The sequence below is a fragment of the Camellia sinensis genome, chromosome 15 (assembly GCF_055761805.1).
Source record: "Camellia sinensis isolate YWXY chromosome 15, ASM5576180v1, whole genome shotgun sequence".
In the NCBI taxonomy this organism is placed as follows: Eukaryota; Viridiplantae; Streptophyta; class Magnoliopsida; order Ericales; family Theaceae; genus Camellia; species Camellia sinensis.
In genome coordinates, this window is record NC_138975.1 from 68,100,618 (window position 1) to 68,172,706 (window position 72,089).

Below are 72,089 nucleotides of genomic sequence, written 5' to 3' on the forward strand. Positions count from 1 at the left end.
AAGGACCTTCTCCGGCGCTCTATAATACGGCTGGTTCCTAATTTTTTCTAGAACTTTGTAAACCAGGATCCGGAACACAATGGTGACTACGTGTGTAGCCCTCAAGCCTGTCTCATGCTTGTTAAAACTAGTGTTACCTCGACCTCGTTTCGGTGAGCCATTTCTCTTTTCCTGCTTTGGTGCTTTTGCTCCGTGCTTGTCTTCCTCCGCTCTGACATATTTCTCAATTCGTGTCATGAGTTCCTCCATACTCTTTGGTAGAGTTTTTGCAAGTGACTTTTGAAACGGGAATTCATCTTCTAGGCCGTTTTTGAAAGATATGACCGCCAGCTCCTGGTTGCATGTCGGTATTCAGTTGAACACCTCATAATACCGTTTGGCATAAGCCCTGAGGCTTTCACCCTTGCTAATGTTCAAAGCCAACAAGAAGTCTACCCTTAGTGGCTGCAACTTATTTGTTACAAACCTAGCCACAAACATCTCGGCCAGGCCTTCCCAACTCTTCACAGTTCCTTTTGGCAACTTGTGGAACCAATCCGATTCAATTTTCCCAAAGGATGAAGGGAATATCTTGCACAGGAGCTACTCATTCCCACTATACAAAGCCATTGAATTTAAATATAAACCGACATGAAAGTTCGGATTAGACTTACCGTTACAAACCTGGAACCTCGGCATATGAAACCTTTTCGGGGCCTCAAACCTATCCAACTCCACTGAGAATGGCGTTCTCGGCTTGACGGAGAATATGACCTCGGCGTTGAGTCACTTCCTCTGGAGGTAGTCTTTCAGATCCTTCTTCATTCGACTGGGAGCTCAGCTATCAACAGATTTCAGCCTTTTTGGTGCGCTACTCCAACGTTGTGGTGTGTCCTCTTGGACTTTTCTTCATTCACTATATCCAAGAAAAGTCTCTTCTCCTGGACATGCCGATGTTCTTTGACATAGGTTCCCTTGGCACAAGGAATCCTCTGTGACTCACCTCTCACTAACTCTGCTCGCCCGACATCCCGTAAGGGCCGATGTGAACGCTTTTTTTTTTTAGCATGTTGCGGGACTGCTGAGATGGTTTTTTGCCCCCCTTTCTGGGCATCAGTTTTGGCCACTGGTATTGGCGTGTCTTGCAATGGAAATGGTGGTTGCATCACGTTGTTATGCTTCATGAAGTTGACAACCGATTGTAGGTCTGCCAACTTGTTTGTCATTCCTTTCATTTCGCTGTCCCTCCTCAGGCATCTATCCTTCTATACCTAGAGGTCATTTTCGTTGTAATACTCATCTCGGCCTACTTTCTTTGGGGCGTTCCCTTCTTTGCTGACGTCCTTCTCTCCAGGATTCAGATCTTGTGCTCTTTCATTACGGTTTTCTTTCCCGATGTTAGGATTTGCATGTTCACAACTCTCGCTGTTAATGTCGTCCCCAATATTTTATTCCTGTCTGTCGTTGGCCATCTATTCTCCTTAAGTTCCCACAGATGGCACCAAATTGTGGGTGTTGATTTTTGACCACACAAGCAAATGGGGAACTCAGCTAGAGAGCACCGACAGAATAGATTAAGCCCAACAATCTGCACAAGAAGATGAGAATCTGACGGTGGTCCGTCCACCCGGGGGCACTTCGACTATCAAGTCAGTAATTAATATCTCTCAAAGATAGCAAATTGTGCTTAAACTCACAAGAAAGAACTTACCTTCGACCCACGAAGGTGCCTTGCTTTTATAACCAATAGTGACCTGATTTCTTTAGAAGCTTCACTTCCATGGACTCAGGCTCAATGCTCATCCTGGACCCTCAGCTAGATAGGGATAAACTCTCTTTGAGCCTTATCTTCATCCAGATTGAGATCCTCTCCTATTCTAGGACTCTTGTCCCTTATCCACTTACCTCAAATTCTGGCATCTCTATAAATAACCTCGGTCTATCCGAGATCACCTCGGCCACATAACCAAGCCACGTGGCATCTCGGTTGACACTTCGGCGTCACTTTAGCCACGTGTTGTTATTCATAAAATGTGTCCCCATACAAACCATTTATATTGTCTCATTTATTTCATTCTCTCAAAAAGTCAACACAAAAGACACCACGGCATCTCACAAAAATGCATATTTGTGGTAAGATCACATCGTTGTGCAAAGAATTTTCCTTATTGTACAACGAAAAGTACAGGATATGCAACTTCAAAGCTTTGCAGTTTATCAAGGATAATTATTCAATAATTTCAAAATATAGATACATGATATTCTATTGTGATTGGTGGAGAAGGTAAGTAGGTGGGGTATTGTGTTGGATGATTGAGAAATATGAGGAAGCATATTAAATGATGATTAGTTAAGGAGTACAGACACGTAGTACTTCAAAAATATTGAATAATTTCCTTGATAAAGTTGTGTATGTAGAGTCGCTTTGCAGTATGAGCCCCCAAATACAAAAGAGTTCTGGCGAGCAATCACTTTCTTTAGTTCGTTCAAAAAAAAAATACCTTCTTTAGTTTCAATTTTTTGAATTTAATTTTTTTTAAATTAATTTTTTTTGTGTGTGTATTTTTTATTTTTAGTGAATTTTTTTTAATATTGGTCCTGTTTGGGAATGGCTATTTGGGTTAAAATAATTAATAAAGATAAAATAATCTAAAATAATTAATAAGACAAAATGTCATATTCAACCTATAATTATTTTACATTTTCTTTCATAATCATCAAATCAACTAAAAAAAATCAATTATTTTCCCAACCACAATTTTTAAGTCAAGTTAAAATAGTCAAAAATCAAAAAAAAATCAAAAAGTCTATGGAGAAGTGGTTTGGAAATACTCTTCAGATCTTGGGGAACGCTCACGATCCTCAGATTGTCACCTGAAAAGAAATGAACACTCCCGTCGGGGGTTGCCGGAATTAGCACTCCGACGGACAAGTTAGACTCTACTCTCTCTGGATTACTTGTATTTTAAGTTAAGCATATTGATTCTCACATACCTCTTTCTGGCTGATGTTCTTCTATTTATATCTTTTCTTTCTTGGGCCTCGAGATTGGGCCCACTTTCAATTCGTCATTCGGCTTCTTTTGTAGCAAACTGCTTTTCAATCGGCCCCTTGCTCAACAGGCTATTTGGCCGAACAGGGTAGGATTTGAACGTGCAAGACGTGGCCGAGTGCTATATATATTTCGACTCTCCAAGTTCAACTATTCGGCCTCTTTACGACTCTCAATATTCGGCCTCCACAATTGCCCCCCAAGCACTCCACTAACAACAGTTGGCTGGAGTGTTTGGTTTCGAACTCAAAAAGTCAGAGCCGAAATTCGACGACTGACCACATTCCAACGCAGATGTCTGAGCACACGCTTCTCGGTTATCATTTCAACTTCCCGCCCCTTCGTACACTTCTATTTATTGTGATTTAAAATTTCGACATCTTTTCAAATACATACACATTTTTAGATGCTCGTCACTGAACTGCCTTTCGAATTACCTCTGCAACTTCCTTTCCTTCACTATCCTCTTCGTCTTTTATAAGTTCTCTCCCTCTCTACTTTGAATCCTTTTTTCTGGTTTGTTTTTGGTTTAGCATATTCCTATAGGCTGAAGGAAATGGCAAAACATTTGAAAGATCTCCTCTCTTCGGATCGAATTTCTGGCTTCCGACGCCATTTTTCCATTCCTGATGACGTGACAGACGGCACCCTCTACATGGCGAGGGCTTATAAAACCACGATCGTCTTCCCTCTCCTATCAATCGCAGAGGGTGGAATCTGTTTCCCCCTTCACCCATTCCTTAGGGCTATGCTTTGCCATTGGGGTCTAATCCCTTCCCAACCCAATGTCAACTTTTTTAGAATCGTAATGGGGATTATAGAGCTAAACCGTCACCTTAGGATTAACCTCGGCATTCCAGCTATTCGGCATTGTTATGCCTTGGCCAAGTCTTCTGGTCAGCACGAACGTTATTTTCTTAGGGCCAAGGACACCGACCATCAATTAGTGACTATGCTTTCCAGTTCTAGGAAACGAGTCGATGATGTTATGGTCGTTGTCCAAGGTAACTGGGAATTCGACGAAGGTGAGGATCGCCTCGATCCTATTCCTAGACGGAGGGGCGAACCAGGTGGCCGTATAGCTTCTTGTGTTTATTTTTTTTTGTTATATTTATAAAGCTTCATTTTTGAGACCTCATGGTTTTGCTTGTGCAGGAAACGATTTGAAGAAAGTCCTGACTTCAACCGACGACGCCGTTCTTTCGGAAATCAAAGTCGTGCTCAAATATTTCGGCCGTTCAAGTCTTCAGAAACAGGAGAGGGCGGCCCACATCCTGCTTCGCTACGAGCCGACATATACGACCTTCTCGGCGGCAGAAAACATCAAAATTCCGAAGGGTGAAGAGTCTTTTACCGCTCTTATTTTGATCGACTTCAAAAACTTGCAGCAAGTTGGTTTCGAGGGGTCTGATTCGGATCGGGTGGAAGTAGCTGAGGTCGCCGAGTCAGATCAGTTCAAAGCGGAAGTGGACGAGGCTTTGAAGTTGAACTTTGAGGAAGCCGGCCTTAATTCAGCCGACCCTCTGTCCACTTCGGGCCGAGGGGACCTTCCATTTGATGACGTTTTTAACGGTTTAGAGGACCTTCCCAGCGTATACCCCGAAGACATGGTTGGGTGGGTTAAACCTCACACAACTTGCCAAAAAGAAAAACGCGAAAAGGATGGCCGCGCGGTGAAGAGCAGAGGCCATTCTATCTGAAGTGCCACCTGCCGCCGAATCTCAGCCCTCCCTGCCTATTGCCGAATCTCAGTCTTCCTTGCCTGTTATTGAGGAGGAAACAGTAAAAAATCGAAGTGCCGAGTCTGAGGTGGTTGTGCAGGCCGGTCAAGAGGCTGAGCAAAGGGAAGAAAGCGTCCTGCCGAGGTCGAGGCTGACTCAAAAGAAAACCGTGCCAACAAACGGCCTCGTTTAGAGGAATCGGATGTGATTGTGCCTTTTGTCATTCAACCGAAGATAAAAAATACGCCGATCTCCTCTAATGCTTCGGCAATTAAAGACCCAGCCGTCGCACTCAGCATGGCTACGTCCGTCTCATTTCCGGCTGACAAGGCGACTTTCCGGGCGAAGCCGGATCTGCTGGCAATAGCGCTAGCCGCTCAATCGGCTCTCCTAGTATATACCTTGACCTTGTCTCTTCCTTTTATGCAAATATTGTTTTGGTTTTAATTTCTTATTTCGCAGACAGTCGGGAGAATAGCCGAGATAGGTCGTCGCCAGCATGATGCCGTCGAACGACTTGGCCGTTTACAAACGGAAGTAGAGGGCCAAAGGAGCAGGGCTGATTTCGAGGCGACGATGACGAAAATGGAAAGCGCCAGGGCCGAGGCCGAGATGGAGAGGGCGAGAAATGCGGATCAGCTGAGATTGGCCACCGAGAATAGGGTAGGCGTGAGCGAAGACGCACTCAAGTTAGCCCAAAAGGCGATCGCCAAACTGGATGCAGAGTTAGAAGAATTAAAGAAGGCGAAGGAAGCAGCCAACTCGGAGGCTTCCAAGGCGTTCGAGGCCGGCCAAAGTGTTGCTCTCGCCAACTATGTGGAAGAAGTCCCTAAGTTTGAAAATCGGGGATTCAAACACGGCTGGCTCAAAGCCCTTGCTGCTGCTGATGTGACACTAGCTATGCCGATTCCATACGAGCAAGTGGATGTTGAGCCGCTGGAGTCTGACTCTGAGGATTAATTTGAGCGACACTTGTTTTTGTTTTAGGATTTTGAATGTATTCTTACGGCTTTTCGTTTTGTAGTTTTCATGTATTGCTACAGTCATAGTTTTTTGCTAAGCATTTTCATGCGAACTTGTAGCTTTTTGTTTAGTAGTTTTCATATGTAAAATGGCTACAATTTGTGCCCAATTTACTAATGAAAATTTCCTTTGTACTTTGCTATTATTTGTGCTAAATTTTGTTATTGATGAATGGTATTATTTTTTGCTATTTTGGATAAAACATTCATGTATACTTGCCGATTAGATAACTAGGCAATTTCAATTTATCCTCGTTGAATAGCTGATCAGATTAATAAATCTGCCCTTGCCCCAGTCAATGCATGAACTCCAAAAAGCCGAATGCTAATAATTCATGGAGTGGCTGTGGCACACATCGATCGGCATCGGGCTTAGATGCTTGGCCGATCAGATTAATAAATCTGCACTTGCCCCGGCCAAGGCATGAACTCCAAAAACCCGAATACTAATAGTTTATGGACTGGTTGCGGTGCACGTCAATCGGCATCAGTCTTTTGGCGTTTAGTGTTAATGAAATCGCCTCGGGAACGCTGCAAGCATTAGAAATAAATGGGATGGACTCTTTGCGCCAGTGACTCCACTCATTATGTTCAAACTCAATTTAAAACAATTAGTTGCGTAAGGTTAGATAAGTGCGAATGTCAAATAGACTGTTCTTCAACAGCAACAGAGAAGCGCGAACATTGGCTGAGCTTGACAGTGCAATGAATCGCAGTAGCGAACCCACCCGTGCGGGAGGTAGGACGTCCAAAGAACGGGAAAAACGTTAGCCTCCAAGTCGTCGAAGGAGATCACCTTGAAAGGAAAAACAGCAACGGGGAAGCTCCCCACGACCGTGACCGAGAAATGAGGCTGACGTGACGCCACGACCGTTGAGTTTTGCGGTTTTTGTGGGGAATAAACCGATGACGGAGGCGGAATCCATTATCAACGACCCAGGTGTAGCGATCGAGTTTGCTCGACAGATTTTTTCACCGGAAGTCCAGCAGTCGATGGTTGGCCGACAAGATTTCGAAGTATTTCGAGAGGGCATCCACGAGGCGGTGAAAGGGCTGTATACCGCTTATGAAGTCGGCATGCGCCTGCGCGCCGCGCGGCGAGAAATAGAGAAAAAGGACGAACGAATTCGGAACTTGGAGGCTCGCGCGAAGAAGGCCGAGCGTGAGCTTAGGGAACTTAGGAAGGCTCAAACCACCGAGCCGCGTGCGGCAGGTCAATCCAACCCGGTCGTGGAGGAGAGAGTGACCCAACGGCTGTTAAGTCACGCGATAGCCGATCGGGATACGACAAGCATGCTTGCCGTGGAAATGCAAGGACCGTGGGTTATGAAAAAGGCTTCCACGACGGCCGAAGAGTCGGGATAGACAAGACCAAGGAGAAACTCGCAGAGGAGGTGTGCCGATGCGAGAATCGGGGCTTTAGGCATGGGTGGATCAAGGCTCTCCAAACCTCAGAGGCACTCCAAGGAGCAGGAGTTGAATCGGCGTAGCCATTATATCATCGTCACAACTTTCCTTTTGATGCTTTCGAAATTGAGAAGAGCGATGATGAGGGCGATTCCGAATAGAACTAAACATATATTGTAAACGTTTCAACACAGATTGGGTGTCAATTATGTATCTATTGGATAATTTAATAAAATATTTTATTTTAAATGTTTGTGTTTGATTTTGAATGTTCACATGCCTGGTTGGGCATCTCGTTTCGAATGTTTGCATATTTTAATTTTGTTTATGCGGTTGCGCCGGCCCAACTTATTCAAGCATTTCATTTTCAATGTTTGTATGCTTTTAAAGTGAACGGTTTTTGTCGGCTCAACTTAACAAAACATTCCATTTTGAATATTTATATGCCTTAACCTTCGTCGTGAAGGGCACTCCGAATCCGGAGTCTTAATCGGCCCAAACGTGTTATGCACGACTGGGGCTCTGGATTCGGAGGCTTTATTTGGCCAGTCATGGTATCCACGAAGGGTGCTTTGAATCCGGAGTCGTATTCGGCCCAAAGGCGTCATGCACCGATATGGCTCCGAATCCGGAGACTTAATTTGGCCAATCGTGATATCTACGAAGGGCACTCCGAATCCGGAGGCTTAATCGGCCCAAACGTGTTATGCACGACTAGGGCTCCGGATTCGGAGGCTTTATTTGGCCAATCGTGGTATCCACAAAGGGCGCTCTGAATCCGGAGTCATATTCGGCCCAAAGGTGTCATGCACCGATATGGCTCCGAATTCGGAGACTTAATTTGGCCAATCATAATATCTATGAAGGGTGCTCCGAATCTAGCGGCTTAATCGGCCCAAGGGTGTTATTCACCGATGGGGCTCCGAATCCAAAGACTTAATTTGGCCAATCGTGACATCCACGAGGGGCGCTCCGAATCCAGAGGGTTAATCGGCCCAAAGGTGTCATTCACCGATGGAGCTTCGAATCCGGAGACTTAATTTGGCCAATCGTGATATCTACGAAGGGCGCTCTGAATCCGGAGGCTTAATCGGCCCAAGGGTGTCATTCACCGATGGGGCTCCAAATCTGGAGACTTAATTTGGCCAATCGTGACATCCATAAGGGGAGCTCTGAATCCGGAAGCTTAATCGGCCCAAGGGTGTTATTCACCGATAGGGCTCCGAATCCGGAGACTTAATTTGGCAAATCGTGATATCCACGTAGGGTGCTCCGAATCCGGAGGTTTAATCGGCCCAAGGGTGTCATTCACCGATGGGGCTCTGAATCCGGAGACTTAATTTGGCCAATTGTGATATCCACGAAAGGCGCTCCGAATCTGGAGGCTTAATCGGCCCAAGGGCGTCATTCACCGATGGGGTTCCGAATCCGGAGACTTTTGAACTGAATTGCGCAATAAGGAAATGGGAGACTTTGCATTGCAAGAGTGAAATATGTACATGGTGAACCATTTAAAACTAGTATCATTCCCCACAGGTCGGGTTTAATGATAAAATTTACGCAAGTGCGTTGAATTCCACGGCCGTGGCAGGCTCCTTCCAAACATGTCTTTGAGCCGATATGCCCCTACTCCAGCAATTGAATCGACCTGATATGGGTTGTCCCAGTTTGGACCCAATTTTCCATCAGCCGGTTTTCTGGCAGCTGGGAGTACTTTCTTCAGGACCAACTCTCCTGGTGTGTAGTGGCGTAGCTAAACACGTTGATTATACGACTTAGCAAGCTGCTGCTAGTACTATGCTATGGACGCAAGGGCACGGTCTCTTCGTTCTTCAATCAGAGTCAAATCCAAGACCAGCATCATGTTGTTTTGGCCCATGTCAAAAACTTTCGACTTCAAGGTTGGAAAGCCGATCTCCAAGGGTATAATCGCCTGGGTTCCAAAGCATAAAGCAAACGGCATTTCCCCAGTGGATCGCCTCGGCGTAGTTCGATGAGCCCACAACACACTCGGTAATTCTTCCACCCATTTGCCTTTAGCTTTCTCCAGCCTCTTCTTGATGTCGTCCAAGATGGATTTGTTAGAGGCTTCAGCTTGACCATTGCTTTGTGGGTAAGCCGGTGTGGAAAAGTAAGGCCGAATACCATACTTACTACACAGATCTCGGTAAACGCCGCAATCAAATTGGGTGGCGTTGTCTGAGATAAGTGCTCTTGGAATGTCGAATCGTGTTATGATATTTCTCCATATAAAGCGCTTAACATCAGCATCTCGAATGTGCGTTAATGCCTCCGCTTCGACCCATTTTGTGAAGTAATCTATCGCGACAATCAGGTATCGTTTGTTCCCTGGGGCCCTCGGTAATGGTCCGACGATGTCAAGTCCCCATTGGGCGAACGACCAAGGACTGGTTATGGAGCTTAGCTTTTCAGCAGGCAGGTGGGTCAAGGGAGAGAACTTCTGGCACTATTCACACTTTTTCACGTAACATTCGGCATCGGTTCTCATTGTCGGCCAGTGATACCCCTGTGTCACAGCTCGATGAGCCAAAGAGTGCCCGCCAGAATGGGAGCCACAACTGCCTTCATGTATTTTAGTTAGAAGCTCTTCGACTTTGTCCGGATGTACACATTCCAAATATGGACTAGAAAAGGATTTTTTATAAAGCTTTCCTTGCAGAACCAAGTAGTATCGCAGGGCTTTGTTTCACAGCTTGTGCGCTTCTTTCTTGTCCTCTGGAAGCTGTTCGGAAGACAGGAAAGCAGCAATGGGATCCTTCTAACTCGGTCCAGATTCTATGACATTGACCTGGATTTCCTCCGAAGGGCCAATGCTCGGCTCCGGGATGAAACCTACTTCGATGGTCCGTTTAATCTCTGAGTTAATGGTGGAGGCTAGGCAAGCTAGGGCATCTGTATGTGTGTTCTGATCACGTGTTATCTGATTCAATTCGTGATTATCAAATTTTGCCAGCAAGGAGTTAGCCGTTTTCGTGTAAGCCGCCATACGGTCGTTTCTTGCCGCGTACTCCCCCTTTAGTTGATTGATCACCAGTTTTGAATCGCAAAATATAAGCAAACGCCGAATACCCAGAAAATGTGCATTCTACAAACCAGTTAGAAGAGCTTCGTATTCAGCTTCGTTATTTAAAGCTTCGAAGCCGAGCTTGACGGCCTGCTCAATTATTGCGCCGTCAGGAGCCATGATTACTACTTCGGCTCCACTGCCCCGCTGATTGGATGATCCATCACAGTACAACTGTCAAATGTCCCCAACATAAATTCTCTAGTTTGGCTTTGGCCAAATTTCATCAGACTTGAAGTCAGCAAGACCCTTAGTGAATTCGGCAACAAAGTCGGCAAGCATTTGTCCCTTGATTGAGGTTCTAGGTAGAAACTGAATATTGTGCTGGCTGAGTTCAAGAGCTCACTTTGAAACACGTCCTGATGCTTCTGCACTACGTAGTACTGACCGGAGGGGATAATCTATTAGCACCCCGATACTATGCCCCTAGAAGTAATGCATCAGTTTTCTTGCCGCCATGACTAGGGTTAGAATGAGTTTTTCCAGCGGAAGATAGCATGTTTCGGTGTCAACCATTGCCTTGCTCACATAATACACTGGTCGCTGCTCCCCCAGCTCTTCCTTTATTAGTACGGCGCTAACGGCCTGGTCGAAAATTGCCAGATACAAAATGAGCGGGTCGTCGGCTGATGGTGTTGTCAAGAGTGGAACTGATCGGAGGTAGGTTTTGAGGCCGTTGAAAGCGGCTTCACACTCGGCAGACTATTCAAAAGCCTTGCCCTGCCGTAGTGTATGGAAGAATTGTCGACAGCGATCTGTAGACCGACTGATGAACCTGTTGAGTGCGGCAGCCATCCCCATCAACTTTTGAACCTTTTTTACTAAACGAGGGGAGCAGAGCTCCAAGATTACTGTGATTTGCCTCAGGTTGGCTTCAATTCCACGGTGGTTAACAATGTAACCCAAGAATTTGCCAGAGCCGACCCCAAACGCACATTTGGAAGCATTCAGCTTCATTTTGTATTTGCGTAGAATGCTGAATGTCTCTTCCAAATCGGCTAGATGAGTTTGCTCTTCTTTGGACTTGACCACCATGTCATCAATGTACACTTCCATAGTGTGGCCGAGTTGTTCCTTGAACATGGCAGTGACCAGTCTCTGGTAAGTTGCCCCCGCATTCTTCAGCCCAAAAGGCATAACCTTATAGCAATAGGTTCCTCTTGGGGTGAGGAATGCAATTTTGTCCTGGTCCTCCGGATACATGGCGATTTGATGGTAGCCTATGTAAGCATCGAGGAAGCTCATACGCTGATGGCGTGCCGTCGTATCTACAAGCTGGTCAATTCTGGGTAGGGGAAAACAATCCTTGGGGCAGGCTTTGATTAGGTCCGTGAAATCAACGGACACTCGCCAAGTCCCATTTTTCTTCTTCACAACCACAGTATTAGAGAGCCATGTAGGGTAGGTCACTTCCCTGATTGCCCCGGCGTCAAGCAACCTGTCGACTTCTTCAACAATTGCGGCTGTATACTCTGTGGCTGACTGCCGGCTTTTCTGAATGATCGGCTTGCATTTATGGTCAACATTCAAACGATGCTGCGAAACAGACGGATCTATACCCGACATCTCGTATGGAGTCCACGCAAAGACATCAAGGTTGCTGAGCAGGAAGGAAATTAGCTGCTGTCTGTCGGCTTGATTCAGGGAGGCACCGACCATGAAGAACCTGTTTGGGTTTCCGTCGATTTCAACTCGATCTAGGGTTTTCATGGCCTTTTCACCTAGGAGCCGCCTAACATCGTCGAGGCGCTCCCGATCCAGTACCTCGATAGAATTCACTTGCAAATCCTTTGGCGTCTTTCTGGCAAGGAGATAGCATGCTTGTGCCGACTTCTGGGAGCCATAGATTTGCTCAATGCCGTGTTCTGTCGGGAAGCGTAGTAACTGATGATAGGTTCGTGGCACGACCTGCATAGTATGTAGCCAAGTTCGCCCCATGATGAGATTATACGGCGATGGAAGTTTGACGACTAAGAACTCCACATCCACTGTTCGGGAGCCCGCTCGAACGGGTAGTGTGATTTTCTTCAACTGGTATTCTGGATTGGCGTTAAAGCCGAATAGTGGATAAAGAGTCGGAGAGAGATCCGATTCGGAGAAGCCGAGTTTGGTGAATGTCTTGTAATACATAACTTCCGATGTGCTTCCATTTTCGACGGCCATTTGAAGAACGGAAGATGTTGGATTTTGGACATGACCGCGCTGATCGGCTCTGACAACTCCGTATATTTCTTGTCGGCGCGCCTTGTGCGCCTGCTATCGATTTGCAATTGTTCATTTGCTCGGTGGGAGCATTGGTCGCTTGATCGGCGAGAATCCCGTCTCTTATCTCGTTTAGCCCGATGTTGCGGTTCAAGGCTCTGAGGTGGTACAGAATTTAATGGCTGAGTAATTTCAGAAGGAGCCATCTTGTTGGTCACATTTTCGGCTCTAACTCGCAAGGCGTCATCTTCCACTTTACAGTATTCCTTAACTTTCTTTATCAACGACCAGACTGTTTTGAGGGGCCGTCTGGTCAAAGAGCTGTGGAGGGCACTGTTGTGATGCAGCCCCATCTTGAAGGCAGTAATGGCCATAGAGTCATTGCAAGCATCATCTACCAGATTAAAGCACTCCCAATACCGCGCCGAATACGCACGAAGGGTTTCCCCCGGTTGAATCTGCATTGCCCAGAGGGAATCGGCTTGCTTTGGTCGAACCTCATTAGTGATAAACCTTGCCTTGAAGGATTTTTGGAGTTGGTGGAAGCTCTTGATCGAAGCCGGCTCCAGTTTATAATACCACCAGACAGCCAGTGGTCGCAGACTACTCAGAAATATTCTGCACATGAGAGCCTCGTCCTCTACATGCAGCGTCATGGCTTGCTTGTAATGGCGGATGTGATCGGTAGGGCCTAAATTACCGTCGTACAAGGTGAATGACGGTGCTTTGAATTTCTTAGGTAGCACTGCCATTCCAATCCGTCATACAAAGGGATCGTGCTGGTTTTCTTCGTCTGAAGTGTTTCTTCTTCACTTATGCCTTACACGTGGACTTTCTTCAGAGGAACTGGTAGTTTCGGGTCGCCCCTTCTTCTTGGGCTCCGGGGATAATGAGTCGGAGTCGCTATCACTGTCTTGTTGTCGGGCTCGAGGTCGTCGACCACCTGCCCTCAGAGGTCGTTCCGGATCTTAGCGTACAGCTTGTTTGGACCTCGCCACTTCCAAGGCCAAATCCTGACGGAGACGTTCGTTCTCAGCGATCATGTTCTCCAATCTCTGTTCGTTTTGCTTTGCTTGTTCCATGATCGCTTGCATTGTCTCATGCGCTAAAGTCGAGGGTGAGGTGAAGTTCAACGCGCGTCTTGCGGCGATAGTCTCTGGTCCAAGCATGTTTGTTGGAGTGAGGTCGCCTCTCTGTATGGTTTCGTTAGTGACTATCGGAGGGTCTTCCGTTACGCCCGCCATGGATGTATTTGAGTATTCCCACAAACGGCGTCAATTGTGGAGAAGTGGTTTGGAAATACTCTTCAGATCCTGGGGAACGCTCGCGATCCTCAGATTGTCACCTGAAAAGAAATAAACACTCCGGTCGGGGGTGCCGGAATTAACACTCCGACAGACAAGTTAGTCTCTACTCTCTCTGGATTACATGTATTTTAAGTTAAGCATATTGATTCTCACATAACTCTTTCTAGCTGATGTTCTTCTATTTATATCTTTTCTTTCTTGGGCCTCGGGATTGAGCCCACTTTCAATTCGTCATTCGGCTTCTTTTGTAGCAAACCGCTTTTCACTCGGCCCCTTGCTCAACCGGCTATTTGGCCGAACAGGGTAGGATTTGAACGTGCGAGACGGGGCCGAGTGCTATATATATTTCGACTCTCCAAGTTCAACTATTCGGCCTCTTTACGACTCCCAAAATTCGCCCCCCACAAAGTCAATTAAAATAACCAACTTTCCAAACAAATCCATTTTAAACATTTTTTTAACTTTTTAGATACACTTAATATAAATAAAATTAAAAAGTATAATATTTGTAGAAATTTTTTTTAAAAAATTCACTAAATACCAAAAATATATAATAATAAAAAATTCAATACATTTTCATATTCTTATGTATTTATTGATTTTTTAAAATATTTTTTTATAAATATTTTACTTGTTAGATATATCTAAAAAAATTATTTAAAGTATTAAAAAAATTTACTAAAATAAAAAACTCAATTTTTAAAAAAATGAATTAAAAAATTGCAACAAAAAATATGTTTCCAGAAAACCCATTTTCTTTCTCTCTCTCTCTCTCTCATCATCCTACTGTTGATGCTGCCCTTAGCTTCTTTGAAGTATTCTACATTGACCCTTCTTTTTCAAGATCAGCAATTGCACCTGTTGTGTTCGACGAATTGCTTCTTTTTTCATCTTCTTCCTCTTCTTCACTGATTCAGTGATCATACCTCGAAAATCTTGTCATCTTCCAAAATTCAGTGGTTTGTTTCGTGCACGAGGTTGTAGTGGAGATCAAACTTTGGAGTTGAAAGAGTGAGAGAGATTATGAGGAGGTTCTTGACGAGAATTGGGTTACCTCAAAGAGGTTTTGAAAAACAGAAATCGAAATTGGATAATTATCAAAAAGATTGAAAAATGTGATAAATCAGAATGTTTGCAAAGATGAGGAAATCAAAGTGGAAGAATCTTGATTGAAAAATTAATGGTATAATGTAATGCTCTTTATATTTTCTTCTAGTTTGTATATTTTTTTTTCAAATTTTTTGTTTATATGATTTATCACCTAAATCATGGATTTAAATAACATTATCGGAATATGTAGATACGGTCATATATCATTCGATATTGGACAATGAATAATAGTATTGAAAGTCTAAAATTCATGTTACGTAACAGCGATATCATACTTATTGTCCAATATTCAAAACTCAAGCCTAAATTGTTCAATAAGAAAGATCTTTTTTAGTGGCTTAAATTTGGAAAATTTCAATTTGCAATTAGTTCATATTGTCATTTTTAAAATTATCTCCATAGGCCATAACATCATGTAGTTATTACCAGTTCTAGCTTTTCAACAGAGATTTCATAGAATTCTCTGACATGACGCGGGTTGTTGTTGTTGTTTATAGTTTTATTATACTATTGATTTGTTTTTCTAATTAAAGTTTCATTTCCCCAATGCATTAAAGTACCTTGTTTCCCTCAAGATGATACGAGTTCATATTGTCTGTATTTGCTTTAGGCTATTGAAAAATTATTATTTTAAAGTACTGCTATTCACATGTTTTGCTTTCGGTTTAGCAATTTTTATTTATTTTTTTGGGTTAATTTTTTTAAAACCTTTTTATTTTTAAGTCTCACTAGACTAGACAGACCCAAAATGTAAAAAAGAAAAAATTAAAATTAAAAAACTCCACCCAAAAAAAAAAAGGACTTTTGTTGGTTTAGTGCATTTTTTTAGAATTTTTGTTTTAAAAAAAAAAAATACTTGTCCTTCTAGGCTAGACAGTCGTAAAAAGTAAAGAATTTAGCTGATGCCAGCAAGCGTTGGAGAGCACTGCCTTTTTGGATTTTTTCATCAGCAGGTCACCATTTGGCATATATTATGAATATTAATTGGCATAATATATTAATGCATAAGTCATAAGCATGAAAAAGTATATTGAAATATTTTTATGACATAAGTAAATACATTGGATCCTTGTAGTTGTTTAGATCCTTTTGAATTTGGCCCGCTTGATAAACAATCAGTATTTGTGCATATATGAATTGTTAATCATCACTACTGTGTTACATGAGGAATGAGAGGGGGATTTGTGCTGAACAAATGGACTGAGCAAAATCGGGCTTGGACCAAGCTAGGAGGAATGATGACGTTGCCAAATTAGCTTGGGGCTATGATGTTGGGCCGGGCTGGTTGGAAGGCTTGGAACATGAGCCAAGCAAGGTTAAGTGATGGTCTTGCCCGCTTGATAAACAATTAGTATTTGCGCATATATGAATTGTTAATCATCACTGCTGTGTTAAATGAGGAATGAGAGGGGGATTTGTGCTGAACAAATGGACCGAGCAAAATCGGGCTTGGACCGAGCTAGGAGGAATGATGACTCTGCTGAATTAGCTTGGGGCCATGATGTTGGGCCGGGCTAGTTGGAAGGCTTGGGACATGAGCTGAGCAAGGTTAAGTGATGGTCTTGCCCTCAGCCGGGCTAAGTACTTCAATCGTGCTTCGGAGTCAAGTGGGATTTGCCTTGATGAGTGAATGGCGTCTAACCGGGTTGAAGTAGCAAGCCGAGCAAGGTTAAGTGGTGGTCTTGCCCTCAACCGGGCTAAGTACTTCAACTGCGCTTCAAAGGTAGGCGGGATTTGCCTTGACAAGCGAATGGTGCTTGACCGGGCTAAAGGTAATAAGCCGAGCTAGTTTGGCGCTTCAAGCCCAGACCAACCAAAGTTAGCTTTTCCCTAAAGGTTAATCGGGGTTAGACAGAGCTAGCATGTGAACGGCCAAGGATAGCTCAGCGGGCATGTGCTATGTGGCTCAATTGAAATGCTGGGAGGTGAACCTGCCAATAGTACACATTAACACCGTTTGGATGTTTAGTTAATACTGTTTGGTAATATTGACGCGCACACGTGCAAGGTTTCAAAAAGCGGTGTTATGTAACGGTTGCGGTGGTAAGGTAAGCGCTATCCGTTACACCTGCTTTTGTGGTGTGACGGAAATTCATATGTATAACGGCTGTTTTGGTATTACATAACAGCTGTAGCGATATTGTAACGGCTGTAACGGCCCGCTACACACCGTTACAATATACTGAATAGCTTCTTTTTAAAATAAAAAACATTACAAAAAAATAAATAAATAAATACTCAACTGATCTAAGCCTAAAGAAAAAACCTTTTATGGTTTTTTTTTCTTTATAATTTATTTTTTAGTTTTTATTTCATTATATTAGCATATAAAATAAAAAATATATAAACCATGGTTGTATTTATTTTTATAATCATTTCATTTAATATTTAATTATAAACATTTATTTTGGTCAAAAATAATTTTATAGACACTTAAAATCAATTATTCTTAAAGTCATTAATTATTGAAATAAAATGTAAATAACTCTTTTTATAGTGGTTTAAAAATATGAAATATATTAGAACATACTTAAAAACTAATAAAATTTATCAAAATCTATTTTAAACCCTAATAAATGTGATTTTGAAAAAAAAAATATGCGTATTGTTAAGTTTTTTTCAAATTGTGCCAAAAATGAAAAAATCCACAGCTTCTGTTACTACAACCGTTACTCTACGGCTTTTACAACTTGCAACCGCAACCGCAATCGCATCACCACAACCGTTATGGCAACCGCAACTGCTTTTCGAAACCTTTCGCAGTAAGACAAAGAGAGGATAGTACATCTACATATCACAGAATGGGCGAGCAAGGCCTTCATGCACAAGGTATGCAATTCCTTACACTAAACTCTCCTTACTTTTCTTCTTCTTTCGAAGGTTATCCACTTGACCGTCGGAGGAGTTTTCCGGTGACACACCCGTGGGGTAGCTCACCATTGTTGTGTTTTCAAGCCGTACGACTCCATTCGGTGTAGCACAGAGCTTGGTCTCAAGGTGTACAGGCACGAAGAATATTTGCTTCCCATACAAGAAATATATGAATTGTTAATCATCCAAACAAAATTTATTTAAATTTGTGTATATGATTAAATTCTTTTTGTGTTTCTCTACCAAAGATAAATTATACCATTGTACACATTAAGCCCCGTTTGTTTTCAGAGGTAGAATGGAGGGGATTAATAGTGAGAGGATTGATAGTGAGGGGATTAAGTAAAATTATGTTTGTTTTGATGATAGTTGTTAGTGTAGGGATTGTTAAATTATTTTTATATAAAATAATAAAACAAATAAAAAAATACAAAAAAACATTAAACATTAATGTTTTTAAAAAAATGTCCAACATGTAAAAAAATAAAAATAAAATAAAATAAATTCAAAAAAAGAATAAAAATAATAAAATAATGATTTTTACTTAATAAAAAATACAAAACATTAATGTTCAAAAAAAAATACCGGACATGTAAAAAATAAAATAAATAAAAAATTTCTAATCCGCCAGAATATTTTTCTAATAACAAGTCCTAGAGATCCATCTGAATCTCCTTAAAAGCCCGTCATAATCCGAATTTCACTATCAATCACATTCCATCTCTCAAAATAAATAAAATATTAATGATCCCACGTTACTGCCAATCCTAGTCCCCTCTAACACTCCAAATGAACGGGCCTAAAATAAATGTGTAACCTTTAAGCAATCCTAATTGTAATTTTTATTTTCCGTGAGCTAATCATTTACTGATATGTTCACTGGATTTATTATACAAAAACTCCTTGAAGACATGAATCCTTAATCTGCTATTTGACCTTTTCTCATCCGTAACATTTTTCTTCTCAACTTCTCTCTTATACTTTTATGTGCTGTAATATTGTACTGATTTGCCTATCTTCAATCTTTTGTTTACCAGAAAGAATAATGACTTTCAGGTCAACCAACAGCTTCTCTGAATTCAGTTTGACAATTTCAAGCCAGAGATCTTCGAGGAAATCAAAACATTGCCAAACGATGATTCTGATTCTGATTCTGATTCTGAACTTGAGTCTTCTTCTGATGATCATTGGAGTAATAATTCTTCTTTGGATTCTAAAGCCGAAATAGAGGTAATCGATATTAACTAGAAAGTAGAAACATAACAGTCGTGGACTGATAAAACTATGCAATTTATTTTAGTGAATGAGTTGTCAATATGGCTTATAGAAAAGAACGAAAAATTGGCATTGTTTGAATCTAGACAGAACCAGTCCCAAAATCCAAAGCAGCCCATTTCCGCAGCATCAACATTACATTATGTCTTCTGTGCTGTGTTATATTTGGATTTTTCTTGATATCAGTTCTCTGGTTCTTCTCATGGCTGAAATTGATAACCCACCAAGTGGAGGAAAACGCACGCCGCCTAAAGACTTAGTATGATGTCCCATAACTAGTCAAGTCACGTATTTCATGATCCTGTGTCTCCAAGAATGGCTTGATAGGGGAAATTGTACGTGCCCAATTACGCGCCAAAAGCTTCCCAACACTCAACTGCCTAAAACAAATTATGTACTTAAACGTCTCATAGCGAGTTGGCAAGAACAGAATCCCAATTCAGTTCCCGTCAAAACTGAAAACTCACAAGCAGAAAGAGAGCCATTTTTGAACTCAATGACGCATTTGATTTCTCCTAACATTGATGGCACGGTTAGTGAGCTGCGACAAGCCATTACAAACCTTTGTATGTCAGAAATTTTAAAAGAGTCAGAAATGGCGGGGCGGTGCTATGAATTGAGCGGTTCTGGCAGGAATCAAAAATGGAAGTCGAGATTCAAACTATGCTCTCGAAACCTCCGGTTATTAATGGGTTTGTAGAGATCCTTCTCAATTCTGTGGATCTCCAAGTCTTGACCGCGACAGTTTTCCTCTTGTCCGAGCTTGGATCAAGAGACCACACTGTGATCCAGACACTAACCACAGTGGATTCTGATGTGGAATGTGTTGTTGATCTTTTCAAGAAGGGTTTGTTTGAATCTGTTGTGTTGATTTACTTGCTAAGACCCTCCTCCACGAGCCTCATTGAGATGGAAATGGTGGAGACCCTTTTGACAGTTATTAGAAATAAAGAAGATGATACGCTCAAAATGTGTATGAAGCCAAAAACAGCAGCAGTGATTTTGTTGGGCCAAATACTTGGAAGTGCTCAGGAAATTAGTGAAATTGTGATACCCCTGTTTCGTAGTATGCTAATTGGTCCTTAATTTGAGTATGATTATGTGTTTAGCCTGATTTTAGGTGCCATTATGTGAATATATGTGATTTTGAAGTTTTATCTGTTCACCGTAGGAATATCTATTTGAATAATCCACTTCGGAAATTAAATTGAGGGCCTTATCGGCCACAAGATCCAAAATTGATTGCGCCATTGTGATTGGCATTATTTCTAGAGCCTACGGTGAAGTTTAATTGAAAAATTGATTCTGACCAAATTAAGTTGATTAAATTGGTGATTTGGTGCCCAATTATTTGTTATTATTAAATTGAGCTAGTGGGAAATTATGGAAAGGGCTATACACTCAACTTCCCTCCTCCTTATCTTCATTTTGGGCTGACCAACTCTCTAAGAAAGAGAGAGAGAGAGCCGGCTGTGGAGAGAGAGAGGAGAGAATTGTGCATTTGTGGTTCAAGACTTGGACCTTTTGGAGATTTAGCTCAAGTATTGCTAAATTGGGGAGATTAAAGCTCCTTGGTAAGTGAATTCATAGGTATTAAGTTGAAATTTTGTAAATTCAAGTTGGAATAATGGTCAAGAACATGATTTAGTTTAGTCATGAGGAAAATGAATTGGTTTGGTTGAATTGAAGGCCATTATGTGCATGCATGTAAGTAAGTACCTTGAATTTGCATGTTTGAGCATGAGAATGTATAATCCATGTACAATTTCAATTGAAACTCATGTTATACTCATCATTTGTGCCATCTAAGTTGGGAATGTGGCTAATAGATCACATGCATGTACAATTTGAGAATATATGAGCTTGAATGCATGAATTTGTTATGTTGATGTTGAGTTTGACATGTTTTGAGACATGCATGTAGATAAATCAAGAAAATGAGCTTCCTAATGTTGTAATCTTGCATTGGTGTCATGTTAGCATGATTAATTTGAGATTTGGGCCATTGCATGCAAGTAGTGTGGCTGGGAATTCGAATGGGAGCTCAAGAACACAATTTGGGTTGTCCAGAATTTTGATGCCCGCTCGAGTGGGGTAATGGCCGCTCGAGCGGGAAAATCGTGCTCCTAGCACTTTTTGCAGGATTGGTGTCCGCTCGAGCGGGATATTGCACGCTCGAGCGGGGAGCTTTGTAGACAGGCCTTCCGCTCGAGCGCTGTACTCCACGCTCGAGCGTAATTTTCATGCAACCAGTACTTTTGCAGGCCTTAAGGGTCCGCTCGAGCGGGGAAGTTGACGCTCGAGCGAGAACCCTGTTTTCTGAAATTCTTTTTTTTTTTTTTGCATTCTGTATTCTACTTTCCGTTCTCTTTCACTTGTAAGCACTCTTAGGCATGTGTTAAGCATCGTAAATGAATTGATGAGATAAAGATAAAGCCTAAAGAGGAATATGTGAATTAAAGAACGGATTGAACTGTTAGTGATCCTTTTTGTGTTCATAAAATGTGTAGGGTCAAGCTCCAGGGCAAATTCACAAGCCGATCACTGTGAGTAATATCGATGTTTGAATACTTGTAAATGTCCAATGGTTTACTCCCTTATAAGCTGTATGAGTGGCTAATTGGGATTCTAGACAAAAGTCTGACATGAATAGATAAATGAACCAAAGGTCGTTCTGATAAACATAAATGGACCAAAGGTCATTCTGATAAACATAAATGGACCAAAGGTCGTTCTGATAGAAATGAGTGGACCGAAGGTCGTTTTGACATGAATGAGTAGCCGAAGGCCGTTTTGACAGAAATGAATGGACCGAAGGTCGTTTTGATAGAAATGAGTGGACCGAAGGTCGTTTTGACATATATGAATGGACCTAAGGTCGTTTTGACATGAATGTATGGCCCGAATGCTGTTTTGACGTAAATGAACGGCCCGAAGGCCGTTTTGACGTAAATGAACGGGCCGAAGGCCGTTTTGACATGAATGGAAATTTGAATGGACCAAAGGCCAGAATGTTTGGAACTACGGTCACTTGATTTGAATTTCGTATAGTTATATATCTGTTAAATAGAAATAAGAATTGGGCCTAAGGCCGTTTGGAATATGTTGTTCTACATGGTTATGTAACTTCTGTATTTGATTTGATATTATTCACTGGGCTTTCGCTCACGCTCATTCATGTGTTTGTAGGTGAGCCAAGAGAAGTCCAAACCCAGCCTCAGTGAAGTCTGTATGGAGCAAGTAAGGTTTTGAGAGAGTCAGCCCTTGTGTCTCACGCACGAGACCCGTCTTCGCCCTTTTGTTATATATTTACATTTTGTCAGGTTGGCGAAGTTTTGAATACATCTGTATATAGTTTTCATAGGTTGACTTAGTTTGGATGATCCTGTCTGTATAGAATCTTATGTCATTACACTTTTTGTTGTGAGTTATTAACATATGTACGTATGGAATGTTACGATGTGCATATAGGCACAGCTCTATGGACAAAGTTTTAAATTTGCTTCCGTTTGGCCCCTTTTACTCTGATGAGTCTTATCTTATTTGGTTTGAGGCCGTAGGTAATCTCGTGATTACTGGCCGGTTATGGCCTTAACCCATAGGGACGGGTTTGGGTCGTGACAGAAATTGTGAGGAGGGCTATTACGACAAAGGCAATTGAAAGTTTTGTCACGAGCTTGCAATCCGATGGGGTAGAGGAGAGGATCACTGCGGTTGGTATCTTATTGAGGTGCATGCTAACGGAAGGCAAGTGCAGGAATGACATTGCAGATAAGACTGAGTTGGGCCCTGTTTTGGAGAGCTTCATGGGCGCAAATGATAGTGAGCGCTTTGAGATAGTTCGATTTTTTTCTGAATTAGTTAAGCTGAATAGGTACTTTTTGTTTTGCTCAGTGTTTTTCCATCCTCATCTATGGCTTTTCATATTTGTATATCTTCAATAATTTTAGACTCAATTAACAATGCAATTTTTTTTTTTTTCAGAACAACGTTTAATGAGCAGATCCTCCATATCATAAAGGATGAAGGAACTTATAGTACAATGCACACACTCCTCATGTATCTACAGACAGCCCTCCAGGATCAATGTCCTATCGTAGCTGGCCTCCTCCTCCAGCTTGACATTTTGGTTTGAAATTTTCTCTCCCTCCCCAGTGATCAAAATTTCTTTTCCATATGTTGTTTTGGTTAGCTTGGAAATAGAAACATTTCTGAAATGTTTCAGAAACATAAGGGAAAGGGGAAAAAAGGGAATAGAAAACATTTTAAATGTTTAGAAACAACTAATTGTTTCGTAGTGTTTTGGTGCGTTTCAGCATGTTTCAGTAGAAACACTGGAATTTCAGTAATTCATTAATGTTTCATTTTGGTTTTCTAGAAAACGGGAACATTTCAACTGTTGCAATAGAAAAGAAACGAAATTTTGTTCCGTTCTCTCTCTCTCTCTCTCTGATAAAATGGCTTCTAACAGTATTTTAATTAGTACTTTTTCATTTTGTAGGAGGAGCCAAGGAAGATGAGCATATACCGAGAAGAGGCAATAGATACCCTTATTTCATGCCTAAGAAATTCAGACTTCCCTGCCACTCAAATAGCAGCTGCTGAGACAATTTTGGCCCTCCAAGGGCGGTTCTCTGCTTCTGGAAAGCCCATTGCCCAGATCTTTCTCCTTAAACGTGCAGGACTTGACAAAAGTTACAAATCTTTAACGAGAAAGGAGCAGTTTAGGAACATATCAGGAGACATTCCAGGAAATTTGGTTCGCTCATTTGTTTATTGTTATAATCTTTGTAATCTTCATAGATACCTTATTTTTTGTTTCTCTTAATGTTTAGGGCAAATTACACTTTACCCTGTCAACTATGGGCCGTTGTTAATTTACCCCCTTCAACCAAAAATTACTACATTTTGCCCTTGTAATCTTCTGATTTGTTTCAATCTCAAACTTTTGCTAACACGTCATTATGAAAAGAGAATGAAAAAGTGGCATGGGAGCTGTACATACCAATTTTACAAGAAAATATTCATTTAGTAGGTGCTTTACATACATATATGTGAGACAGATGTATAGATTTTCCCATATGTGTGCATATATTTTCTCTCACATTTCTTCATAGGAGAGGAGAAGATATATACATATCTCTCACATATACGTAAATAAATCAGTTCTCTAATGAGTATTATGGTCATAAAATTGGTACGGGCAGCTCACATGTCATTTCCGTCCTCTTTCATAAGAAAATAAAAAGATGAGATTGAAACAAATCAAAGATCAAGGGGGTAAATTGTAGCAATTTTTCGTTAAGGAGGGAAAACTGACAACATCCCATAGTTAAAGCAAGCTAAAATAGTTATGCCCTATTGTTTATTGTTACATTTTTGTTGTTTATATTTGCTAAACTACGTGTCTTTTCAAACATAAAATAAAAAATGTGATCCCTAATAAACTACAAACTAAATTACCAATTACTCACAATGTGGGGTGAGCTCCATACTCCTGTGATGGGATCCACACCTTATTGTGAGTAGTTGACATTTTAATTTGTAGCTTATTAGGAATGACTTACTTAAAATTTTAAATTCTATCTATAGGAGGAAGAGAAGGCTGCTGAGGAGTGGGAAAGAAAATTGGCATTTGCTCTTGTCAGCCATGAATCTGGTCTGGTGTTTGAGGCTTTAGCAGTAGGCTTAAAGAGTAGATATGCAGAGTTATGTTCAGCATGCTTTGTGTCAGCCACGTGGCTTTTACAAATGCTCAATGTCCTTCCAGACACAGGCGTACGAGGAACAGCTCGTGTATGCTTGCTCAAGCGCTTTTTATCAATATTCAAGTCTGCAAAGGACAAAGAAGATAAAGTCCTTTCCATGCTCGCTCTGAACAGCTTCATCTGTGATGCTGGTGCGTAACAATTTATGGAATTAGTAAAAAGTTTGCTCCATAATTTTATTGCAAGATAGTTATTGCAAAACTTGAGTTATATCCAAAAAGGTAAATAATTGTAGAAATGGGCTAAAGTATCTATTCTGAAGGAGCAAAATCAGTATGTAAGACGTTCATTAGTAGGGGGAAAAAATGTGAAAAGAAAACAATTATGGCAATCGCTGCTTCTATATAATCAAAGTGATATCTGCATAATATATATATATATAGATTTTGTTAACGCGTGCCCTTACGGCACATGCTGATAAGCTTAAACAGATTGTACATTTTGAGTCTATTTGGTCATAATTATGTATGTCTGCCTACATCTTTCTTGGGAATCTATTTTGTGAAAAGAACGTAGTTCTTGTACTTGGCATTGTGTCTTGCAAAGGGGATGGGTGAAGTTACTTCCCACAGGAAGGATATCTTAACGGGTCTGAGACAGCTCAAGAAATCCTCTACAATGGCATTTGATATGCTGAAAGTTTTCTCAGAAGGGAGTGACTCCAGTGCTGTAAGTTTCTTGTACTTTATTCTATTCTGTCTTATCTCGGAAAATTGGAATTAGCTTCAGGCAATATTCTGTTCTTCTTTGGCACCAGGACCTGTGGAATCATTAAGAAATAGTTCAAGAAGATTGCAATGTAAATGGAAAAGTGCTGTCAGTAGTTTGCTTCAAAAACAAGATATTTTCTGGCCATTCAGATGGAACAATAAAGGTAAATGAGCCAATCTGTTAGGCTGTGTTTGGGTCTTGAATTTGGAGAGGGATTTGTGGAGAAAAGGGAAAAGTGACAAAATTTTAGCTTATATTTCGTTTTCATTTCCCTCTCCTCGTTTCCTTTTCCTCCTTAAATCCCTCCCCCAATACTAGATTCAAACACAACTAGTATTTTTCATGGATCGTACTTTCCATGGTTTCAGTTTTTTAAATATAGTGGCTTATGTGTGGATCCTAGAATTCTAAACAGGTTTTGAATTTTATAGACAGTGCATGTATTTATATATATCTCGTGATTTAAAGAACTGAATACAAGTATAACACATGTACATAAACAATTCACATGTATATAAACAATTCAGTTGTTGTTCTATGCATTCCCCATGTAGATGGCTTTGTATATACATTTGGTGATTGGAAGTCTCACTACTACACTATAACTTAGTGAAATAACCACAATCATTGGAATTGATCCTATAGAAGATGATGGCAATTATTAAATTAACCAGGTGACTAATTGATTTCATGCCTTTTCATCCTACCAATCCAAACCCCCAAAAGAACAGACTCCAGAGATTTTGTTCATCGGAAATAGCCAATCTAGCTAGAAGCTATCCTAATTTTTTGGTGTTGAATGGTGTTATCCATAGTGCAATCAATTGATGTGTGCATGTGCTAATACATGAGCAAGTGGTTAAGTAGGTAGCAAGCATGGACGCATATGCGCCACTGTTTCCAAATAGATTGTAAAATTTTCGTTGAAGACCTGTGCATTTCTCCACTTGCAAAGAACTGGTTTCTCATAGAGAAATGTCGGCTCGGAGTCACCAACTGCATATGGTTTTTGTTGATGTATCTTAACACTGAGATTGTATTTGGAACCATATATGCCTCTAATATAAGGCATGTTATTGTGTTAGTTGAATTCTAACAGATTTACATGAAGAGGTAATGTTAATACTTAATACCCATCAAGATATAAGGTTACTAAACAAATAAGCCGGTGAATTTCAATCTGATGCCAATTTTTTTATTGTTTTCCCCTACTAAAAATCCTGAAGGTGTGGACTGGTAGAGGTTGCATTATACCTCTTATTCAAGAAACTCAATTGCATACCAAGGCAGTTACTAGCTTGGCAATTCTACAGACAGAGGATAAGCTATACAGTGGTTCACTTGACAGGACTGTAAGGGTATTTTATAATCTTTCTTCTAATTCAGATTGGTTTAATTTGCATTCCTCAAAAAGTTTCTTGTTTGTGCAACCAGGTCTGGTCTATCAACAGTGAAGTAATTCATTGCACACAAGTTCATGAAGTGAAGGATCAAGTTAATAATCTACTAGTTGACAAAAGCATTTTGTGCTTCATTCCACAAGGAGCTGGCATCAAGGTATGTCATAAAGCTTCCATCCAATTTTCTAAACATTTTATTTCTACATTTAACAATGTTACATACCTTGAAAAATTACTGTGAAATTCATTTTAGATGTGGTCCCATCACACTAACATTAAATCCACATCGTACACCTCACTTTTGGGGTACGTTGCATTTTTCTTCAACGTTTAAGTTTTTTAAATCACACTATGGAGAATGGTTTGACCATCATTTTATTTTGATGGTGGTAAGGGTGCATACATCTTGAACTCCCAAGATCCTACTTGCTCTTTTTATTATTTTGTTCTGACTTCCTCAATCATTCAATTGTCAAGGGAATCACCAAATTATCCCCAAGGGGCCAATGAAGTCATTCATCATGAACTTGCTGCTGAAGTACTAATGATCAACACTGTTTTCATCTTGCATATGGTTTTTTTAAAGGGGAAATTACACACACACACACACACACACAAAAAAAAAAAAAAGGAGAAAAAAAATGGAAACGTCACAAAACAATTGCATAAACATGGAGAGTAAAAATAACTATAGTAGGGGTCTATGAAGCACCGACACTCTAAAATAGGTGCCACAGCAATGGCGTGTCATTTTATTAATTAATCTACTAGTTGACAAAAGCATTTTGTGCTTCACCCCACAAGGAGTTGGCATCAAGGTATGTCGAGCTTCCATCCAATTTTCTAAACATTTTATTTCTATATTTAACAATGCTACATGCCTTGAAAAATTATTACGAAATTCATTTTAGATGTGGTCCCATCACACTAACATTAAGTCCTGTACACCTCACTTTGGGGGTAAATTGCATTTTTCTTCAACATTAAAGCCTTTTAAATCACACTATGGAGGATGGTTTGACCATCACTTTATTTTGATTGTGGTAAGGATGCGCACATCTTGAACTCCCAAGATCCTACTTGCTCTTTTTATTATTGTGTTCTGACTTCCTCAACCCCAAGAGGCCAATGAAGTCATTCATCATGAACTTGCTGCTGAAGTACTAATGGTCAACACTGTTTTCATCTTGCATATGGTTTTTTTAAAGGGGAAATAAAAAATAAAAAATAAAAAGAAGAAAGAAAAAAGAAAAAAGAAAGAAAGAAAGAAAAAAGGACGAGAAAAAATGGAAACTTCACAAAACAATTTCATAAACATGGAGAGTAAAAATAACTATAGTAGGGGTCTATAAAGCACCGACACTCCAAAATAGGTGCCCATAGTAGCGGCGTGTTGTTTTATTAATTAATTTTTTATTTTATTTTATTTTTTTATATTGAATTAGTGTTATTTTTTGTTACTTTTGATTGATTGTGGTGAAATAAAAATACATAAAAAATACTTTTTTTTATTGCCATATCCCCACTGTGTCCTCATTTTTGTGAAATCACCGTATCCGTGGCTGTGCTTCTTATGTAGGGGTAAAAAGTTGAAAACTAATTGCAAAAGCATGATTTTTTATTGCTTTGCCCCTCTTTCTCTTTTCCTTTCTCCCCTCTCCTTCCTCTCACATCCCTCCCTCTACAACCAACCATTTCCTGTCAACCATCACCCTACCTACACCCCGACAAGACCCTACCACCGTCACCACCATCGCCACCCTCTCCCCAACCTTCCTCCAACCCCACCACGAAAAAAAATTGAATGTAATGTTGATACCATGTCATCAATATAACCATTCAATAACTTCTTGCAAGGTAGTTATCTCTGGAAACCTCCTTTATTGTTTGTTGGTGATACCACATCATTGGTATCACCATGACACTGAATTTTTAACCCCCCCTCCCCCCCCCCCCAACCACCCCCAGCCTACTACCTACGCTCACCCTTCCCGTCTATTAAGAGTATGCAACAACCCCTTCACCCAACAAACCCTAGATCTCCCCTTTGCAAATCCCTCTACAAATGTCACACAAATCCCCAGCTCCCAATTTGTTGTTGATTGTAATCTTAGGGTTCACAAAGAAAAAGGGAATGGTGGTAGTGGAGAAAGGGCGGCGAGTTGCGATGAGAGAAGAGGGAGAGAGATAGTGTTAGTAAAAATTATGCTAGGCCTTAATCGACAGTAACCAAGCAATAATTTAAACAAACAATTAATCTAAACAGGAAACTAGACGATTGTATAAAGGTTCTAAATGCCTTGAAAGTATAAGGACTTCTTTGGAATAATTAACAATCGAAAGAGTGAAGTATCCAAACAAACAAAGACAACTCCAGATAAAATTATCTAAGTTTACAAGAATTACAAGTCAAAAATTACAGAGAAAACTATTCCTGAGTTAAGATAATCTACTCCTAAGACTTAAGGTAGACTACTCCTAAAGATAAAAAGAAAAAAAACTATGATAAGTTTGATGATTTGTTGATGTCCCCTCTCTGTGCAAACTTTTTAGTCTTTATAGCTCTTCTTTCCTATGACCCCATGATCTCCTCATTCTGCAACTGCTACTGTATAACAACTACAACTGCTTCCTCATTTCCAAATCCTCAAACCACATCAAGCCTTCACTTCCACCTGTCGATCTTCACTTCCTTTGAGTTGACATGTGTCCCTAGGTCCTTTCAACCTTCCTTCGACAGAGAAAAATCCCCACCTTGTTCATGTTTCCCTCTGCAAGTCACCCACTAAGCCCATGATTTAGCCAAAAACTGCTTCATCATCTTCACTATTTAATGCACATTCTCAACCTCTCTCAAATTGCTTACCCCTTAAACAACCGCTGAACCCTTACTTGATTTTGCCACATGTCATATCTCAACTGGTCCACCTGTCGATAGGAACCAGCAAAAATGGGTGCAAACAGATAGAAGCTTAATAAATCACACATCTTTCAGTTAAGGTTAATTCTAAAGTAGTTGTGGCGATATGCAACTGATTTATGTACCTTCCTATTCTTGTATCAGGTGCAGTCATGGAGTGGAGGATCCAAATTGTTGAATCCAAACAAACATGCAAAGTGTTTAGCCCTTGTACAAGGGAAATTATACTGTGGATGCCAAGACAATGCTATTCAGGTACCAAAATCTCTCTATCTTTACATCCATTGCCTCCTTTCGTGTTTCTTCACTTCCTTCTTTTCTTTTGATCAGTGACAAAATTTTATTTATTTAAACTTTCACGATCTTTCAGGAAATTGGTTTAGACACTGGAACTCTCAGTACAATTCAAACTGGATCCAGGAAATATCTAGCGAAAGCAAGTCCCATCTATGCACTGCATGTTCATGATGGGCTAATATATTCGGCCAGCTCTTCCTTAGATGGAGCAGCTACAAAGGTACTGCTTCTTTACAAAATTTGATGACCTCCCGGATTTTAGTTTTTTTTTTAAAATTTTTTTTCTTCTACATATTAGATGATGATGTGTCCATTCTAAGTAACTGAAATTGAATATTTCCCAAAACTTGCATGAAACTTTTAACTGATCATTTTATAAGTTTGTGGATAAATCATATTTTGAACATTAAATATCATTTCAGTCCCTTATATTCCAATTATAACGGTTAATCCCTTATATTTTTTAGTCAAATTGTAATATTGTACTTCCATTAGTTTGGTGTTAAAGTGCCTACTGGAAATTATCACGTGACCCTCACATGTGGTATTGTTTGGGGCAAAAATGTAATTTTCTTCTCCTCTCTATTTTTCTATTTTTTCACAATATTTTCTTTCTACGGTATTTTCTAAACCCACCACTACTGGAAGTGACAGAAAAGAGGTGGGCAGTGGCCATAGGTAGTGGGGAAGGGGTGAGGGAATAGCAAGGAAGGGTTGGTCGGTGGTGGTGGATTTAGAAAATACAATAGAAAGAAAAAAATAAAGTGAAAAAAAGAGAAAATGAAAGAAAAATATTATTTTTTCCTAAAAAGTGTCTCATGATAGGGCTATATGGAAAATATTGTTAGGCAATTTAACACCAGACCAAACTAGCTGATGATTCCCATTGCAAATTGACCAAAAGTGTAAGAAAATGAGGGACCAAAGTGAGATTAGGTGCAAAGTTTAATTTACTCGAAGCCATTATAGGGCCTCTTTATATCCTTGAACAGAATAACGTACAAACAGCTTGAAATTGTTGAAAAAATAAATTTGCTTTCCGTGTTTATATAGTTCATATTACACAACCATTTCTTTTATCTCATAAAAAAAACTTAATTATCAATTTCCAAACTAGATCTAATCACCTTGTTTGGTTCAGAATTTTCAGAAATTTGAGTTTTTTATTTTTTGTATTTTCTCAATTTTTTAATATTTAAAGCATTTTTTTTAGTTTTTAGATACACTTAACATAAATACACTAAAAAATAAAATATTTATAGAAAAAAATCTTTAAAAAATTTGCTAAATACCAAAAATATAAAAATTCAGTAAATATTAGTTTTCTTGTATATTTATTATACAAAAAAAAAAAAAAATTAGAGGGCCTCTCTTTTTTTTCACTTAATTTTTTTAATATTTGAAATATTTTTTTTTTTAGTTTTTAGATACACTTAACATAAATAGATTTAAAAAATATAATATTTATAAAAAAAATATCTTTTTAAAATTCACTAAATATTAAAAATAAAAAAAAAATTCAGTGGAAATTCGTATTCTTGTATATTTATTATACAAAAAAAATATTTTTCTAAGGCCTCATTTTTTTCACTTAATTTTTTTAATATTTGAAATAATTTATTTTTTTGTTAGTTTTTAGATACACTTAACATAAATACACTTCAAACGTATAATATTTATGGAAAAAAATCTTTAAAAAATTCACTAAGTACAAAAAATATAAAAATTCAATACATTTTAGTATTTTTGTGTATTTATTAATTTTTTAAATATTTTTGTAAATATTATACTTTTTAGGTACATGTGTAGGTTAGGTGAATCTAAAAAGTAAAAACTTTATTTAAAATATTTTAAAAAATAAACTAAAAGTAAAAAAAAAAAAAGTGAAAGAAAAAACAATTTTTAAAAGAATTAAATTAAAAAATTATAACTAAACAAGGTGAATAGTACCATATATTATACCAAGAGATTGTTTAGATTTGATCTAAATAAATATATTTTTTGAATTTTTACAAAAAAAAAATATACAGAAAAGTAAAAAGGTAATGTAACCTAAATAACTACACTTATTGGGTGTTTTGTTTGGACGGACTGGATAAGGGGGGATTGTAATTCATCGGACTGTTAGTTCCGGGATACATTGTCCCTGGACTATTTGGTTGGATTGGATTTGTATCTTATATTTATTTAGTCATGGGATTAGATGTCTGGATTGGACTATTTTTAGTGAATCCAATGGCCTTGTTTGGTACAGCTTAATTTCAGCTTATTTCGGTTTTTAACTTAATTTAAGTTATTTTGATGTGTTTGGTTTAGCTTAACAATACAGTTTATAACTTTTTGTAAGTCAGAAATCAACTTATTCTTTAAGTGGGGCAGGAGAAGCTTAATTTATAAGTCAGAAATCAGTTTATGTTCATAGTTATAAGGTATAAACTGTTAAGGTATAAGCTATAAGCACTTTCCCACGGCTCTACCAAACAGGGCTAATGTTTTGTTAGACAGAATGGATACGGATAAATGTTCAAAAGACTATTTTACCCTTGTAATTTATAATTTTTATTTAATATATAATTTTAAGTTTGTAATCTATAATTTAACAACACTAAAAAAATTTAATTTATAAGACCATAATTTTTAATTTATTATTTTCAATTAAATTAAATTTATAATTTATAATTTATATTTTTTATTTAATATATAATTTTAAATTAATGACAATAAAAATAATTTTATTTATTATATAAATTAAATTTTCAACAACACTAAAAAAAGTTAATATATAAGGCCATAATTTATAATTTATTATTTTAAAATAAATTTAATTTATAATTTATATTTTTTATTTAATATATAATTTTAAATTAACAACACTAAAAAAATAATTTTATTTAATATGTAAATTTAATTTTTTAACAACACTAAAAAAAATTAATTTATAAGGCCATAATTTTTAATTTATTATTTTTAATTAAATTAAATTTATAATTTATAATTTAAATTTTTTATTTAACATATAATTTTAAATTAACAACACTAAAAAAATAATTTATAAATGTTCAAAAGATTATTTTACCATTTTCTAATTGTTTGTTAAGTAATAATAGCATGGGGTAAAATGGACATTTCAAAGCCTAATCCTATGAGATTAGTATCCCATGGAAATAATTCCACCCCCATGGGACAGGATAGTCCCACAAATATGGGACTAATAGTCCGAAGTAAAAAAAATTGAAACAAACAATGAATCTCATACCCTAATCCTTCAAAACAAACCTACCCATTTAGTTTTATGTCAAATAGTGTCTAAATTCAAATTTTTATTAAAGAATTATTTGAAATGATCTAAATAAATATATTTATTAATTTTTTATAATTTTTTTTTACAATATAATAAAAAAAATAAGATAAAAAAATGATTTAAATCACCAAGACAATCCCTAAATCTTTTATAAACAATTTAATATTATTATTATTTTTAATCTCTCTATTTCTTCTAATTTTTTCATTCGTATCAAAATCAATCCATTCAAACACACCTAGTAAATGAGCAATTATTGGTTGGTTTAGAATACCGCTACGTTCTCAATAGTGTTAGGATGATTAGAGAATACAAAAATTCATGATAAATTGTGATTGATGTAAGATATTTGAAAAGTCAAAAATTAACTTTTTTTTAGTTAAAATTTACAAAAAGATAAAATAAATTTAAAGAGTCAATAATTTTAATATTATTGACAATTTTACTATTATTATTATTTTTAATCTCTCTATTTCTTCTAATTTTATCAAAATCAATCCATTCAAACACACATGACACCGTTTGGGAAGAGCTAAAGTAGGTTTTTTTTAGTTATTTTAGTCATAAAAGACAAAATAGGCTATTTTAGTCACAAAAAAAATATTACATCCAACGCATAATCATTACACTCTTTTCTCACAAAAAAAGTCAAAAAGCCAAAAAGTCATTCTCAAACCAAGCTTTTTAGCCCAAGCTAAAATAGCAAAAAAAAATCAAAAAGTCAAAAAACCAACCCACTTCCCAAACCAACCCATAGTAAATGAGCAGTTATTGGTTGGTTTGGGATATCGTTCCGTGTCTCAATAATGTTAGGATGATTAGAGAATACAAAAATACATGATAAATTGTGGTTGATGTGGGATATTTGAATAGTCAAAAATTAACTTATTTTAGTTAAAATTTGCAATAAAATAAAATAAATTTAACTAATTAATAAGATAAAATATCATATTAAATTTATAACCATTTTAATTTTTCTTTAAAAAATATCATATTAAGTTATAAAAAAATTTAATCATTTTTTCAAACATAAATATTTTAACATAATAAAAAATTAAAAAAGCCGATCACAATGGTCAACTTTTCAAATGAGGTGAATGTCTCCTTGGGAAGAGTGACAGTTAAAAAGATGCCACAGAATTATGAATAATGTTATATGTATCAATTAGATAATGTTTATTTAGACGGATTAGATTAGGTTGAATTAACATTCTCATAACTAATAGTTCAAATATTACAAATCCCTTTGAATCGTTTATCATATCCTATATTTGGATTGAGTTAACTATTTATCATATTTTATATTTGGATTGAGTTAATTAATAATTTTATCAGAATATTAGACTAATCTCAAACCCATGTCTACCTGAACAAACATAATTTTAATATATTAATTAATGTATCAATTAATAATGTTGTATAATTTAAATTTTTTTTAATATTTATAATAGGATTAATGAGTGACGTCAATAACTAATATTAATAATAATAAGTACATAATTAATGCATGTAATAACACCACAGAAATTACCCTCTGTACTTTTTTAGGTTGAATTTCCATTCCATTTCCACTCTCTCATATGTCTGTAGCAATGGCGAAGAAGCGGAAGAGAGTACCGGAGGTTCTATGGAGGTTATTCCACAACCGCGCTCGCACTCTAGCCGATACCGTCATCTCTTTGATTCCACCATCTCCGCCGCCGGCCGAGTGCCGTTGCAAAGGGCGGCGATGCCTCGGTTGCAGCGGCCAAGGTTACATGTCGTTCCTCCTCAGGCCAGACGACCCCTCTGAGTATCGGAAACTCTTGACTCACTGCTTCGTTGTCGTCTCCGACAATGCTCCTCCTCTCTCAACTTTCCGTCCCGACTGTCGCTGGTCCCAAGACGAGGTCTCTCTCTCTCTATCTATGTATGTGTATTTTTACACTACCAATTATCTTTGATGGGAGGACTAATCATTGTTTATTATTTATTTATAAGAATAATACGCATCACTAAAGTAGAGACGCAAAATAATTTTTAAAATTTTAAAATATTTTTATGGATCGTTTGTCAATTATATATTTTAGTATGTCGGGATAGTTAAATAAGACTTGTTAGGTATTTTAACCAATGTAGCTCTAATTTTGAGCTCTAATGGGTTAGCTATTGGGCTAGTTACTTAACCATCTTATTTTTTTGATGGTTATAATTGAAAAACCCTAGAGGTTCTCCAAACAATTATGTATGTATATATTTTAGATTTTTGTATATTTATGTCTTGGATTTGGAATTTTATATATATATATATATATGTGTGTGTATGTAACAATTTTATACGTTCTTTCAATTCTGTTTGATGAATTACGGAATAACTTATTTTGTATTTTTTTTTCTCCTCATTCTACAGGTTTTGTATGTTTGTATGGGCAAATTTATTATTATTGCAAATTTATATTAGTAAAATATCAACAATTAGTATTTTTTTATTTTAAAAATTAATTAAGTTAGTTTAAATAATTAGTTAAAATAAAGAGCATGGTTGGAGAACACAATAGTTAAAGTAATTAGGTAAAATAAAGAATATACTTTTTTTGTACTTTAGCTAGTGAAAAGTAGAGAGTGGTTGGAGTTGCTCTTATATCATGCTCTCTATTTTTTTATATTTTTTTCCGTAAAAAGTAAAAAAATTATTAAAATAACATATTCTCAAACGAAATCTTAGTTCACATACCTATGGTCACCACTTGTCTGTTTCAATATACACCAAAACTCTCCATCTTCACTACTATACACACCAAAAACTCTCCATCTTCAAAATAGAGACCATCTTTGCCGGTGGTGATCTCCATCGTAGGTGTTGAACTTCATTGCCAGCGGATGGTTTCATTCAGCCTCCATCTTTGCTAGTGTTGATCTCCATCGTTGGTGTTGAACGCTCGTCGTTTCAGATTGCCGTGGAGGGTTTCATTCGGCCTCTATATTCATCGGTTTTAATCTTCATCGTCAGTATTGAACTCTCATCATCGTTTTGGATTGCCATTTTCACCCTTGATTCGATTGTGTATTCAACAACACAATCAGTTTCAACCTTGTTACATAACAAATGAATACAGACTTAATGGGTTCAAAAATTTATATCTAAACAAAGAATAAAATTTTAATTTATTTTAACCGAACTAACTTAAAATGTTCAATTTTTAATGTATGAACATGTAATATTTGATCAATTTTAATAATTTGAACAAAATTGTGTTGTTCAAATATAAATAATCAAACATTGTGTAAAAGTTCGACTCTGATTATCCAAACACATGACGAACCAATTCATCTTCCCAACATACGAATGAGATAAATAAAAAATCAAAAAGCTAAATCATAAACTAACATTTTCAATGTTTATATCAGAACCAACTATCTCAGTGTTATCCACGGTGTGCAAATCTTCAAAATTAATCGATTTCAATATACTTAAACCTTAGATCTTCAAAGACAATCACCATGCTTGGTTGTGTTTTTTCAAAAACACTTTTCAAAAAATTCTACTTTTTTGTTTTCTGTGTTTTTTTGTTTTTACTGAATGTTTTTAATATTTTAAGTAATTTTTTTTTTACTTTTTAGACATACCTAACATAAATATATCTAAAAAGTAAAAAAATTGTGAAAAAAACTTTTTAAAAATTCACCAAATACCAAAAATACAAAAAAAAAAAAAAAACGAGAATTCAATACATTTTTTATATTTTTATGTATTTATTAAAATTTTAAAATATTTTTTCACAATTTTTTTACTTTTTAGATACATCTAAGTAAGGTGCATCTAAAAAAGTAAAAAAAAATGTTTAAAATTTTAAAAATATTCACTAAAAACAAAAAAATACGAAAACCAAAAAACTGAGTTTTCTAAAAACTTAATTCAAAAAACTCAAACCAAACACACTGAATAATGTTTTGAGTTTGGAAAATAAGTACAACGAAGAAGAAAATAAAGTGAGCTAATTGATAATGAATGATATCATGAGTGTAGTATGTTAATGGTGAAGATGATGAAATAATACAGTGGTTATATGTTTAAACCCTAAACCCTAAACCCTATAGGTGATGATAGTGTGTGAAGAGTATTTTGTGTTTTTAAATATGAAATATTTGAATGAGTAGAATACACCCTCATATTGTCCTTAACGGTCTTTTTATTTGAGAATATTATTGAAATATAAATTTAATCTGTTAATGGTGTGTACTAAAAGGATTAGTGGTGTAAATAGAATCTCCCAAAATAAATTTGTTTGAAATGACCAATTTGCACCCTTCTCCCTCGTTTTGCCTGTTGTTAGCATGTTTGGAATTGTTTTCGGTTTCTTGACTTATTAGTTTTAGTTTTAAAAGATTGTTTTTAATTTTATTTTTGGGGTAGTTTTTAGTGAAAATTTCCTGCATATTTTTATTAATTTTGTTTTCTTATTTTATTCTTTAGATGTGTCTAACCTTGTGAAATAAATGTGAAAGAGTTCATTAAACGGGCAATAAAACGAAAATGTGGTATTTTTATTTTTTTGACTTCAGTGAATTTAAATAAAAAAAAAATTACAAATATTTTATTTTTAGTGCATCTAGATTAGATTAAGTACATTAAAAAAGTAAATAAATAAAAATCACTAAGCAAGATGATCGTCTAAGTGGCATTGTGGAAAAATGTAGATTGTTATGATTATTACTAGGGAAATAAAAACCCATTGATATTTCAAAATGTGTTTGTTCTATTTCTCGCATGTTCAATGTCATTTTCATTTAGATTCTTCATGAACCAACAAAAGATTGTTGACCTAGTCATTTTTGGGGAAGATAATGGGTAATATGTAGTTTTTTTGGCCTTTATTTCTTTATTTCATTCTTTCTTTTGTTGTCAGGAGATTTTTGATCTTATACTACGTTCACTTGAAAGGGAATGGTGTCACCTTAGTCATCATTGCTTTTTTCTAAATGGGGGTATTATGGCCTAAAGGCAAACATGTTGGAAACTTGTGCTTCTTATTTCATTTTATATTTCCCTTGTTTCATGTTTGAGTTACCCTACCTTAGGTTAATTTCTATCTTGCTTCCATCTGCAAAACAAAAATTAGATGTATTAGTCACGCGCACATAAAGTCCTTGGGCTTGCACCTTTTAGTATGCTCTAGGCTCAAGAAATGCATGCTTTTTTTTTAATTTTTAAATGCAGTTGTGTCTTTGTCTTTATCTTTTATATTTGTTATTGGTCACTAATTGATAGTCCTTTTGTCATATTTATGGTTGTGTAGCTAGAAAACATCTTAATAAGCTTGTTTTGTGGCTTGTGTCAATGTGCCTTTACATTGCTAGTTGAATTAATACATCATAATTTATGTGCCGGGATATTTTCTATTTAAGCTGCCCTGATATGACTAGGCAGTATCTTTGGAAAAAACTTATCTTAACTTTTGAGAGCATGAAAACAATTTGTTCTCCAAAAAGCAAGCCAAGTATTTCTCAAATGCTATTAGAACAGTTAAGATTTATATAAATCCCGTATATCTGACCTGTTAGTACTTGTTATGGTTACAGATTGTTAAAGGGACTATCGAAATGATAATGCGCCAGCATTCCCCTTCATCAAATGTCTTATGCAGTGATTATGATATGGCAAGTGATTTTCTGATGAACTTCTATCTTTGTGCTACTTTGTTGCTATTATCATTGAGTTGATGATTCCTTTACGTTGTATCAAAACTTTATTTCTCTTGCTCTGAGTTGGCTGCGTGAGAACTTCTCATTTTTATGCTATTGTCTATCTTGTTCTTCTCTATTGTGCATTTTAAATTTTCTACCAGCTACATGGATCTCTTTTCATTAGGATTGTCATTCCCTTAATGCATTTGGAAACTTATCTTAGCTTTCATGTTCTTATTTGTCAAAACATGTTTTTACTATTAACCAGTCTGAATATGCTCATTAAACCTTTTTGACCTTTTTGTTGCATAATCGTGGTATTGATGATATTTTTGATAGATATGTTACAAATTTTTGTTTAAAAAGAGTAACTATTCTTGAACATTCGAAGTTTCATACTTTGAGTTTATTCAAACACTCTGCCTTTATCTACAAGGTATGTCAGGATATGTATTCTCTCTTCTCATCAAGAGCTGTGCTGGCTTTTTAGTGACTTTGTCAGACTTTCATTGTGTTGTTTGTATAACTGATAAAAATTTGAGGACAGTCAAACCATTGTTTAGTTTGTCAAAGTCAATACTCTGCATATAGGGTAGTCAGCAATCAAACTCATAGTATACAATCAACTTGGAGAATGTAGACCTTGTCAATAGATGTTAGCCACATTGCAAATGCGTGCAAAAAATAAGGGAATGTGGCCTTATGGAAAGATTAGAGGTCTTCTCCCTTGGATGATTAAAACTCATTTCTTGAAATCTCTTTCAAATTAAAAGTTGAGGGGTCCCATCCAGAAATGGGGCATATTTACAATTTTTAATAGTTGAGGGGTCTAAATGAAAGGTTTTAAAATTGAGGGGGGTAAAGTGATATTGCAATGATTGTTGAGAGGGTGTCTGAGTAACTAACCCTAAAATTTAGTAAGGAAACAATTTACACTTAAAGTAGGTTTTGTTGGCATGAAAATGTTTAGATGGATGAGGTAGTACAAGAAATGAATGAATTCAAGGGAGGTTGTAAGAGACATCATTTAAAGATGAAATGAGTGGAAGTTGTTTGATTTGGTTTGGTTATGTGTAATGTAGATTGAGGCGGAAGGTGCCAAAATGATGAGAGGAAGGCCAAAAGACGTGTGGGTTGATTTTGTGATGTGATGAATTATGATGATTTACTCAACGGAGAAGCTACGTGCTGTAGTACGTAAGCTCTACTCAGCCTAGAGCATTGATTCTGCATAACCGGATCCTTGTAACTGAGGCCAAATATTTGGGGGTTAGCATTGTTGAGTTGAGTTTACTGCATTTCAATTGCTTGTTAAAAGAGTTACTTCTTGGCTGAGCATGGCCACATTGGTTTGAATACTTCTTGATGTACTGGAGCTTTTGTGGGTAGAAGATACTGTTTTGTTTGCTAAACGTGCACCTGGGTTAACCAGGTTACTGCAGCTTTGTTGCAGGAAATTTGTTTACCTGACAAATTGAAGCAATACCTAATAGATGCAGTGTCGAAGCAGAGGCCATTACATCCTTGAGGTTATGGATGCTGATACTAATATTGCGAGTAAGCTGGTTAGCACAAAAAAACAAGCCTTATTGAAATTGTAATGCATTAGAATTATGGGATAAATTTGTACAATTTACTGAAACTGCTGGTTTGTTCATGTGAAGGGTACCTTATTGGGCATACAAGGTCATGCAAATGGCAAGTAACATGCCATTGGTTATCTTAATATCATTATTTTACTATTTCTGTTAGAAGGAATTTAAATGGTTTGTATGATTAAGGTGGAGCAGTTTGTTGGTTGATAATTAATGCTTCTGTACTGATAGTTACCATGTAATATCTGGCAGCATCACCGTTCAAGCCCCACCATAGAGCTTTTAACTTGTTTAGCATGGGGCCTTCTCTTAAGAAGGGTAGGTAATGGTTACTTTGACATGTTTTTTGTTTGAAATCATCACTTTATTTTCTTCTTTGGAACATCTGTGTGTGTATATTATAGATGATCAGGGTAATATGATATGCAGGTTGGGGATGGAATCATGGTGTATTTGTTGAAGTATACTTCAATATTTTTGCCACTTCCTCGAAAGCAACACTATCAGGTGGCAGGTTTTCCTATCAGTGATTTTTGCTTTAAATCAAAGCATATATCAAAGCCTAATTATCAGCATTCTTCACTTGTCCTCGGTAAAGAAGAATTGGATCTTATTCATTTCTTGAAGATATCTGACTATATGTTGAGTTCATCATATTTTATTCTTATAATTTTTTCTTATACTAGTGAAAAGATGGGATGCAATTTGCAGTTTGATTTTTTTTTTTTTAAATGTTGCACGGACTTGGGTACAAGTATCGCATGCGGGTGTGTGTCCGAGTGTTACTCCTTTATGAACCTAAATCTTAGGATATTGCATTGGGGACGTGCCATGGACACATATATATTACATATTGTATTATTAGATATTTTATAAGTTATGTAACAATGTCCTTGAAATTAAATAGCATTTAGAAAGAATATGAAATTTCTATATCGCATCCATGTGAGAAGCTTGAAATGTTTCTTTATTAGCAAATGTGAGTTTCTTCCTTTTCAAAAATTGTAAAAAAATTAGAGGATCCAAGTTTTTAAATTAGGTACAGGCGTCAGACACATCCCACACCCTTACCCTTGTCATATCTTGTAGACATAAGTACTGAGAGAAATAGAAGAGTTCATGTAACAAAGGTTTATTTGTCCTTTTATCTATCAAATAGTGTGCGTAAATGAAAAATGGTTTATCAGGTTTCTAATGTTATATGGTTTGAAATTTGTATACGAAGTGGGTTACACTGGGTAAATCCTTTACGTGCTTTTAACCATTCTGAATTAGAATTATGTATGCAGAAATATTTTACTACTAGACCATTTTTTAAAAATTGATCCTGGTTGTGTAACCCCCCTTGTTAACTCACTCGCCGTGAATGTTTTATTGTATTACAAATGATAGTTCTTTGGAAACTCTCAATTCGATGGGATGATGCCTTTCAGAATTTTGATCGTATATGTTTATGGAAGGCATTCCTTCTCAAAATCTTTGGCATATTACACACAGAGTGGCTTCTCTCACACTTGTTATGTATGCATGTAGGGATATATATGTTTTTACACAACTAATATATACGTAGCCTATTGTTTTTCCTTGGGAATAATGCTTAGCAAAAAGGGTAAAAAAAGTACTGTTGGAAATAAGACAAATGCTAAATATCAACTTGGCTACACAAATTTTCCTACATATCAACTTGGCTACACAAATTTTTTTGTCTTACTATATCTACTACACACATATTTGGCTAAAAAATAGGCTTGGCTGTTTCTGGCTGTGTTTATGTATGTCGTTTATTATTCTTCCTGAATAATTCCTTTTGAAGCATTAGCTTTCATAGGGAGCTAATGGGGGTGTTGGTTTGAGGCTAAACTAGCCAATAGAGGCAAAAAAAAGCCTAAAATAGCCAATAAGACAAATTATCACATCTTATACATCAAATCAATCACTTTTTCTCTCATAACATCCCAAACGCAACTTTTTTTCATTGGCTAAAATAGCCAAAAAGCCAACTAAAATAGCCAACATCCCAAACGAGGTCAATATGCCATTACATCGCAGTTAAATTTCAAGTTCTCCTTATTGTAAGTTGAATGTGACATATCTTCCTTCAAACTAAAACTCTAGTTGTCGTCTTATGTTATGATAATATTATTGATATGTGAAGATAGAAAGAAAAAGATTGATAGGCCAAATAATTAGTCAATTGTTGAAGTTGGGATAATATTTTCAAGAACTTCTAAACTGAAGTCGCAGAGTCAAACTTGTTCGTGTCAGAAGAGAGTGAATTGGCAAAACTCCAAGGAACATTTTACCAATTAAAAAATTAATTGGATGTTAGTTTTAGTTTTCTAATGATTAGTTGGTTTTCTCTTCCCTCAAGTTAAACCGATTTGAAAATTTAACTCAGCCAAGTTAAACATATGTTGTTAAAAGCATCCACAGACAAATCGCAACAAGATAGTAGACACATTGATTTAACATGGAAAACCTTGAGGAAAACTCTCTTCAAGGGAAAAACCACGAACACAACCAACCAACTAGGCATCGCTTTTGACTTACCTGTACCCTACTTTGGTCTTAGGTGGTATTGGAGGCTTCTCTCTATGGTGAAGGGGTAGTAGTTTGGGCGTCAAACCCTTGGTTAAAAGCAGGGGATGTTTCATTGGGAGGAGGAGGATTCGTTATCTAGAACAAAAATACAATTATTAGGCTATTTATGCTTATAGGAATCAGAGTAAACGAGAGAAAAAATTCAGATTATTAGAGCCATTTCAACCCAAAAAATAAAAAAATAGCAACATGCCACAACAGAGTATTACAGTAGTCAGAAAGCTAAAACTAAACCAAAAACAGTAATCATGAGAGTATGTTTTAAGTGCACTTTTGTATATGTGTTTTGCTTTAACTACTAAACACTCAGTTTGGTTTTAGTTTTCAGAATTCACTTTTCAGAAAATTCTACTTTTTCATTTTTCCGTAATTTTTTGTTTTCATTGATTTTTTTTAATAATTTAAGCATTTTTTAAAAATTTTTAGACACACCTAACATAAATACACTTAAAAAGTATAATATTTGTGAATTTGTTTTTTTAAAAATTCACTAAATACCAAAAATACAAAAAAAAATATATATATACAAAATTCGCTACATTTTTTGTATTTTTGTGTATTTTTTAATTTTTTAAAATATTTTACTATTTAGATACATCTAAGTAAGGTATATCTAAAAAAGTAAAAAAAATTGCTTAAAATTTAAAAATATTCACTAAAAACAAAAAAACACGAAAAATAAAAAATTCAGTTTTCAAAAAACTGAATTCAGAAAACTGAAACCAAACACACAGAAAAGTTTTTGTGCTTTGCGCTTTAAGCATGCTTTTTACCAAAACTGCATTTTCCTGTTTTGGTTGCAACCCTGAAATGAGCGGGGAAATATTTTTTGTTGTTTGGCTAGTGGGGAAAGTCATTATTATTTCATGCTTCCAAATAATTATATAAACAAGAACTTTCATTCACAACATGAATATTATTTAGAGCAACTAGAAAATCAACCTAGCAAATGGCCTTGTGGCATATTGGCGTCACCCCAACGCTCCCATGGGGAGGTTAGGGGTTCAAGTCCTGGTAGGGCCATGGGTGTTGGGGTGGGTTTGGGAGGGGTGGAGTATTTGGGAGATTTTGCTGATAAAAAAAATAAGAAAAAAAGAAAAGAAAATCAGCCTAAAATTAATTTTTTTTTCTAAAGACACATTCACTAGTTGTGGCGGGTTGGTGGCAGTGGTGGTGGCAAGATGGTGGTGGTGGCAATGATAGTGGTGGTGGTAAGTTGGGGTGATGATGGTGGAGCTGGTGTGGTGGCAGTAGTGGTGAGGGAGTGACGGTGGTAGTGGTAATTCTAGTTAGGTCTGAAAAATGTTTTATGCCTTTTTGAAGGTGGAAAAATATTTTCCTCCCAAATTAACTCATTTTCCTTTCCATTGATTTTTGTTTTCCATCATACCAAATACAGTAAAGCGCAAATTTGTTTTCCATCAGAACAAATGAAGCGTTATCTATATAACAACTACCTATTCCGTTGTGAATTCATGTATAACCTTGATTATTAATTGCATCATCTTTGGGCACTTGATGCCTTTACTGGATATTTTTCTTGACATATTAGGCCTGATTCATTTTTGGACTGTCCTTAAACTGTACTGTTTTTTTTTTTTTTAATGTTCTTTACCTTATTGTAGCAGCAATTCATCTTTCTCTTCTTTTACTGGTTATATTTTATTCTGTTTTCATTTGCTTTTGTACAATTTGTTTTTTATTTTATTTCCTTTTTCAATTAATTAATTTGTAGTTTTTGAAGTCATTACTTCTCAAGATTGGTCAGATATTATACCCTTAGGAATTTGACAGATTGGTGATTGTCTTCAAACTTTTTATCAGGATCTGGAAAAAAAAGGAAAAGAATTGATGAAGTTGACTTAATGTCAGAGAAAGAGCAATCCAATAGTGCCTTTGGTGATATTGTTCCCTCAAGTTTAGTTGGTTGTTTTGGTTGTAACGGTACAAGTTATTCAACTTCATTCAGCAGGAATTGTGGGATCAAGAGCCATCAGGAGAGTTTGTCTGGGGAAGCTACATTATGCACTGGAACTGATAATGCTAATACTGAAGGAAATACAAATGGGGAACACCAAGAATGCTCAAACCAGATTACAGCAAAGTGTAGAAAGCGTCTAAGACAATTTAGTTGGCAGCGCCACAGGAAGCGTAGGCAATTGGACATTCAAGAAACCTATTCTTCGACCCAATGTACAAGAACTATGAGCGATAGAGAGAGACCATCTGAGAGGCCTCAATCTGGTTTGAACACAAGTGTAAGTATTCAGGAAGAACAGTGTTTTTTTATTTTTGAAGAATTTGTCAAACAAAATTTGGATTTATGTATTTCTTGTACTCTTATTTCTCTGTGTTTTGCAGTTTCATCTTATCAACTAATTAGGGATTTTTGATATACTTAGAACACTTCTATTTAGATTTTTACTATAGTTGAAGTTCTAGAATTAATGCTCTTCTTATCTTGATTTTTTTGTCTTTCATTCATTAACAAAATCACTAAATCAATAATGTATATAATTGAGGCTGCTAACTAGCTGTGATTCCATAAAGCCTCTAGAATCTGTTTAAGTAGCATGAACCAGATGGAAAAGTTAACTTAAATAGAAAAAAAAAAAAAAAAAAAAAATGCGTATTTGATAGAATTAGTAGTGAGGTTATCATGAAGCATTTTTAGAAAATGAAAACTCGTTGTGGACAATTGTAAAATTGATGTCTTTATTTGACTTTTGTTGAACTGATGGTATTAATATCCCCAAGTTATGTTTTTAAATATAATTAGACAAGTTTAGTTACTTATATTGATGTTATCGGAAACTATGTTGCATGGTCTTAGATACTAGTATCAAGTGTGGGTGAGTGTCCAAGCGTCAAACCTTCCTAAGCCCTAAAAGGATATTGTGATACGCATCGAAAAGTTGGGTATTGATACGTAGACATGCCTTGAACATTTAAATATATTGCGTATTATGATATGGGAGAGGAAAGCAAGAGATTTTAATCAAGTTAAGTGCATAATGAATGATGATTCTAAGGTATTGGTGAAGGATGAAGAGATTAAGGAATGATGGAAAAACTATTTCAAGAAACTATTAAATGAGGAACATGGAGGTACGTCTATAGGGGAATAAATAGCCAGTAGGTTCTATCGCAGGATTATGAACTTTGAAGTGGAGATTGCACTTAAGAAGATAAAATCAAATAAGGCTTTAGGACCCAATGATATCCCTATTGAATCTTGAAAGTGTTTGGGTAAAAAAGGAGTTGCTTGGTTGACTAGGTTGTTTAGCAAAATTTTGTTGACTAGGAACATGCCAGATGAGTGGAGAAAGAGTATTTTAGTGCCAATCTATAAGAATAAAGGAGATGTCCAGAATTGCAACAACTATAGAGGAATCAAGCTAATGTGTCATATAATGAAAGTGTGGGAGAGGGTGATGGAATGCCGATTGCGAGATATAACAAAGGTGTCAGAGAATCAATTTGGGTTTATACCTGGCAGGTCAACAATGGAAGCGATCTCTCTTTTGAGGAGAGTAATAGAAAAGTATAAAGAAAAGAAAAGAGACATTCATATAGTATTTATCGATTTTGAGAAAGCATATGATAGAGTGCCTCAGAATATAATATGGTGGGTGTTACAGAAGAAAGGGGTGACAAAAGATTACATTGATGTGGTTAGGGACATGTCTGAAGGGGTGGTGACCACTATTAGATCGCCGGTTGGAATGAATTTTCTATTACTATAGAGTTATACCAATGATCTACCTTAAGTCCTTGTCTTTTTGCTTTAATTATGGATGAGTTGCTGAGAAATATTCAAGATGACGTGCCATGGTGTATGCTTTTTGCAGACGATATCGTGTTAGTGGATGAGACTAGAGGAGTTAATACAAAGTTGGAGATTTGGAGAAAAACACTTGAATCTAAAGGATTTCGAATAAGCAGAACTAAGACAGAGTACATGGAGTGTAAATTTAGTAATAGTAACAATGAAAGTCGAGGAGAAGTGAAGATTGAGAACCAAGAACTGTTTAAGAGTGAACATTTTCGTTATTTAGGGTCGATTATCACAACAGCGGGGGAGATTGATACGGATGTGGCTCATAGGATTAAGGCGGGATGGTGTAAGTGAAGAAGTGCGTCTGGGGTACTGTGCGACAAACGAATACCTACTAGACTAAAAAGTAAGTTCTATAGAACGGCTACTAGACCAGCGATGTTGTATGAAACGGAGTGTTGGGCAACCAAGAAACAACATGTAGAGAAGATGAGTGTGGCTGAGATGAGAATACTAAGGTGAATGTGTGGTAAGACTAGACAAGACAGAATTAGGAATAAGTTTATTTCGGAATGGGTAGGAGTAGCACAGATAGAAGATAAGTTGAGAGAGAATTGATTGAGATGGTTTGGTCATATTCAACAGAGATCAACAGAGGTAGTAGTGAATAGATGCGATGCAGTGAAAGTAGATGGAAGTGTTAGGGGACCAGGTAGGCCTAGATTAACGTTGGCTAGCATTGTAAATAGAGATATGGATTTACTTAATTTGACTAACGAAATGGCCTTTGATAAAGTCGCGTGGAGAAGAAGGATTCATGTAACCGATCCCATTTGATGGGACTTAAGGTTTGGTTTGGTATTACGATATTCTGACATAAGAGGTAAATTATTAGGAATGTACTTGGAATAAAAAGGGATTTAGGGAAAAATGGAGATTTCAATTTCTCATCAATATTATTAAGTTTTTCTTACTACCAAATGTAAGCTGCTTCTTCGAACGTTGTTAAAATTAGAGAATCCTACTTTGGGTGTGAGTGTTGACACAGTTATACTAGGAGGAATAGAAGAGTCTGTGTAACATTGATTGCGAATATATTATAAATTAGTGTATTGTGTGAAAATTGAATTTGATGATTTTGTGTGAAAATGAGTGTATTAAAAATAAAAAATGCTAGGGATGCCAAAAAAACTACCAAACACACCCATGTGAGTATTGTATAGAATTTTTTATAGTGTTTTTTTGGGTCCCTAGCATTGCTCATTAAAAATATGGCATTGATGATTTTTGTTGAATGACCCCACTGCATGATTTTCATGGCTATGCCACTTTTCTTTGCCTAGTTGCTAAGAAGCACTGACACTTCTAAAATGGTGGCGTGAACGTGTCGTGCACCTGACGCTAGTCGGACACTTCGCAGCATGTGTCGAACACATGTCCAGCATGTTCCATTATTTTTAAAATTTTGTTAGACTTGGACACATTTTGGAGTTCGGACACTTGGGTGACATTACATGTCCATTGCTTAGACACTCATGAAACCTATTAAAGAACTATTTTTTTTTGTAAATTTGTACTTATTAATCCCTCCTCTTTTAAATTCTAGAAATTAGTTTTAAGTTATTTTTTTTATTATCTTTAAATGAAACTATATTTTTTGTGCATATTCCCTACGTGTTGTGTCTTGCATTTTTTTCAAAATTGTTGGGCGTGCTTTGAATTGCAGAATTGCTGTTTTGGAGAGGATTGTTATCCCTAGTAGGAGGTTCCTGCAACGAAGGAATGGATCAACTATTACGAATGTATCTGTTAAGATGTTTGTTGGAATTAGTAAATATAACTAGATTAAACGGAGTTTGTCTGAGCTAATATCTTAGATTTAGCTTATATTAAACATTTGTATGATGTTGATAAGTTACCTGTGACATTGCAGCTTACAAACTTTATGACATAGTGGCATCATTTTGTTGGGTCCTAATATAAGTTAATATTGGTATCTTTTGGCAATATCATATATTAACATATGCCCCTTGAAGAGTGCAGACAAAAAATGGCAAAAATCTTGAAATATGTAAAAGGATTTTTTAACTTGTGCTCTTAGGGCTCATGTGAAGAAGCTTAAAAAGATTGTACATTTTGCATGAAAAGTGAGTGTAATAAAGAATGTACAATCTTTTTAAGCCTTTAGGGCACATGTAGCAAGACCCTATGTAAAATACCTGAAACAGTGAATATTTGTAGCAGTAAATATGTTTACTCAATGTGCTTTCGGGTTATCTTAACTCTATCATAATTTGTGATTGTATTGAATAAAATTTGGATCCTTGATGACCACGATTATTGGAGAAACCTTTATTTTTAATGCTGTGGACACTGGATAAAATTTTCCCTTTTACCTTCAACAGTTTCTTTTTTCTGTTACTCATTAAGCCAATGTAGATTTCTCCAAGGACAAGAAAAATTAGAACTGAATATTTTTCTGTTCTCTCAAAACGTACTGTTATCAGTGAGTTCTCTGTCATTTCCTGGTGATATGAACCAAACCCAGATAGAAATAACACAATACATTTCTTCTGATAGTTATCATGTTAGGTAGGAGTTAAGCATCAGATGAGATGTAACACTGTAGGCAATGTTACAGTTAGAAAACTTACAGAATCATCTCAAACTCTAGAAGACTTATTTATACGTCAAAGTTTTATCTAAACAATGTATTAAATAACAAACCTATTTTGGACCATATTGATAAGGCTACAATATTGCGTATTATGCTTTAGTATCTCAAATCATGCTTGATGGAACTTGAGATGAGTAAATGGATTCTAATAGAGCCTTTCCCCTTATTTTCTGGATTCTAATAGTTTCTAGATTTGGTCTATCTGCAGATGCCATTGCAGTGCTCTTGTTGTTTGGTGCTGCAAACTCTCCAGCGTGTCACCAGAGAAGCTGGGATTGATAAGCAATTCATGTTCTATAAATTGGAATGTTCTTCATCAGTTTTTCCAAGAAAACGTATCCTCTGCTGTCACTTATAATATAGTTTCCACTTCATGCATATGCAGCTCTCTCTCTCTCTCTCTCTCTCTCTCTCTCTCTCTCATAAGCCGCTTATGTTTCTTGTTAACATTATTTGATTTCGTAATTTTAATTAGATGATCATACCCAACTAGCTAATTGCTTAAGAACTTCCGTTTGTTATTGTTTTGATGCCTTGACTTTGACTTTGTGATGTTTTTGGATGTTATGGAACTTTGTTATTTTTCTTTTCTTGGAAAAGAATTAATGCAACTTAACTTACTTCAGATGTATTGAATTCTTTGAAGCCCAGTTTCTCTTGTGCCAATGTTCTTTTTAAGGATATATTTGGCTTATCTGATGCCACTCTTAGTGTTCTGTCAAAGCCATGCTTCCATAGCACTAATTGCTGTCTCAGTAACAACAAATGCCTGTAAGTGGAGCAATAGCTTCAATATAAACTTGATTTTGCATTACCATACATTATTTTTTTCACAAATATATGAGTTCTGGTGTGTACTTCGGTTTATTTGATCCTCTTCTTACTTTGGGGTGTACATAGGCATCATAGGCTCTGCATAAGAAAACTTATGCGGTATACACTGTTACGACCTATAAAGGAGAAAAATAAATGAGATGGTTTTCATGTAAACTGTGGAGAAGTGGTTTGGAAATACTCTTCTGATCCTGGGGGACGCTCGTGATCTGCTGATAATCACTTGAAAAAGAATAAACACTCCGATCAGGGGTGCCGGAATTAGCACTCCGACGGACAAGTCAGTCTCAACACTCAAGATTGCTTGTATTCTAAGTTAAGCACAACAATTCACACATACCTCTTTCTGGCTGATGTTCTTCTATTTATATCCTTTCTTCCTTGGGCCTCGTGATTAGGTCCATTTCCAACTACCTATTTGGCATATTTTGTAGTAGGCCGATCTTTACTCGGCCCCTTGCTTAATCGACTATTTGGCCGAGTAAAGTTGGATTTGAGTTTGCGGGCTGATGCCGAGTGCCACGAATTCGGATTCTCCCAGGTTTGACTATCCGGAATCCCTATGACTCCCAATATTCGGCCCCCACATAAACAATGCCGAGGTGAGGTCCCGTTGAAAGGTTCATATTGTACATCATTCTTTAAGATTGTTAAGTATGATATATATCATGGGGGCATTTTTTCACTTGCATAATTTTGTTCATCATTTCCTAGTGAGTGGCAGAAGTGCTAGTAGAACTCAGTTGTGGTTCTGAGGTTCTAAAATGGGGAGGGACAGTCAAAATAGACACAGGTTGGACTGATATGACAGAAGTCTCAACATGCTGAGACTGGTCTATATTGGCCAAACTATACTACTGTTTTTGACTTTGTGTTCTAATCAATTCTTTTTGGCGCCAGATATCACTCACTTGTTAAATTGCTTAAAAATCTCATACACAATGCTCGGCGTTGCCAACATTTGAGGTTATTGGAAAAGCACTGTTCCATTCTATCCTCTGATCAAAATACTGAAGGAAGAGTTTGCTCCATCTTTGAGGTTAGTATTCCTCAGAAGACTGTGTTATGTTTGTTGTCGTAACAGAGGCAATATAGTAATAGTATTTCCCAGAAGACTGCTATGTTTGTTGTTGTAACAGAGGCAATATAGTATTTTTATACTCTTCGAGGAATGGTGGGTTCCATAAGATTGAGGACTGTAAAGTTATCATCTCTCTCTCTCTCTCTCTCTCCTTTTTTCTTTGGTGGTTTCTTTATTTTTTCTGTCAGAATGTCTTGTCTTGTTCCTCCGATGGTAATTTTTTTCTTCTATAGTAATGTTCAGGTTTTGTTCAAATAGTTCTCAGCTAGGCATGTTTGAACTACTCCATAAAAAATTCTTTTAATTTTTTCATTTTATGTAATCTTATGGATGTAAGTATTTATCAGCTTTACGAGCACCTGACCATTTTGTCTTTTCATTAAAAATGCAGCAATGCCTCATAAACTATATGTTAATATTTTTATTCTGCTTTGAAGTAGAAAGTGTAATGTTTGTCGCATTTGGGTCTCAGGGAAATAAATTCCAAACAAATTCACTTGGGAAACGACATGCCAAGGTTCTACAGCAAGCAAAGTTACCACTTGATAAATGTAGTAGTTTGGAGACCGACCATGGCAAGAGAACTCCTGAAACAAGTGATCATCAGTCTGTGCCAAGTCTATCTTGTTGTACAAAAAATCAAGTGGTGTCATTTATCTGGGCTGTTTGCAGGAATATAGTTCCTCCAGATCTGCTTGGGACTACTTCTAATTGGAGAATTTTGAGGAGGAACATCTCCAGGTTTGTTCGGCTTCGAAGATTTGAAAAATTCTCTTTAAAGCAGTGTATGCATAAGTTGAAAACATCATTGTTCCCTTTGCTGTCAAATAAGCACTCTTCATGCTGCTCGAATGATTTTGTGCTAAAGCACACAAAAGTGCAGAGTGCAGATATGCCTAGAAAGTGCAGTCAAGTAAACAATGTTGCTGATGCTATGAAACATAAAATTGTAGAGAAATGGATCTTTTGGTTGTTTTCATGCCTAGTAGTGCCCTTGGTGCAAGCAAACTTCTATGTCACGGAAAGTGAGCGTGGGAAACAAGATGTATTTTATTATCGAAAATCAATCTGGAAGAAGGTTATGAACTTGAATGATCAGATCTATCGTCCAGTAAATGATGCATCAGTTAGAAACATTATAGGAAAAAGGTCATTTGGGTTTTCAAGGGTTAGACTTCGTCCAAAAGGAAATGGAGTTAGGGTTCTAGCAAATCTTAAAGCATCATCAAGGATGCCAGTAAAAGAACACTCTTTGAAAGTTCTATCCTGTGGGCTGCTGGGTAAGTTATCTTTGCATCCAAGACATGTTAAATACAACACTTTCAAGTCTGTGAACAATGTGCTTCGTGATTTGCATGCTTTCCTAAAAGGTTTACAGATGAAAAAACCAGAGAAGCTAGGCTCATCAGTATTCGATTACGATGATGTTTACAGAAAGTTATGCCCTTTCTTATCAGTTTTGAAGAATGGGTCAACAACTGTGCCTTCTGTATTCATTGTTGTCTGTGACGTGTCTAAAGCATTTGATTCTGTTAATCAGGATAAGTTGCTCAGTGTAATGAAGGATGTTATAGAGAATGATGAATGTCTTTTAAAGCTGTCTCATCAAGTTGTCTGCACGAAGAAATCTTTATGGGTTCGTCAGAACATAATCCTAGCAGACCAAGATATCAGCATTGGGTCTACTAAATTTACTTCTGCTTCTTACCATTCATTGCATGGCATTCTTGTCAATCAGGTATTTTGATTGAATTGCTTTTGGATATCACCCATTCTGTTTTGTACTTTGTTTTTGTTTCTATTAGATTTTCATAATTTATAACCGCTTTTGGTGAAGTTGATGTTGTACTGCTCTTTGATATATATTATATATATACACTACTGCAATTTGTATTTATATGTTTATGATATTATTTTATTTAGAGCAAGATCAACTTATACCTGCTGTAAGAAACACTTACATCCTTCCATAACTTTTGTTGGATTTGTTAGATACACGTGATGCAACATCTATTGCATGGCTAAACAAGTATGAAGTCTAAGGGTCTCACGATCATGAAGAAGCTTTTTTGGTAAAAAAAAAGTGTCTATGGTAGTGTTTAGTAGTTAAGTGGATTTTAGTAATTTCATGATTTGCTGTACATGGGCTGTGGGAGTTGGCCATAGGTTTTCTTTTGGATCAAGTTATTAAATGGATCATTAATACTACGTCTAGAATAGTCTTTGTGGTGAAAAGGGGTCAATTTTTTATTTTTTGATTTCATAAAAGGGTTGGAGTAAAAATGGAAGTCATAGTGATAGCTGGTCTAGATTATTCGTAGGTACCCAATACTCTTAATTTCTAAATTTGAGTCCTAGTCCTTGTAGGAGTTAGAGAGTCTTTAACCTATAAATATATATAATTTCAATAATTCAATGGAGTCGATATTATGGAAATTGGAGATTGAGTTGGTGTGAATTTGCCTAACTCTTGCAAGGGTGAAACACCTCTTTCTCTCTTCTTCTCTTTCTCCTTTGTGCACATACCAAAGCTACTATTTTTGGATTATTATTTAAACCCAAAACCCTATCCAATGAAGCCCAAATCAACCCTAATCTCTTTTCCTACCTATTGGTTTTCAATTTAATCATTAAAATGCTAAATTACTTTCTGTTTCAGCCTTTAAATAGCCTCTATTCTGAAAATTCAGAAAGATCTCCTACATCAGCATGCACTTATATGTTCAGTGTGCATGATCAACATGAGAGTGGCATTCAAAGCTATAGTTGGGTTGATAAAAGATTAATCCATCAAAAAAGGTTCATAAGGGGTGTAAGGATAACTTTTACATCCAGTTTAATAAGTTTATCCTGCCCGATATACTTAAATGTCACTTACATGTGACAAGATAACCTATAATATTCCAGAAAGCATCTAATATAATGTTTCAATTAGATTGCTGCAAAAAATAAATAAATAAAATAAATAAAAATTGTTTACCTGTTCGTTGATGGATGGCATCACATACCCATATTCCTAGCATCATTTTCTATTTGATATTGCTCTTCATAATATGGATGCTACAAAGGTTGGTTGTAATGCTCCCAAGGACGACTTAATGTATACGAGTCAAAAAAATTCTGTCCTAGAACTGTAATCAGCTATCAAGCACAAATACAAGCATGAGATACGAATATGATGCGATACAAAAATAACCTTAGAAAGCAAGATATGGATTATATTTGCTAATCTCATGCATTTCCAGTTCAGGCAACAAAACACTACAGTCAACCCTGCCTTTCGTCTCGAACAAAGTTTTGGCCAATACCCTGTTTCAGACATTTTGCTTTATCTTAGTCATTTCTGGTCAAGTACAGCGTTCCGGCTGTGTCCATACCTAACACAGCCCTCCATAAAAATATTTTTTTGTATCCTCACTGTTTCCGCTTATTAATTTTTTTGAAAATCACTGTGTCCCTGTGTTGGTACCTGTGTCCGTGTTTGTGCTTCTTAGCTGGTCATCAAGGAACCATAAACAATTATGAATGGAGTGATGGACCTTCGCTTAGAAAATAAACACATGCATGACCAAGGCAAATTCCAACCCTCTACCGTTAAAGCCTATATATATATATATTTTTTGATCGGCGAAAGTTAGTTGTAGTTGTTAGATTAGCACCAATGGGAGTTAACCTCCCCACCCTTGCAAAGCACCAAGTGCTTGCCTTCTAATTCAACTTCTCCTCCGGGACTTATCCTTCTACTATATTGACTTGTCCTCAACTAAGCAAGGCTGGGATTGAGATTTTCGAAAGAATAGTTTACCTTTTTGAAGAAGCTATGTTTGTCTTTTAATTTACTGCTTCTAATATTTCAGGGTTGGAGCAGAAAAATAAGGAAGGAAGAGCTTTACTTTAATTTAAATGAGCATGTGAAGCAGAATGTGCTGCAATTAGATAAAAAATATTACTTGCAACATGTTGGTATACCCCAAGGAAGTGTTTTATCTTCTCTGCTTTGCTCTTTTTACTATGGGCATCTGGAAACGAATGTAATACTTCCATTTCTTGAGAAGAATCCAGAACCTTCTACTGGATATATGTCAGAGAGACATGACGATTATGATGCTTCTGCTGAGGTCAAGAGAAGTGAGTCCCCAGTCATCACGTCGTCTCCTAAATATATGCTATTTAGGTTTATTGATGACTTTCTTTTCATATCAACCTGCAAGAAGCAGGCTGCCAGATTCTTCTCCAGGTTGCAGAGAGGCTTTCGAGAATACAACTGCTACATGAATCAGGAAAAATGTGGCCTAAATTTTGATATTGACCAGAAATCAGGGATTACATCAAATCGGGTGCACATGGGGGACGACGGTATCACATTTCTTCGATGGTGTGGCTTGTTTATCAATTGCTGCACTTTAGAAGTTCAGGCAGACTACACAAGGTAACTCCCTTTCTTATTTGACTAATGATGTAGTCTTGCTTGTTAAAATCTTACAATTCATGATTTGATGCGAATTTCAAGCAAAACGTTGGTTTTGATTTCCTTAGTTGAATCTTAAATTGAGTAAATCTTATGATTCATTGTAGTTCACTGGGATTCGTTACGATTCACTTTTAGTTTTGTTTGCTTAATGCATGAAATGAAACTGTCATTTTTGCAAAATAGAAAAAGAGATCAATCAATTATATTATTATAAATAGCTTTATATGTAAATACATGTATGCAATTTTGTTATATTGATATTTATTTCATTTTAAACACTGTACTTTTAAATGTATATACATATATATAATTATAGATTATGCTAAATAAAGTGAATTTTACAATTCACGATTCACTATTTAGCAAAAACGATTCATGTTTTGATTCGCGACTTGACAACAGTGGATAATGATATGATTATGATAGCAGTTAGGCGGTGAGTTTATTGGGATTTTTTATATTGATCTCAGTTTTGTCAGATCAACAATGTCTTGCTACTGGCTGAAACTCAGACAATGCAACTATAATTCACAAGAATTAATGAAAATTAGCAGAAAATTTCTGAATAACAAGAAACAAACTCTGTAACAAGTAGACTGATTTAACTAAAACATTCCTACATTCATTGTGAAGAGCAGTGATATACAAATAGCTATGAATTCTCATGGAAATATGTAGGTCGTTTGGCTACTCCAGTGTCAAAAAAGACAATGTACAGTTATCAAAGTAAGAAACTATAAATATGCCAAATTTGATCACATCACATTTGAACCACCCAAAAGCTAACTAATCTTTTTCTTGCATACTACTGTTATATTAACTCTAAACATATGAGTATTTGGGGAAACATATCTTTTAGGACGTACATCTAGATATAAGCATTGAATTTGATTATGATATATTTTTGTTTGGCAAAAAGCTTGATGTTTATAAGCTTCAAGTAATTTTTGTCTAATCATCCAAATGGTAACCAATCTTTTTCTTGTGCATTGTCATACTAACTCTAAACGTATATGAATATTTGTGGAAACATGACTTTCATCAGATTCATATATCTTAATACTGAATTTGATTATGATTGTTTTATTTGGTAAAAGCTTCTGTTTACAAGCTTTCAGTGGTTTTTGCCTCGAGATGTTATTTGAAGAAGGAAAAAAGAAAGAGAGAAGAAAAAAATAGAGGAAACAAAAAACAGAACTTTTAAAAAGAAAAGATCTGGATGTTATATTATTGTGCAATTGGTTTGACAGATTAATGCACAATCTACCTTCATTTTAAATGTAACTCATCTTTGTCTACTGATCAGGTATCTGAATTTCCATTTAAGTTCAACTCTTACTGTCTGCTGGCAAGGCAAACCAGGTCGTCATTTGAAGGCAAAGTTGTGTGATTATCTGCGGCCTAAATGCCATCCCATATTCTACGATTCTAATATCAATTCAGCAGTTGTTGTGAGATTAAACATCTATCAGGCTTTTCTGCTATGTGGAATGAAGTTCCATTGCTATGTCTATGACTTGTCTGATATTTGCAGACTCAACACAAAATCATATATAGGCATTATTGAAGGGTCTTTGAGGTATGTACTTAATTGTTACCTCAACATTCAGTACACCTTTGTATTTTTAATTAAATACTTTCTTTCTCAAATGACGTTAAATTAAGCGTTTTGTGTTGGCCAATCGGCTAACCATGTATACTTCTTTAGTAAAGTGTTTTCTTGTTTGAAACTACCCAGTTCTAAGCTGTATAATTCAATTATCAAAGCTTATTTCTAAGAACCTTTTTTTTCAAAAAACAAATAAATAAATAAAATGCTTTGGCATTTTGCTCTGTTGATTGCTAGGTATATGCGCAAGCTCATAAAGAAAAGGATGCATTCTATGGATGTTGATTCGACTTTCCGCCCTATTTTTCAAGTGGAGAAGGGAGAAGTTGAATGGCTTGGACTTGTGGCTTACATCCAAGTATTGAAGAGAAAACAATCACGGTACAAGGGATTGTTGTCTTTGTTGAGGTCTAGATTGATAGCGCAAGAGAAGGCAAAATGTGTTTCTTCTATTCTGAAAGATGCAGTTGACGATTCACGTTCCTCTGTGATGTGGAAAATCATGTACTAGATCTAGAGACGGATAAAGTAGTTGTGTTGATTGACTTATGTTTCACTCTGAATGAAGAAACTTGTAGTTTTGAGCATTTCCTTGGTTGTCTGCCTTTTGATTACCTTTTTCCTCTTATATTTCATAGATTGATGCTACAATGCTTGAACTAAATGTTAGATGATCTAAGGGGAAAATTAATCATTTTGTATTATCCGACGATCAAACAATTTCCAATCATGTTCCTTGTGAAACCTATCATTCATATGACATACAAAAAGAGACTCTAGAAATGTGTACCTTTCTCTTCTAGTAAGATATGTTGGGCTTTTTTATTTCAGTTTATTCTTCTTTTTAGTGAATTTTGAAAAATATTATGTCAAATTTTTGTACTTCTTGTATTTGCACAAAAGAATTCGAAAAAAAATTAAAAAATGAGACAAAAGATAAAAATAAACTATTTTATTTTATTTTATTTTATACAATTTAGCTTCTTCTTTTTTTAATGTTTTTTTTTTTGGTTCAAAATTAACTCAATTTTTTAAGAAAAATAAAATTTAGATTCATTTAATCAAGATGGACTTTTAAAAAATCATAAAAAATGACTATAATTTTAGCGAGGTAAGAGCAACTCTAACGGTGAGCATTAGAGTTGTTATTGCAATAAAATTATTCGGAATTCACTATTAATTTTGGGATACATTGTCTTGAATTATTTGGTTGGAAATGATATGTATTTCATATTAATTTTCTCATGGGATTAAATGTCTAGAAATGATTATCCTATTGAATCTAGTGTTTGATTGGAACATTATGAAGAATGATAAATGCTTAAAAGACTGTTTTATCCTTTTCAATTATTTACAAAGTAATAGCAATATTAAACCCGTCTTTAATATTTTAATTTTTTTAATTAAATAAATAAAATATCAAATTTATTTTAAATAATAATAATAATTAAATGATGAAATTAAAATAGAACATCAATAGAAATTTACCATTTAAATTTAATACATAATTAATTAAAATACTTAAGAGTGTAAATATGTTATTTCACCATTTAATTTCTTGGGATACGTATCCCACCAATTATATCAAGGCTTTTTCCATATTAAGCCAATTTACTATCTTAATTCCCAAACTAGGCCTAGTTTGGACAGAATTCCCAAACTAGGCTAAAGCGTTATTACAAATCACGCTTTCACTATTTGGAGCAGAAAATTTGATGAATAGTGAAAGCGCTATTCCAAACCACGCTTTTAATTAAGAAAGCGTGGTTACAAACCACACTTTTAACATAAATTTGTTTTCTGAAGAAAACGTGGTTCCAAACCACGCTTTCACTGTGCATATTGTTTTAAATTTTTTTTCTGAAGAAAACGTGGTTCCAAACCACGCTTTCACTGTGCATATTTTTTTCTTAAGAAAACGTGATTTGAAATCACGCTTTCACTGTGCATTGTTTTTGTTAAGAAAACGTGATTTGGAATCACGCTTTCACTATTTGATAAATGAAAGCATGGATTGAAACCACGCTTTTAATACTTATATAAAACACCCAAGCCCCCTCATTTGCAATCACGTTTTTTACACTCACGTTTTTTTGACTCTCGCTCTCCCTCTGCTCTCAGACTCTCACTGTCACTGTCGCTCTCCCTCTGCTCTCACTCTCTGTCTCTGCTCTCTCTCTGTCCGTGGTATGGCATTTATCTCTCTCTGTCTCATTTGAATTTTATGTATTTATTGTGTTTGTGAAAATGTGAATGTATGGTTTAAAATGTGAATGTGTGTTTGTGAAAATGTGAATGATAGGGTTTAAATGTCAATTATTAAATGTGTTAGGGTTCTAATATGTTAAGGTTTTGAATTAGGGTTTTAAATGTGTGGTTATGAAATTATGAAATCATAAAATGTTAGGGTTTTGAATTGTGAAATCAGAAATTATGCTTGTGGTTTCAGAAATTAGGGTTTGGAATTTTTTGAAATCAGAAATCAGGGTTTGGAATTTTGCTTGTGAATTAGAAATCAGAAATTATGCTTGTGAATCCTGTTTATATTTTTTGAAATTAGGGTTTAGAATTTTGAATTGTGAATAAACCAACCTATATTTGTTGAATTGGAAATTTTATTTTTTGCTTGTTAAGAGGAATTAAAAGGAAATTAGGGTTTGAAATTAGGGTTTTAAAAGTAATTTTTTTAATTAAGAATAAAATTATACGAATTGAAATTCATATAATTGAGAATTGTTAATGTCATATTATGAAATTCATATAATTGAGAATTGAGAATTGAAATTCATATTATGAAATTCATGAATTGAGAATTAAGGTTGACTGACAATTTCAATTCGAGGTCCACATGCTTACATATATATGATCATTTTGTTTCAGAAAATAAGACTGTAAACTATATGATTGAATTCAAAATCTGAAAATTGAAATGAATTTGAAAAAATCAAAAGTTGAGAGATTTGAAAAAAAAAAAAAATTGAATTTAGTGCATAACTGCCCATAAAACTGATATAGGGGTATTTTTGAAAAACCCAAAATATGAGACGTAAACACCCAGAGAAGACTTCTCTTTATAATAGTACTACATATATATACACCTTTATTCAGTATTTCACTTGGTAATATCAAGGTGGGGTTGTATACTTGAATTTGCTGCCTATTATACTATATGAGAAATGGTATTTGTCACCTAATTTATTTCACTATACTTCTTTACCCTCTAGGTGTATTTATTCAATTCAAGACATTGTGCATATTTAATAAAGGGCAAATTTCACTTCAATGTGCATGTGCAAACTACCCATATAATTTGGAAATAACTATAATGTTCTTGTGGTTTGTGGACTAAATGAAGTATACCGTCAGACGTTCAATCCAAGTTAACATCAAGTGTGAAACATGTGCTAGGTCATAAGGGGGTTATGTTCTTATTTTCAAATATCAGAGGTAAATCACACATGGAGTAAAGCAAAGGGGGTTAAACTTAATTTTATCTTTCAAAAAAATGACAAATATAAGATGAATTTCAATTAAAAATACTAAGTGTATGGAAAGATTAACGTTTTTTCCTAAGTTAAATTTCATGAAACTAATCTCTACTAAATGAAATTATAAAAAAATATATATATATTTAATTTTGACTATATTTTATTCAAAAAAAAATATTTTTATTGACTTCAAAATAATAAATGAAAAGATCATGTTCTCTCAAATAAAAGACAAAATGACTATATTAACCTGAAAATACTATTTTACGTATTTTCTTTATTTAATTATGTAGGTTACATAAGAGATTTAAACATTCCTGGCATCCTTTAATGAAAATAACATTAAAATTTGTAACTAATTATCTATTAAATGGGTTATCTGTGTCAATTTCATATTATGCAGCTTTGACATAACCCTATTTATTTATCATGTTATTATATAGTGTCATATTTGTGTGTGTGTTGAAAATGTTCAACCCTAACCCCTAACTTTGTGTACGATTCATGTTGTGTTAGAAATTCCCACCTGTAATAGAATCAAAGTAGGTTCAAGTGAAGTGCCTTTGGCATATTATGTGATCAATGATGCTAACAAAATTGACGTTGTTAATTTATAAAATAATTGTAAGACCAGTGATACTTTGCAGTTCACATAATATTGGACAATTAAGAAACAACAAGCTCATGAAATGGTAGAGAATAATGTGATAGGATCACCGTAAAAGGAAATGTTAGGGGAAGACGTAAATTGACTTGGGATGTGATAGTAAAAAAATTAAACGAATTTATTTAATTTAATCGAGCATATAGCTTTTAATAGTATGAAATGACGAAAAAAGGATTCACGTATCGTAGCCCACTTGATTGGGACATAAAGCTTTGTTTGGTTTAGTTTCGTTTGGTTTATTTCACTGTATTTGGGGTCAGGCACCCAAAATATTATAAAAAAAGTTTAGGATTTATTTTCATTTGGGTTTCGCTAAAGGTTTCCACTTAGTTGTTAACTACCTAAATCCATACTATAGGACATAGCTTATTGCAGGAGTCTGCATATAAGCACATAAGCACTTGTAAATTGTATGTAAGACCGGATTGCACTCTGCCCCTCCAAGCTAACCAACAAAAAAAACTGAATTTTGGGAGGTGCCACATTCTTCCACAACCATTTGGAAAATCAAACCAAACAATTTATTTTTGTCAAATTTATTTATATTTTTTCAAAAAAAACAAAAAATAATTTAAAAAATCAAACCAAACCGCTATATCATGTATTATTTTTAATATACATTCAATAAAATTAATAATTTTTATAAAAAGTATTAACTTTGATATTAGAATAATTTGAAGACATTTCATCATAAAATACTAACATTTAATTTTATAATCTTGTCATAGAAATTTTAAAAAATTTAATGAGCTGAATTTGTAATACATATAATAGCATTATAGTAGAAAATAAAATTTCCTCACAAAACTTAAGAAAATTTGAAAAAGTTTTTGAAATAGGTATTGAACGAAGAGACTTATCGCCACTTCCGCTTTGTGACTATCCACCACCATTGAAAGGAAAATCTTAACATTATGTTTTAATAATTTTTATTTTGATTTATATAATTAGAAGTCATTATTAATTGCACCGTGCCTTCAGGCACGGGCATACACTGGTTATAATATATGCATGAAAAGAGTCTTAAAACATTCTAATTAATAGTCCATAGAAATTTTCTAGGTAAGAAGGACAAAAAAAAAAGCCACTTTGATGGGTAAGCCTGTATTTCATAATACCAAATAATTGTTATGGATGGCCTGATCGATTTACATGGATAACTATCCAAAATTTACTACATAGATTTAACCACCAACCTAAATTTTCTCTCTAATTTTTTACCATTATAAATTATCTCTCTATTTTTTATTTTTATTTTTGTATGTTTAAGAAAAAAAAAAGAGTAAATAAATTAAATTTTTTTCTTACTTTTCAGAACGAGCCAAAATGAGTTTTTTGTTTGAATTTCATAACAAAGCCTCTATGACCTCTAAAAAGTGGACGAGGGTTACTATTTCACATAGGAAATAACTTTGTCATTAAGGTCCCTAATGGCACAAGTTTGAGCAAATCAAATTAACTTATCTATAATTGTCCATAAATCTGAAGAATTGGATCACCAGTTTTAAAAAATTAAGAACAATGTTTGAAACCTCTATTTTATATTGTCCAAATCAATCGAGTTCTTTCAACTCAATGGAACAAATATTTGATTATCTACAAAACTTACACTATGATTTAAGATGTTTATATGACTTGTCCAATTTTGTCCAGTCTCACTGAATAAGAAAAATACTTGATAGAATGAAGTGTTTTTTTAAATGTGTGATATATCTGTCTACTTTATCAAAATACTAAAAAATATATCAAGATTTATGAAAAGAAAACAAAATAAGTGTTTTTAAAATTGGTCCCGCTTACATGCGTACGATTAAATCATTGCTTAAATTAACGGTTGTGTAGAGTCATTATTATTATTTATTTATTTTTTATTTTTTTTTATTTTGAGTGAATGCCTTTTAAAAATTGATCATATTGAGGGAGGGAGGCCATTGCCGTAATGGTAAGGTTGTTTTATTATGCTGATAATAATATAAAATAAAATAAATCTATTATAATTCGAGTGTTATGAATTCAAATAATAGAAATAATGGGCTTGTTTGGTTTGTTTTTCATATAAAATGTTGGGAAAATTTCTCTACAAACAAATTTTCAAGAGTAAACAAACCAAACAAAATTTTGAGATTTTATTTGGAAAATTTTGTTTGGTTACCTACTTTCCAAAATAACTTTCTCTCTCATACACATCAAATCAATCACTTTTTGTAAAACTCTCTCCCTAAAACAATTTTCCACAACCATTTCTGAAAGAAGGCAAACCAAATAAGTTTTCGTACCTTTTATCTCAAAAACACTCTAGAAACACAAACCAAACACACCTCTTTAAATACTTAATAATACGCATGCATATATCTGATCTTCCTCTAAACTCTGCCATGACTGTAATCTTTGGAATTGTCCCTTTATAGATCTTGTAAATCAAAATGGGTCACTGGCTAAAAATATTGTAGTTTTGTTATAAACAAACAAAATTGATCATAAAATTGAATAAAAATACGTATATACGCATAAAATTTTATAGAATTTGTTACTATTTTTAAAAAATTTATCCATCTATATACATTTTGTGTACAGTTCTATAACCATTTTTGTATTCTCAGACTTATTCAAAATCTGAAGTTATTGCTGCTATGTGATTCAAAATTTATTTTTCGCCACTAATTCAATAAACATTTTTGTATAGGACATCTATACATGTGTATGAATTTCAAAAAGGATCACATGAACTCAAAAAGAATGAGAATAAAAAAAGACCAATGACGGCAAAGAATTAAGACAAGAAGTATAGTTGTTTTGATGTTTTTTTTGAATTAAGACAAGAGAGCAATGACAACAAAGAACCTTCACGCAGAAAAGATAAGAGTCTCCACATAGGAAGTAAATAAAAACTCCACGTAGAGATGAAATCTTAGCTAGTGTTTTATACGAATAAAAATAAGTGAGAAAAAATGAGAAAATAAACACTAATAAACAAATTGAGACACAGATATATAGCTGACAAAATATAAATTAAAGTAATATTTCACCTCTACAGTTCTTTCTACCTTGGAAAATATAAATTGACAAAAATGGGAGGGCTGATTTTTATAGGAAAATGTCACTTATGATATAAATGTGACTTATAGGAAAATATAAATTGTCTCTTGACTCCCACAACTTCCTTTCACCAAGTGTCCGCCTAAACAAATTCAAATAACGAACATAAAAATAAAAGCAAGTTAATTTACAAAAATCAAATCAACACTGAAATGTTATCAAAACAAAGAAGAAGAAACATGGAAAAAGAAAAATTTACATTTACCATGCGCAATAGCATGATGTTAATCGTAATAAATAATGGAAAAAGCAGAACACAGGAGTTCCATAGACAGTTATGTTCAAACAAACCAACATTCTTTATGTGTTGTACGCTTTTTTCTTAAAAAGCAAAAAAATCCAAAACAGAAGGTTTATTTTAACTCATATTTTAATTAAAAAATGAATAATCATTGTTGGATTAGAATTACTAATTACTTACATAAAGTTATTACCTCACAAGTAATTGTAATTGAATGATTTAAAATTCATATAATTATTTTAGAACTAAAATCCGATATATATGTATATTGTTGCTATTTTAATGTTTATTGTTTCATTGAAGCAAGTATATGGCAACTGTTCCAATTATCTTCTACTGGGGGGGAAACATAATTCGAGATCCCGATGAAGGTGTGGCATATGATGCTGAGCCGAAAGGGATATATGGGGTGCAACTTGACACCACACTTAGCAATTTGGAGAAAATGTTTATGTCCAAGGTGGCAAGTTACGGGGAAACTGTCCGATTGATCTTCAAATGTAGATATCCTTATTGGCAGTGGCAAGCAACCAGCAAATACAAAATATTACCGATCAATGACGATGAGGCGTTGAACACCGTATTAAGCATCGGTGGAAGTTTCTAACCACCAAATTGTTTGGAAGTGTACATTGATAAAGAGGTTGTACACAATGTCTTGAATATGACACAGATGGATTCTCGTCCGTTCACTACATTGCTGACACATGGGATTGACACGACAGCGTTTCAGTCTCCTATGTATGAATCAAATGAATGTTATGCCGTGGGCTATACACAACAGACATTTCAGGGCCATGGTGGAGAATCAAGTTCACGTGGTGGATATGAGACTGAATTTCACAATAACACAGAAGATGTGCCCACCTACAGCCATCATACCACTCCAGTTGAAGTTGCTAGTAATATGGATGAAACGATGAATTATATGTAGTTTGCTGACAGTGACATGTACGGTCCTGATGTAACCCTAGACAATGATGAGAATGAAATGTGTGATGAAGAAAATTTATTGGGCGGATCAGATGATGATGATGAAGAAGATGATGCCGACGCTCCCGTTGATATTGAGAATGCCCCCATTCCACCTAGACCTGAAATCCCTTTGTATGAAAACATTCACATGGGTAGTGATTTTGATATTAGTAACCGCGATGTTGTTTCCCCGTAACCGAATCTGGAACGTTGAAATAGGGATCCTCTACGTAAAGAATTTCAATCTCCATCAGGAAAGAAAAAAGAGTCGCCTTCCAATTCCTGGAAGTCCAATCAAAATGATGACTCTAGTAAGGAATAGGGGGTTAACAGAAAACTAAACTTCGGGACTGGACAAACAAGCTCAAAGCCAAGTGGTTGGTCCAGTTGGGGGACTAATAAAGTTTAGACAAACGAACTACCGCCTTCAACAACACATAAAACAGAACAGGTAGCTCGGTGAAAAGCTTTCTTTAACTGGGGCTCGTCAAATAGGGATCCTCTATGTAAAGAATTTCAATCTCCATCAGGAAAGAAAAAAGAGCCGCCTTATAGTATATGGAAGTCCAGTCAAAATGATGACTCTAGTAAGGACTGGGGGGTTGACAGAAAACTAAACTTCGGGGGCTGGACAAACAAGCTCAAAGCCAAGTGGTTGGTCTAGTTGGGGGACTAATAAAGTTCAGACAAACGAACTACCACCTTCAACAACACATAAAACAGAACAGGTAGCTCGGTAAAAAGCTTCCCATAACTGGGGCTCGTCAAATAGGGATCCTCTACGTAAAGAATTTCAATCTCCATCAGGAAAGAAGAAAGAGTCACCTTCCAATTCCTGGAAGTCCAGTCAAAATGATGACTCTGGTAAGGAATGAGGGGTTGACAGAAAACTAAACTTCGGGGGCTGGACAAACAAGCTCAAAGCCAAGTGGTTGGTCCAGTTGGGGGACTAAGTTTAAAACCCAATTGGTTTTACTTGATTTGCTTGTCAAAATAACTATTTACAATTAATTATACCCAAACAGATTGTTTTCTGCACCTTTTTAAAGAAATTGACGATTCCATCATTATTTACAATTAATCTTATCTCTAAATTAGAGATTTCCTCCATAAATTTATTTTAGGTTTAAAAATTAATTAAAAGACCTTCCAAATATTTAATTTGCACTTTAGGATTGACCACAAAAATATTTGAGATTGTAATATTATTATTATTTAATTATTTACTTAATTTTTATATTCGGGTTCTCACAGAACAGGTAGCTCAGTCAAAATTTTCCCTCAACAAGGGCTCCTCAAATAGTGACCTGTACGTAAAGAATTTCAATCTCCATCAGGAAAGAAGAAATAGTCACCTTCTAATTCCTGGAAGTCCAGTGAAAATGATGACTCTGGTAAGGAATGGGGGGTTGACAGAAAACTAAACTTGGGGGCAGGACAAACAAGCTCAAAGCCAAGTGGTTGGTCCAGTTGGGGGATTAAATTATTTCCAAAAAATTGTTCTTATATTAAAATTTATAACAATTATTTTAATATATACATTTTCATTCCAACAATATTTTCATACACTAGTCTTCCAATACCATTGGGTTAACTGGTTGTCCGTGAGATTTGCAAATTTATAAGGAGTGATTTCCAGAAAAAATGTAAATAACAATTAATCTTCCATAAATATGGGGTTAAGTGGGCGTGCGTGGGATTTACAAATTTGTTACGATTGATCTGCAAATGGGTACGTTACGACCAATGTTCAGTTGATGTTGTAAATGTTTCCCAAAATATTACAAATTGAATATTCAAAAGTTGATTTTAAAATAATACCAAATGACAACAAAAATTCAAATAGTCATACTTTTCAATGAAATACAAATAGTTGGTCGTAACAACGAATGATGCATAGCTAAGTGAAACACAACATTGCCTACATAAGCTTCCTTTTTTCACATATTGAGTAGTCAAATCGTGGAGAGACTTGTCAGTATATGCAGATGGATTGTCAAGTCATGTGACTTGGTGCACAGGATTTGGTTTTCTCGATTTTTTGCTCAATTTTTTTATTATAGTGACAACTCATCTCTTATTGATATATGTGGGATTCTCAATTCAGAAAGTCACATGGCAACAGTGAATTCACTGATTTACCTTACAGTGAGCATGCCCTTATTTTGGCGGTATATGCAGATGGATTGTCAAGTCATGTGACTTGGTGCACAGGCTTTGGTTTTCTCTATTTTCTGATTACAGTGACAACTCATCTCTTATTGATATATGTGGGATTGTCAATTCAGAAAGTCACATGGCAACAGTGAATTCACTGATTTACCTTATAGTGAGCATGCCCTTATTTTGTCGGTATATGCAGATAGATTGTCAAGTCATGTGACTTGGTACACAGTATTTGCTTTTCTCTGTTTTTTCATTGTAGTGACAACTCATACCTTGTTCGTATATGTGGGATTGTCATGCAGAGGGATTTATTTTCTATGGTTTTCCTCCAATGTCTTTCTAAAGCCGTTCATAACTAACTATATAAACGACTAAAGGTGAAGACACAACCTTACATCTCATTTCGCCCTACGAAATTATCATTCATTTGTTTAAAAAAATTAGCATGGCTACACGATTCATGGGAGGGACTGGGAATCACAGAGGTGGTAGGAACTTGCAAAGGGGTGATAGTTCATGACAAGGAGGGGGAAGGGGACGTGGCGATGCTGAAGACGAAACAACAATACTTGTTTTAGATTATGCTTGTGGTTATCGTGATAGGTTTGGGAAGCGACATTTTTTTATGCCCAAGTATTATCGAGTTCAAGGAGGTTCATGTATGGATCCATCTGATAATCAAACAGGATATGGTTTAGCAGACGCTAGACTTCTGAAGTGGCCCGCACTATTTATAGAGCGAGTGCAAATGGAAAGGTTATGTCGGGAAAATCGACTGAAGGTGCCAAAAGCACGTTCTGTTGAGATCCAAAAGGAAGATCCTGATAATGTTGATCGATTATGTGAAAGACTACAACGTGAGATTTCTCAAATGCGCCGAAGGTTAGCCCGCAATATACAACTATACATAGTTAAGAAGGATGCCCAGAAGAACAGAACAGAACCAAATGTTACGGCTATCAAGGGTATCATGGAGGATCCTGAACTTGTCTCTGACGGTGAGCTTTCGGATTATTCAGACTCTGAGATTGCCGATTTAAGCGCGAATTAGGTGTTAATATCTACACTTCGGCAATATTAGGTCATGCATTAATTTGTAATGTCTGTGTTAGACTAAGTGTTTCCGTAATGAGTTTGTCAGATTGTCTGCCTAATATTTGTCTGTCTAACTGTTATGTTTATGTATTGTGTGTTCAGTTCGGGGTGTCCAGGATATATGTATTGTGTGTTCAGTTTATGGTGTCCAGAATGTATTTTTGTGGGAGACTTATGTCTGCACTACCTATGTAATTGAAAACTGTTACATTTGCAACTTCAGTTATGTTGTTTTCATGCCTGTATGAGTATTTAGTAAATTAGTGACTTCGTATATTATGTATTAAGTTTTATTACAAAAATGTTGACAAAATTTATTTTAGGAGAAATACACATTCTCTTAACTTGTTCATCTTCTCAATCGTGACAACCCAAAAATATAACAATTATTCATTGAATATAACAAATAACATCCTCATTCTTACAAAAAATACACTACCAATTGAATAAAACAAATAACCTTTACATTCATTCATTCATTGCACAATATCAGTCTTATGAAATAAGCGAAACCAATTGAATCACAATAACATCAACTCCAACCCAATATTTACATTACATAAGTTACTGTTCGTAATCAGAATTCAAATTACATATAAGTTACATTACATAGCAAAAAACGGAAAAAGTACCATTTGTATGTAAAAAATACATCACCAAAATTTGAGGTCTTTCTCTTATTCCTTCTTGGTGCAGCTCTCACGGTGGCCTTCGTCTTCTTGGCCTACTCTGCGGTGCTCTTTGCGTCTCACCCTTCGCCGTTGTTCGTCCAACTGCACAGTGTGTGGGTGTGCTTCGGACTGTAGAGCATGTAGATCACCTTCTAACCCAAAACAAAGACGAAAGAATTTTTTTTTTTTTTAATGAAAACGGCTAGAAAACGGTTTTACTAAACCGGTTTTCTGAATTACAATATCACCTTCTCTAACCCAAAACAAAGACAAAAGAAAAAATATATATATTTAAATGAAAACGGCTTTAGTAATGCTAAAATAAATTTCTGAATAACACCTTCTAACCCAAAACAAAGACAAAAGAAAAAAAATAAAATTTTACATGAAAACGGCTTTAGTAAAACCAAAAAAAATTAATGAATTACATTATCACCTTCTAACCCAAAACAAAAAAAAAAAAAAAAAAAAAATTTACATGAAAACGGCTTAAAATAAAATAATGACAAAAGAAACAAAATAAAATTAAAAAATAAAATAAAATTTAAATGAACAGTAAAAGCGTGGTTTCAATACACGCTTATTGTAGTGGACAGTGAAAGCGTGATTTCAAATCACGTTTTCTTAAGAAAAGAATATGCACAGTGAAAGCGTAGTTTGGAACCACGTTTTCTTCAGATAACAAATTTATGTTAAAAGCGTGGTTCATAACCGCGCTTTCTTAATTAAAAGCGTGGTTTGCAATAGCGCTTTCACTATTCATCAAATTTTCTGCTCCAAACAGTGAAAAGCGTGATTTGTAATAGCGCTTTAGCCTACTTTGGGAATTTCGTCCAAACTAGACCAAGTTTGGGAATTAAGATAGTAAATTGGCTTAATATGCGAAAAGCCTCAATTATATCCCACATCCTCCTACGATATAATAGCTCAACATGTATTGGATTGATAATCCAATTAGACTCCTAATCTAGCCCATTAATTTGCAACTGAACAATGAATTCCATGATCCAATGAACATTGGTCTAATTCCTCCCTCCAAACAAACATACTCTAAGAGAAATGTTAAAGATTTATAATTTTAAATTTACTCATAATAATGTGTTTATGAGAATTGAACATCCATATAATACCTAAAAGTGCAAATTAAAAAATATAATACCTAAGACAAACAAAAAATATAAAACCTAAACATATAAAAGTGCAAATTAAAAATAAATAAATAAATATATATATATATATATATATATATAAAAGTGAGCCGTTTGAGAAAGGACCCCATCTTAGCTTTCTGCATTTCAAAAAAATAAAAACAAAAGGAATTTTGTGTTAGATTTCAAATTTAGTGAGAGAGAGACCTTGACCCCATCTCTCTTTCTAGCACTTTTTTTAAATGTTTTTTCTTAAAACCACAAAGCTACAACAGCAGCATTGCGTCCTTTCTTTCTTCTTGTTTCTTCAACATTTCAAGATACTCTCTGCTTCTTCTTTTTTTTTCTTTTTTTGATTAGCTACTCTCTATTTCTTCTTCTTCTTCTTCTAGGTCACTATTAGTAAATTATTTAAAATAAAAAGACAAAATCAAAAAAAAAAAGAAAAGAGACAAACATCAAGCAGCTAAGCGATTTTTATATATTATACTAGTTTAACAAGGCCCTTGCAAAGCACGGACTGTTACTATAGTTTATTTAAGTTTTGTACTTTGATAATTTTTTAAAAATTAAAATGTTCTTCTATGAAAATGAATGGAACCATTATTAGATATACAATAAAATAATGTGATATGATATGTATCATTTTTTGATTTGTTACACACCCATTGATATAGATTTCAATTCTATTACCATATTATTTTTTGTGAATTTATGAGTCTCTAACATTTCTTTCAAATTTATATTAAAAAAAAAATTATGGTGTGTAACTTTTCTCAATAGATAAATATAAAACAAATATTA

The 72,089-nt window shown here is 35.5% G+C and overlaps 2 protein-coding genes across 10 annotated transcripts; both read left to right on the forward strand.

Moving 5' to 3' along the window:
• Window positions 1-18,647: 18,647 nt before the first annotated feature.
• On the forward strand, window positions 18,648-24,938 carry LOC145813036 (putative E3 ubiquitin-protein ligase LIN). Its single transcript, XM_082908296.1, is given in 6 exon segments — window positions 18,648-19,626; window positions 19,629-20,097; window positions 22,656-22,905; window positions 23,016-23,160; window positions 23,533-23,790; window positions 24,624-24,938. Coding segments are annotated over 6 exon segments (1,737 nt in total). The 5' UTR covers window positions 18,648-19,326.
• A 28-nt stretch (window positions 24,939-24,966) lies between these two features.
• LOC114290267 (telomerase reverse transcriptase) lies at window positions 24,967-58,521 on the forward strand. Of its 9 annotated transcripts, XM_082910427.1 has the most exons (19): window positions 24,967-25,468; window positions 25,557-25,673; window positions 26,737-26,868; window positions 26,945-27,067; window positions 29,975-30,085; window positions 30,201-30,347; window positions 34,977-35,317; window positions 38,988-39,065; window positions 40,940-41,005; window positions 41,117-41,279; window positions 45,113-45,546; window positions 49,952-50,078; window positions 50,370-50,514; window positions 51,478-51,616; window positions 52,131-53,396; window positions 55,516-55,776; window positions 55,876-56,087; window positions 57,436-57,708; window positions 57,976-58,521. In XM_082910427.1, the coding sequence occupies exons 7-19, from the start codon at window positions 35,009-35,011 to the stop codon at window positions 58,247-58,249; spliced, it is 3,747 nt and encodes a 1,248-aa protein (XP_082766553.1). In that variant the 5' UTR covers window positions 24,967-25,468; window positions 25,557-25,673; window positions 26,737-26,868; window positions 26,945-27,067; window positions 29,975-30,085; window positions 30,201-30,347; window positions 34,977-35,008; the 3' UTR covers window positions 58,250-58,521. The 9 variants fall into 9 exon arrangements, with proteins under 9 accessions (XP_082766553.1, XP_082766551.1, XP_082766557.1 ...); XM_082910425.1 differs by having other exon boundaries at window positions 24,969-25,468; window positions 55,516-56,087; XM_082910431.1 differs by having other exon boundaries at window positions 24,973-25,468; window positions 41,117-41,194; window positions 55,516-56,087.
• The last annotated feature ends 13,568 nt before the right edge of the window (window positions 58,522-72,089 follow it).

Coding starts and splice junctions, on each gene's coding strand:
- LOC114290267 (XM_082910425.1), top strand. CDS start 35,009: ATGTCTGTAGCAATGGCGAAGAAGCGGAAGAGAGTACCGGAGGTTCTA. Junction 50,079..50,369: donor ATCAGTTTTTCCAAGAAAAC/GTATCCTCTGCT, acceptor AACTTACTTCAG/ATGTATTGAATTCTTTGAAG. Junction 50,515..51,477: donor CTCAGTAACAACAAATGCCT/GTAAGTGGAGCA, acceptor TTTTGGCGCCAG/ATATCACTCACTTGTTAAAT.